Source organism: Narcine bancroftii, chromosome 4 (assembly GCF_036971445.1).
Source record: "Narcine bancroftii isolate sNarBan1 chromosome 4, sNarBan1.hap1, whole genome shotgun sequence".
Classification (NCBI taxonomy): domain Eukaryota; kingdom Metazoa; phylum Chordata; class Chondrichthyes; order Torpediniformes; family Narcinidae; genus Narcine; species Narcine bancroftii.
The window spans coordinates 209031608-209103696 of NC_091472.1; the positions used below are offsets into that span (position 1 = coordinate 209031608).

At 45.8% G+C, this 72089-nt stretch overlaps 1 pseudogene; it reads right to left on the reverse strand.

The window, feature by feature from the left end:
• Window positions 1–2887: 2887 nt before the first annotated feature.
• Window positions 2888–50906, reverse strand: LOC138761539 (zinc finger protein 271-like; annotated as a pseudogene).
• Between the last annotated feature and the right edge of the window lie 21183 nt (window positions 50907–72089).

A 72089-nucleotide genomic window follows, 5' to 3' on the forward strand; every position in this document is an offset into this window, starting at 1 on the left:
GGAAGAGCAAATTGTAATGAGGATGTGGAGAGTCTGCAGAGGGATATAGTAAAGCTGGATGAGTGGGCAAAGGTCTGGCAGATGGAGTACAATGTTAGTAAGTGTGAGGTTATCCACTTTGGCAAGAAAAATAAAAGAGCTGAATATTATTTAAAGGGTGAAAAACTACAGCATGCTGATGTGCAGAGGTACTTGGGAGTGCTTGTGCATGAATTGCAAAAAGTTAGGTTGGAGATGCAGCAGGTTATTAAGAAGGCAAATGGAATGTTGGCCTTCATCGCTAGAGGAATTGAATTCAGGAGTAGGGAGGTAATGTTGCAACTGTACAAAGGTACTGGTGAGACTGCACCTGGAGTACTGTGTCCAGTTCTGGTCTCCATATTTGAGGAAGGATATACTGGCTTTAGAGACGGTCCAGAGGAGGTTTACTAGGTTGATCCCTGGGATGAAAGGGTTGACTTATGATGAAAGATTAAATCATCTAGGATTGTATTTGCTCGAGTTCAGAAGAATGAGAGGAGATCAATGTATCATTCACTTTCTCCACTACCAATTTCACCTGGTCATTAACTTTTAGGTTTCCCTGCACGAGGACACCCATGTCCCTTTGCACATCCAAGGTCTGAATATTCACCCCATTCAGATAGTATTCTGCCTGTTTATTTCCACTGCCAAAATGTGCAACTGTACATTTCTCTATGTGAAATCTCATCTGCCATCATTTTGCCCACCTTTCTTAAACAGCACAATCACATTTGCGACCTTCCAATCCTCTGGAATCTCTCCAGAGTCTATCGATTTCTGGAAGATCATCGCCAATGGACAATGAATCCCCAAAGCCACCTCTTTTAAAACCCATGTATGTACCTCATCTGGCCTGGGAGATTTATCAATCTTTAATCCATTTAGTTTGCCAAGCACAATTTCTCAAGCAACTCTAACTGAATTTAACTCTACTCCTTGAAGCCTCTGACTGTCCAGGATATTACTAATGTCTTCCACAGTGAAGATAGACATAAAATATTGATTAAATTCCTCTGCCATCTCTTTATAACCCATTACAATTTCGCCAGCATTGTTTCCTATCGGTCCTATGTCAACACATGTCTCTTTCATTCCTTATATATTTGAAAAAGCTCTTAGTATCATTTTTAATATTGTTAGCTAATCTCCTTTCATAGCTCATCTTTTCTTTTTGAATAAATTTCATTGTCTCTTTCTGTAATTGTTGAAAGGAATCCCAGTCCTCTAATTTCCCACTAATTTTAGCTCTCCTTTGCTTTTACCATAGCCTTCACCTCTTTTGTTAGCCACAATGGTACCATCTTTCCTTGGACAAATTTATTTTTCCTTGGAATATATCTATCCTGCATGCCTTTTATTACTTGCATAAATATCTTTCAGTCCTGCTTAGTCCAATTAATTTGCTTTCCCAGTTTACTTGAGACAGTTCCTTTCTCATGCCACTGGAATTTCCTTTATTCCACTGAAAAATTGATACATCTGATAATTTTTTTTCTTTTTCAAATTTTAAATTAAATTCAACCATGTTATGATCGTTGCCTCCAAAAGGTTCTATGACTAACTCCCTAATGACCTTGGGTTCATAGCATATGACCCAATCCAGAATGACAGATCCCCTGGTGGGCTTCTCAACAAGCTGTTCAAAAAAACCTCTCTCTTAGGTTTTCTACAAACTCTCTCTCCTGGCTTCCAGAATTTTCCCATCTTTCCCAATCCCCTGCCATGTTAAAAATCCCCCATAATTATTTTGATATTATCCTTGTGACATGCCCTCTGTATTTCCTCCTGTATCTCATTATCCACTTCCCAACTATTGTTTGGGGGCCTGTATATAACTGCTAATATGGTCTTTTTATCCTTATCCAGATCCTTAATTCAACCCAAAATGATTCTCTCTCTTTTAACCCTATGTCCCTCCTTTCTATTGATTTAATGCCAGTTTTGATCATCAGAGCCACCCCTCCTCCTCTACCCACCTGCCTATCTTTCCTATAGACTGTGTAACCATGGATATTGAGCTCCCAATCACACCCCTCATTGAGCCACGTTTCAGTAGTAGCCACAATGTCATACTTTTTCAGTTGAATCTGAGCAACCAGGTCATTTACTTTCTTTCTAATGCTATGTGCATTTAAATATTGTGCCCTTAAATCCGATCCCAATATTGTTTGTTCCTTATTCTTTTTGAAAAGCTATCTCCTTCCTGCTCACCTGCGCTTTCTTTCTGTTATTATGTAACTCTTCACTATTTATTTCTCTCCCTGTTGTAATTCCCTGTCTCCCTTCTCTGCACTCTCATTTTGAATTCCCTCCCCCTGCCAAACTAGTTTCAACCCTCTCCAACAGCTCTAGCAACCCTCCTGCCAGGATATCAGTCCCCTTCCAGTTCTTGACCCTCTCCACTACAGAGCCCACAATGAAGATTGGATCATTTTCTTCAGAATTCTCCCTAAAATGGAGCAGTGTAGATTGCCTTTTTAAATGTCTGTTCATCTGTGTCTTAAATATTTTCAACAGTTTAGGGGAATTAAGGGTTGTAGGGAATGGGCAGGTAAGTGGAGCTGAGCCCACAGCCATGATCTTATTGACTGGCAAAACAGCCTCGACAGGCCGGATGGCCGACTTCTGCTCTTGTTTCTTGCCTTGAGGTGAACAGTGCAGCTGTCTAGAAGTGGAAGCTCAGTGAACACAGAGAGGAGAAAAAAAATGAAAATTATTCCAGCAGGGTGAGGGGTTTGGGGGCTGGTATGGAGCAGAAACACGAACAAGACAGGAGATACCAGGATGCCCCAGCTGGACTGAATGACCTTGGCTTTGTATCTACATTGAGTGTATTACAGAGATAAAAGGGGATGAGACACAGTTTTCAAACAGCTGCTTTATTTGGTCCAGATCCAGGATATGAAATTCAATTCCTGTAATTGGGTGGCACAGTTAGTGAAACATTATTATAGCACCAACAACCCAGGATCGAATCCAGTCCTGACTGTAGAGTCTGCACGATCACCCATGATTGGGGATTTAATTGGGGAGCATGGGGTTCATGTGCTGGAGAACCTTCAACTGTGTTGCATTGTTAACGTTTAAAAATATATAATCGGAGTCACTAACATTGACGGAGAGAATCTTGGGAAAGCAACCAACATATTAAAAGACCCACCCCTCCCCAGTCACAATCCCTCTACCCTCCTCCCCATGGAGAAAATTCCCAGTGTGGATCACCCTCCACCAGATTCAAGGACAGTTCCTTCCCCCGTTATCAGACTCCTGAATGATCCTCGTACCTGCTGCTTTTACCTTTACCAACGGATCTGTCCCTGTAACTACACTTCTGCACTGTGACTTATTTGCTGGACTATGTACGGGATGTCTAGCTGGACTGCTCCAAAACAAACTTCCTCACTGCACCTTTGTACATGTGAAAATAAACGAACCTGAAATAAACTGCAAATTGTCAACACTAAAACCTGTTTTAATTTGTTGCCTCAATAACCACAAGACTCCAGTCCCTCCTGGTGTTTGAGTGAGTGATGTTTAAATGTTTCCACTCTCTGCAAACTTTATGTATGAACTTGCTGGTGTTTCACCAGGCTGATCGACTGGGTGAACCCCTTCTCACACTCGGAGCAGGTAAATGGAAGCTCCCCAATGTGGAACCACTGGTGGGGCAGGAGTTTTGAGGTCTAGATGAAGCCCTTCCCGCACTCAGAGCAGATTAATGGCCTCTCGCTGGTATGTTCTCCCTGGTGATCAGCAGGTGGGAGGTCTGGGTGAACCTCTTCCCACATTTGGAGCAGGTGAATGACATCTCCCCAGAGTGGACCCGCTGGTGGATCAGCAGGCAGGACAACTGGGTGAAGCTCTTCCCATACTCAGAGCAGGTGAACAACCTCTTCCCGTTGTGGAACTGCTGATGGGTCACCAGGTGGGAGAACCAGGTGAACTCCTTCCTGCACTCGGGGCAGATGAATGGCCTCTCCCTGATGTGTTCTCGTTGGTGGGCCAGCAGGTAGGAGGACTGCGTGAAGCCCTTCCTGCACTCAGTGCAGTTGAACAGCCCATCCCCAGTGTGCTCTCACTGGTGGGTCAGCAGGTGGCAGGAATGGACGAACTACTTTTGTCACTAGGAACAGATGAACGGCCACTCCCTGGTATGAACCTGCTTATCGGTCAGCAGGTTGGAGGTCTGGGTGAATCCCTCGTTGCACTTGGGGCAGGTGAAGGGTCTCTCGCTGGTGTGCATCGGTGTATCTGAAGGTTGGACCTGTTGGTGAAGGCCTCCTCACATTCGGGGCAGACAAATGGCTTTGCCCCGGAGTGACCCCGCTGGTGCCTCAGCAAGTTGGAGGTCTGCGTGAAGCCCTTGCCGCAATCAGAGCAGGTGAAGGGTCTCTCCCCGGTGTGGACCCGCCCATGTTTCTCAAGGCTGGACAACCTGGTGAAGGCCTTCTTGCACTCAGGGCAGACGAACGGCTTTTCCCCGGTGTGGCTCCGTTGGTGGGTCAGCAGGTTGGAGGTCTGGGTGAATCCCTTGCCGCACTCGGGGCAGGTGAAGGGCTTTTCACCGGTGTGCATCCGCCAGTGTATCTTAAGGTTGGACCTATTAATGAAGGCCTTTTTGCACTCAGGGCAGATGAACGGCCTCTCTCCGGTGTGGCCCCGCTGGTGCCTCCTCAGGTCGGAGGTCTGGGTGAAGCCCTTGCCGCACTCAGGGCAGGTGAATGGCCTCTCTCCAGTGTGGATCCGCTGGTGGGTCAGGAGGTGGGACGACTCAGTGAAGCCCTTCCCGCACTCGGGGCAGACGAATGGCCTCTCCCCAGTGTGGAACCTCTGGTGTCTAAGCAGGTGGGAGATCTGGGTGAAACTCTTGCCGCACTTGGTGCAGGTAAAGGGCCTCTCTCTGGTGTGGACCTGCCGGTGTTTAGTTAACTTACTCAAGCCATTAAAGTTCTTCCCGGAGATAGAGGCCTGAAATGGGTTCATTGCTGTGGGGTTGAGGGTATGACCAGTTGATAAATCATTTCAGTCCATCCCAAGGCGCACAGCATGTGTTCAGCCCAATGGAGACTCCTGGAGAGCTGGACAGTGGGTTAAATCAACAACGAGGCTGGGATCTGGTGAGGTGTCCTCCAGTTTGGTGTTGGAAACCTCGGATCCACGGAAGCCCTTCGATCCAAGACCTGGTATTGAGTTCTGCTCCTGGCGCTGAATCGCCTTCAATGCCCAACAAGCACCTTATCCATGATGCATTGCCAACTCCCCTGGAAGGCCCATGAGCGGAACTCAGAACACTGGCTGTTGAGCCCTTTGTCGAACACAGGGAATTGTAGTCAGAGAGGGCTCTATTGATCCGGCGATTCGATCCTGTTAAGTTCACGGATACGATGTCTGTTGTTGACTGTAATAGAAGATCATAAATGGGTTAGAAGGGGGCGTGGCAAGATGGCGTAGAGTCTAGACATGTAATCTCGACCTCTGGCCAGACTTTTAAGAACCTGTTTTTAACTCTGTTTTCAGGTTTAAATTTTTAAAAACTTAGTTTAAAGTATCAAGGAATTGTTATGGCTATTAATGGTAAAAAGATTAAACCTCAAGTACAGAAGAAACTACATTTTTGGAGTGTTGAAGATTTAGAGCATAAACAGTGTGCTACAACTTCAGGTTTGCTTTCTTTTAGGAGTCACGTGATGGAGTAATGGCCGGTCAGGGAATTCCAGCCCTCTCCCGAAAAGTTAAAAAAAACGCACAAAACACAAAGGTACAAGATTAAAATGTACAACAAAGTAAAAATAAAGGTGAGAAGAAAATGGCAGCTAAGAGAGAAAAGTCGAAAACAACGGGAAGAAGAGAAGAAGAAAGTCGTCGGAAGAAGGTGAAGGCCTTACCTGTCCGAGGAGGCCCGCCGTGGAGAGAGAAGCCCGCTCCCTCAGGTTAGTGGAAGTCCCGGGCTCGGGACTACAAAAATGGCTCACAGAGCCGAGTAAAAATGCGCAGATGCGCATGAAAAAAAAACACACTGACGGGAGGGGGGAACAGCTGCGGAGTCGATCTCCACAGCTGAGAGACACCTGCAACACAGCAGCAGGTGCAGAACACAGAAAATAACGACAACAAGAAAGAAGAACAGAAAGAAATGGAAGAAGAAGAGAAAGGCAAGACAATGGATATATCTTTTTTTAAAGAATATATGTGTGAGAGATGGGAAAATTGATCTAAAATTATGAACATGGAAGAAACTAAAGTTCATCAGTAAAATGGCTGTAACCAGTTCAAACAGGATAAGCTTGGGGCTTAGGATGCAGGAAAGCAGAGTCAGCACGATTAACATAAGAATCCTCTGGTCTTTGTGACAAGACCATAGGACTAAGATAAGGAATGGTAAGGTACAATAGAATGTAGGAAGTTGAGGTAGTCTGGATCAGATAAGGGTCTCCTAGCCCTGGACAGAAGTACCAAGTCATACATTTCTAATTAGCTAACCATACACAGATTTATACATATGAAATTAGCCAACCCTAGATAGGATGAGTCAACTCTGCATATCAAGAGACTGTAGCCCAGAGAATCAGGAAGGTGTGAATAAGGACAATGACATGATGGGGCACCCACAGGATACCCCCTGGTCCTCCAAGTGTACTGAAACTGCACGTAGGCAGGAAGGATTGCCTCTGCCAAACCCATCCAGGGGGCAGAAGAATGTAAGGGGGAGGGCACTCTGATACTGAAATTGACTGTATAAAAGTTGGGTGAGCCCCAGTGTGTGTGTGTATTCCCAGGGTAAGGGGAAGCACCCAACTTTGCATTGTTGTAGTAATAAATGTTCTTTGTTCTCAATTTTTGTCTCGAGCAATTTCTTTAAAGGTACTTTAATTTCTAACAAATGGGGGCTCGTCCGGGATCACACTCCCTCCACTGACAGAGTACCCCGACGACGAGAGTAGGTGCACCCCGGCTGATTCAGCTGGACTCACGGGCGACGGGTGGCTGGTCAGTGGAAGAAGCGAGTGATATCCGAGAAGAGGCATTGAGAACAAACGGCGGAAGGAAGCGCGCTAGAGCAGTACTACTAGAACTCGGTAAGAGTATTTTACTTGTTTCTAAGCATGGGAATAACGGGCAGTAAAGAGGAGAGTCCTGACACAGGACGTGACCACCAGATAGCTACGTACAGCCCGCTTGGGTTGATGTTATCTGAGTGGGGCACAGGAAAGACCCGTGGTAAAGAGAAACTGACGATGGTCAGGTATTTTACTTGTTTCTAAGCATGGGAATAATGGGCAGTAAAGAAGAGAGTCCTGACACAGGACGTGACCACCAGATAGCTACGTACAGCCCGCTTGGGTTGATGTTATCTGAGTGGGGCACAGGAAAGACCCGTGGTAAAGAGAAACTGACAATGGTCAGGTATTGTTGTATTGAATGGGTTAAATACCCGGTTAAAGGGAGCTCCGTGTACTGGCCAAAATTCGGATCCGAGGATGAATGGATGTGTAAAGCTTTGAACCTATGGCTCTATCAAAACCAGAAAGACAATGTTGAGAGCAGGGAATATGCAGCCTGCTGGCTCAAGGGATCCATTGAACAGCTGGTTTTGAATGAGAAAGAATTCAGGGATAAGAGAGAGGAGGAACCTTTTGTCCCTGAATCACAGGGTTGGGATGTGTTACATTCCCTCCCTCCACCTTATGTTCCTCCTATGCTGGCTCCTATCTTTCCTTCCCCTCCTATAACCTACCCTTCTGCACCTTCCCCACCTCCCCCACCACTAGAGAAGAGAGAAGAGAGCAGGAGTGGTATGATAACTTGCTCACAAAGCACTCGATTACCACCTCTGTTGACAGGAGAGGGAGGTAACTTTAATTCAGAACAGCGTGAGACTCTTCAGGAAGAAAGGGCAGAACCCTTTGATTCATTTCCCAGGGAGCAGGAACCCAGACCTAATAAGCTAAGAAACCAACTGGATGAGACCACTGTGGGAAGTTCCCATGGGAGAGGGTCTCGGTTTCGTAAATATGCCCCTGACCAGTACTGAAGTGCGTAACTTTAAGAAAGAACTGACCTCCCTGATAGAAGATTCCCAGGGATGTGCCGAACAGTTAGACCAATTTTTGGGACCAAATATATATACAATATGGGGGTCTCGACATAGAATCCCCAGCAGGGGAACAATTGGTACTAACTGGTTTTGTTACCAACTCAGCCCCAGACATTAGGAGAAAATTACAAAAGACAGAAAATTGGCATGAGCAGGGAATAACCCAGCTTCTACAGATCACACAAAAAGCATTTGTCCAGACATCTGAGGATAAGCAGAAAGCAAAGGCTAACATTTTGATGCAAGCAGTTAAAGTAATAGTAGATGAGTAACATGGAAAAGGCAGGGACTGTGTGTCAGCTCCTGAATGTTGGGAGAAGTGCAGGGAGTGGGAGAGTAGAGACCAGAGATAATTTCATAAATCACGACTTCCCACTTCAGTCACTGACCAATATTGATTAAAATTCATGCTAAAATTTAAATGTCATAAATGATCGTTTTTCAATACTGTAGAATTAGCGAATTTAACTACCAGTTAATTCCAATTTATGAAATAAATTGTATTCAAATGTGATTTTGCACAGGGAGTACCTGAGAGTTGAGTGATGTTATAACATTTGCAGGGAGAAATGTTTGCGCAAATAGGGTGAGTTCTACACGTCTTATTTTAAGTGTATGTAAGATAAAGAAAGGATCTGATGTGTAAAGTGGCTGGTTCAGCCAGTTGAAGCGGGAGTGTGCATGTCCCTTTAAGTGCACTGTGGCACTTGAAATTGAGGCTTCAGGCTCTTGTCTTGCAGTTAGAGGTATTTCTTCTACACATTCAGCAGTCAAGGTCCGTGAGTTTAAAGATCACCCACCTCTGGAGAATAAAGATACCTCTGGGGATTCCTATGGGGATTCCTATAAGTTTAATCATTTCTCTGGTGCATTTTCCTCTGGAGTGAAATTAATGCCTCAGCACAATTTCTCTGTATTGCCGCTGTTATTTAATTCATGATAACTTTCCCCATTCATCAGGTTTATATTTAAATCCGGTAGTGCGGAAGTTACATTGTAAATAATCACGGAGGTAAACCCTGCGCAACTGGATTCAGCTTAATGGAGAAATAAACCTGCGAACTGGTCTATGGTGCTGTGTGAGTACTGCAATAGGTGGAATATGATTTAAATTGGTGGCATAGTTCAGAACAATTGGGTGCATAAGAATAATAATATCATTAAGAACTCACAGATCTTGTACCAGATGCTATTCAGTACATCTTGACTTAAGGACTGGAGAAATTGGCATGTTAGAATGAGATTGGCATGGCACCAATATTTCTTGATTCAATAATGACTCCACAAGCTCCAGGATTCATGCAGCAGAACTTTTAAGTGGAATATAATAGAAACTAGCCTGTACTTAAATTATTGTGTGTGCAATCTTCATAAGAACATCTTTTAACTTTTTTTGGTGCCTGTTTTACAGACTGTTTTAAATAAGGCAAGCTCCTGTGAGCTGTGGCACAAGGCATTTTACTTAAGGCAGAACTAAAGGTTGAATATGTTTCAAGTTCTCTTGCAGAGGCTCTTGTGCTACAATGTCTGTTATGTACTCTAACAAATTGGAGCTCTTGTGCTACAATGTCTGTTATGTACTCTAACAAATTGGAGGGTTGTGCCCCATACAGACAAGCAGCTCCAACTGCATTTTAATAAGGTCTAACATATTCAAAACCCATGCAAATATGGTTTGTGTTTCATTTTACATTTTTTACACTAACACAAAGGAAAGTCAGATTGTTATTCATTTTATTAAAACCTGGCGATTGTGTTTATGTAAAATCATGGCAAGAGGATCAACTAAAACCTGCCTGGGATGGTCCCTTCTGTGTACTTTTAATTACAGACACCGCAGTAAGAACAAGAGAGAAAGGCTGGACCCACATTCAAAGAATTAAACCAGCTTCTGAACCACAACATCATGACACACAGATTCAAACCTCAACCTGGCGTGCAGTTCCTCATCCATCAGACCTGAAACTTACACTGCGCCGTGACAAAGTGCCGTAATGTTACATTTTTTTACGTTTCTTTAATGGTTTATTCAGTTATTGTTGTATTTTATTGCTGTTTTCAATGAGCTTTACATTTATTGTGGTTTATTCAGCTATTGTTGTATTTTATTGCTGTTTTCAATGAGCTTTACATTTATTGTTGTTTATTCAGTTATTGTTATATTTTATTGCTGCTTTCAATGGGTTTTACTTTCATTGTTGTTTTACTCATTTTTTGGAATATTGTTCGTTAATGTTTTAAGTCCCCCTGGAATAGGGGCAGCAGAGGTTACAATTGTGCTCCTTTAGAATGTAGACAGGGCATAGATTTAATGTATAGTCATAGTGGGATATGGGTTAACAAGGGATTCCAATACGGACCAGGGGAACTGAACAGCTTTAGTGGAGTACATCTAATTTGTATCTTAGCCTACACAGGTATTAAAGACAGGAGTTTTGAAGCGATAGCACAAAGGACATGGTGGGACAAAGACAGACAGAATGGTAGTCAGGATTGTACATGTAACAGAGAGAGAGAGAGTTAATACATATGCTAATGTACACAGACAGGCTGCAACTCACAAGTTCAATGATATATATGCTAATGTTAGCAGACAAGCTGCAACACACAGTAAAATCACAAGAAACAATCCCCCCCCAGCTTGGTCACTTTTCATCACCCCGTGAAGGGGAGCACCAGTCTCCAACAACGTGAGCTGCTTGACACTTTAATATCAGGCTCCAAACAGCCTTCGGAGATCGGTAGTGTGAGAGATGGGAAAATTGATCTAAAATTATGAACATGGAAGAAACTAAAGTTCATCAGTAAAATGGCTGTAACCAGTTCAAACAGGATAAGCTTGGGGCTTAGGATGCAGGAAAGCAGAGTCAGCACGATTAACATAAGAATCTTCTAGTCTTTGTGACAAGACCATAGGACTAAGATAAGGAATGGTAAGGTACAATAGAATGTAGGAAGTTGAGGTAGTCTGGATCAGATAAGGGTCTCCTAGCCCTGGACAGAAGTACCAAGTTATACATTTCTAATTAGCTAACCATGCACAGATTTATACATATGAAATTAGCCAACCCAAGATAGGATGAGTCAACTCTGCATATCAAGAGACTGTAGCCCAGAGAATCAGGAAGGTGTGAATAAGGACAATGACATGATGGGGCACCCACAGGATACCCCCTGGTCCTCCAAGTGTACTGAAACTGCACGTAGGCAAACCCATCCAGGGAGCAGAAGAATGTAAGGGGGAGGGCATTCTGATACTGAAATTGACTGTATAAAAGTTGGGTGAGCCCCAGTATGTGTGTGTATTCCCAGGGTAAGGGGAAGCACCCAACTTTGCATTGTTGTAGTAATAAATGTTCTTTGTTCTCAATTTTTGTCTCGAGCAATTTCTTTAAAGGTACTTTAATTTCTAACAAATGGGGGATCGTCCGGGATCACACTCCCTCCACTGACAGAGTACCCCGACGACGAGAGTAGGTGCACCCCGGCTGATTCAGCTGGACTCACGGGCGACGGGTGGCTGGTCAGTGGAAGAAGCGAGTGATATCCGAGAAGAGGCATTGAGAACAAACAACGGGAGGACGCGCGCTAGAGCAGTACTGCTAGAACTCGGTAAGAGTATTTTACTTGTTCCTAAGCATAGGAATAGCGGGCAGTAAAGATGAGAGTCCTGACACAGGACGTGACCACCAGATAGCTACGTACAGCCCGCTTGGGTTGATGTTATCTGAGTGGGGCACAGGAAAGACCCGTGGTAAAGACAAACTGACGATGGTCAGGTATTGTTGTAATGAATGGGTTAAATACCCGGTTAAAGGGAGCTCCGTGTACTGGCCAAAATTCGGATCCGAGGATGAATGGATGTGTAAAGCTTTGAACCTATGGCTCTATCAAAACCAGAAAGACAATGTTGAGAGCAGGGAATATGCAGCCTGCTGGCTCAAGGGATCCATTGAACAGCTGGTTTTGAATGAGAAAGAATTCAGGGATAAGAGAGAGGAGGAACCTTTTGTCCCTGAATCACAGGGTTGGGATGTGTTACATTCCCTCCCTCCACCTTATGTTCCTCCTATGCCGGCTCCTATCTTTCCTTCCCCTCTTATAACCTACCCTTCTGCACCTTCCCCACCTCCCCCACCACTAGAGAAGAGAGAAGAGAGCAGGAGTGGTATGATAACTTGCTCACAAAGCACTCGATTACCACCTCTGTTGGCAGGAGAGAGAGGTAACTTTAATTCAGAACAGCGTGAGACTCTTCAGGAAGAAAGGGCAGAACCCTTTGATTCATTTCCCAGGGAGCAGGAACCCAGACCTAATAAGCCAGAAACCAATTGGATGACACCACTGCGGGAAGTTCCCATGGTAGAGGGTCTCGGTTTCGTAAATGTGCTCCTGACCAGTACTGAAGTGTGTAACTTTAAGAAAGAACTGACCTCCCTGATAGAAGATCCCCAGGGATGTGCCGAACAGTTAGACCAATTTTTGGGACCAAATATATATACAATATGGGGGTCTCGACATAGAATCCCCAGCAGGGGAACAATTGGTACTAACAGGTTTTGTTACCAACTCAGCCCCAGACATTAGAAGAAAATTATAAAAGACAGAAAATTGGCATGAGCAGGGAATAACCCAGCTTCTACAGATAGCACAAAAAAGCATTTGTCCAGACATCTGAGGATAAGCAGAAAGCAAAGGCTAACATTTTGATGCAAGCAGTTAAAGTAATAGTAGATGAGTAACATGGAAAAGGCAGGGACTGTGTGCCAGCTCCTGAATGTTGGGAGAAGTGCAGGGAGTGGGAGAGTAGAGACCAGAGATAATTTCATAAATCACGACTTCCCACTTCAGTCACTGACCAATATTGATTAAAATTCATGCTAAAAATTAAATGTCATAAATGATCGTTTTTCAATACTGTAGAATTAGCGAATTTAACTACCAGTTAATTCCAATTTATGAAATAAATTGTATTCAAATGTGATTTTGCACAGGGAGTACCTGAGAGTTGAGTGATGTTATAACATTTGCAGGGAGAAATGTTTGCGCAAATAGGGTGAGTTCTATACATCTTAACTTTAAGTGTATGTGAGATAAAGAAAGGATCTGATGTGTAAAGTGGCTGGATCAGCCAGTTGAAGGGGGAGTGTGCATGTCCCTTTAAGTGCACTGTGGCACTTGAAATTGAGGCTTCAGGCTCTTGTCTTGCAGTTAGAGGTATTTCTTCTACACATTCAGCAGTCAAGGTCCGTGAGTTTAAAGATCACCCACCTCTGGAGAATAAAGATACCTCTGGGGATTCCTATGGGGATTCCTATAAGTTTAATCATTCATTTCTCTGGTGCATTTTCCTCTGGAGTGAAATTAATGCCTCAGCACAATTTCTCTGTATTGCCGCTGTTATTTAATTCATGATAACTTTCCCCCATTCATCAGGTTTATATTTAAATCCGGTAGTGCGGAAGTTACATTGTAAATGATCACGGAGGTAAACCCTGCGCGAGTGGATTCAGCTTAATGGAGAAATAAACCTGCGAACTGGTCTATGGTGGTGTGTGAGTACTGCAATAGGTGGAATATGATTTAAATTGGTGGCATAGTTCAGAACAATTGGGTGCATAAGAATAATATCATTAAGAACTCACAGATCTTGTACCAGATGCTATTCAGTACATCTTGACTTAAGGACTGGAGAAATTGGCATGTTAGAATGAGATTGGCATGGTACCAATATTTCTTGATTCAATAATGACTCCACAAGCTCCAGGATTCATGCAGCAGAACTTTTAAGTGGAATATAATAGAAACTAGCCTGTACTTAAATTATTGTGTGTGCAATCTTCATAAGAACATCTTTTAACTTTTTTTGGTGCCTGTTTTACAGACTGTTTTAAATAAGGCCAGCTCCTGTGAGCTGTGGCACAAGGCATTTTACTTAAGGCAGAACTAAAGGTTGAATATGTTTCAAGTTCTCTTGCAGGGGCTCTTGTTATGTACTCACTCTAACAAATTGGAGGGTTGTGCCCCATACAGACAAGCAGCTCCAACTGCATTTTAATAAGGTCTAACATATTCAAAACCCATGCAAATATGGTTTGTGTTTCATTTTACATTTTTTACACTAACACAAAGGAAAGTCAGATTGTTATTCATTTTATTAAAACCTGGCGATTGTGTTTATGTAAAATCATGGCAAGAGGATCAACTAAAACCTGCCTGGGATGGTCCCTTCTGTGTACTTTTAATTACAGACACCGCAGTAAGAACAAGAGAGAAAGGCTGGACCCACATTCAAAGAATTAAACCAGCTTCTGAACCACAACATCACGACACACAGATTCAAACCTCAACCTGGCGTGCAGTTCCTCATCCATCAGACCTGAAACTTACACTGCGCCGTGACAAAGTGCCGTAATGTTACAATTTTATTCGTTTTTTTTAATGGTTTATTCGGTTATTGTTGTATTTTATTGCTGTTTTCAATGAGCTTTACAGTTATGGTGGTTTATTCAGTTATTGTTGTATTTTATTGCTGTTTTCAATGAGCTTTACAGTTATGGTGGTTTATTCAGTTATTGTTGTATTTTATTGCTGTTTTCAATGAGCTTTACAGTTATGGTGGTTTATTCAGTTATTGTTGTATTTTATTGCTGTTTTCAATGAGCTTTACATTTATGGTGGTTTATTCAGTTATTGTTGTTTTTGCTGCTTTCAATGGGTTTTACTTTCATTGTTGTTTACTCATTTTTTGGAATATTGTTCGTTAATGTTTTAAGTCCCCCTGGAATAGGGGCAGCAGAGGTTACAATTGTGCTCCTTTAGAATGTAGACAGGGCATAGATTTAATGTATAGTCATAATGGGATATGGGTTAACAAGGGATTCCAATACGGACCAGGGGAACTGAACAGCTTTAGTGGAGTACATCTAATTTGTATCTTAGCCTACACAGGTATTAAAGACAGGAGTTTTGAAGCGATAGCACAAAGGGCATGGTTGGACAAACACAGACAGAATGGTAGTCAGGATTGTACATGTAACAGAGAGAGAGAGAGTTAATACATATGCTAATGTACACAGACAGGCTGCAACTCACAAGTTCAATGATACATATGCTAATGTTAGCAGACAAGCTGCAACACACAGTTAAATCACAAGAAACAATCCCCCCCCCAGCTTGGTCTCTTTTCATCACCCCGTGAAGGGGAGCACCAGTTTCCAACAACGTGAGCTGCTTGACACTTTAATATCAGGCTCCAAACAGCCTTCGGAGATCGGTGGCCCTAGGGTTCGGGGCTGAAGAGGACATCAGATACTAGCCACAATTCAACGGAACCGCCTGACTCTCGCTACTCGTTCGCTGCTGAAGGCAGCGTTTCTCACAGACTGCTACTCGTTCGCTGCTGAAGGCAGCGTTTCTCACAGACTGCTACTCGTTCGCTGCTGAAGGCAGCGTCTCTCACAGACTTCGTCAGGACAATGCTTACAAAAGTCGGGTGGTTCAAAGACACTGCTTCAATGTTTCAACGTGAATCTGCCCATGCCCATGTTCAGACGTGACAACTTCGGACTGATGTGGGATGGACTAGACTCTTTACTGAGAACTGGAGCCTGATACTCACAACCCTAATAAGCAGCTGGACTCGCTACTCTGACCTTCATGGTGCTCCCCTACCTAAAGACTTTACACAGGTGTTACATTTCGGTTATTGACCAGCTGGGTAAAACTACACCTTACACTTGAAAGATCAGTATTACTGATCTAAAAGAAAAGTGAGGAGGGGGGGGGGGGGGATCAGTCACACTGACACTAGTAACCAAAGATCAGTAACACTGATCATGGTGAAAGATCAGTATTACTGATCTAAAAGAAAAGTGAGGATTGTGAGAGATGGGAAAATTGATCTAAAATTATGAACATGGAAGAAACTAAAGTTCATCAGTAAAATGGCTGTAACCAGTTCAAACAGGATAAGCTTGGGGCTTAGGATGCAGGAAAGCAGAGTCAGCACGATTAACATAAGAATCTTCTAGTCTTTGTGACAAGACCATAGGACTAAGATAAGGAATGGTAAGGTACAATAGAATGTAGGAAGTTGAGGTAGTCTGGATCAGATAAGGGTCTCCTAGCCCTGGACAGAAGTACCAAGTCATACATTTCTAATTAGCTAACCATACACAGATTTATACATATGAAATTAGCCAACCCTAGATAGAATGAGTCAACTCTGCATATCAAGAGACTGTAGCCCAGAGAATCAGGAAGGTGTGAATAAGGACAATGACATGATGGGGCACCCACAGGATACCCCCTGGTCCTCCAAGTGTACTGAAACTGCACGTAGGCAGGAAGGATTACCTATGCCAAACCCATTCAGGGGGCAGAAGAATGTAAGGGGGAGGGCATTCTGATACTGAAATTGACTGTATAAAAGTTGGGTGAGCCCCAGTATGTGTGTGTATTCCCAGGGTAAGGGGAAGCACCCAACTTTGCATTGTTGTAGTAATAAATGTTCTTTGTTCTCAATTTTTGTCTCGAGCAATTTCTTTAAAGGTACTTTAATTTCTAACAGTAGCCCTAGGGTTCGGGGCTGAAGAGGACATCAGATACTAGCCACAATTCAACGGAACCGCCTGACTACTGCTACTCGTTCGCTGCTGAAGGCAGCGTTTCTCACAGACTGCTACTCGTTCGCTGCTGAAGGCAGCGTTTCTCACAGACTGCTACTTGTTGCTGCTGAAGGCAGCGTCTCTCACAGACTTCGTCAGGACAATGCTTACAAAAGTCGTGTGACACTGCTTCAATGTTTCAACGTGAATCTGCCCATGCCCATGTTCAGACGTGACAACTTCGGACTGATGTGGGATGGACTAATCTCTTTACTGAGAACTGGAGCCTGATACTCGCAACCCTAATATGCAGCTGGACTCGCTACTCTGACCTTCATGGTGCTCCCCTACCTAAAAAAACTTTACACAGATATTACAAGTCGGTTATTGACCAGCTGGGTAAAACTACACCTTACACTTGAAAGATCAGTATTACTGATCTAAAAGAAAAGTGAGGAGGGGGGGGGGGGATCAGTCACACTGACACTAGTAGCCAAAGATCAGTAACACTGATCATGGTGAAAGATCAGTATTACTGATCTAAAAGAAAAGTGAGGATTGTGAGAGATGGGAAAATTGATCTAAAATTATGAACATGGAAGGAACTAAAGTTCATCAGTAAAATGGCTGTAACCAGTTCAAACAGGATAAGCTTGGGGCTTAGGATGCAGGAAAGCAGAGTCAGCACGATTAACATAAGAATCTTCTAGTCTTTGTGACAAGACCATAGGACTAAGATAAGGAATGGTAAGGTACAATAGAATGTAGGAAGTTGAGGTAGTCTGGATCAGATAAGGGTCTCCTAGCCCTGGACAGAAGTACCAAGTCATACATTTCTAATTAGCTAACCATACACAGATTTATACATATGAAATTAGCCAACCCTAGATAGGATGAGTCAACTCTGCATATCAAGAGACTGTAGCCCAGAGAATCAGGAAGGTGTGAATAAGGACAATGACATGATGGGGCACCCACAGGATACCCCCTGGTCCTCCAAGTGTACTGAAACTGCACGTAGGCAGGAAGGATTGCCTCTGCCAAACCCATCCAGGGGGCAGAAGAATGTAAGGGGGAGGGCACTCTGATACTGAAATTGACTGTATAAAAGTTGGGTGAGCCCCAGTGTGTGTGTGTATTCCCAGGGTAAGGGGAAGCACCCAACTTTGCATTGTTGTAGTAATAAATGTTCTTTGTTCTCAATTTTTGTCTCGAGCAATTTCTTTAAAGGTACTTTAATTTCTAACATATGGAATCAGTGAAAGAATGGCAATTACAATAATTTAATGAGATAAAAAGAATTAAGAATGCAGAAGAAAAAATGAATAAAATAGAAATGGTCATATCAGAGATAGGAAAAAGAGTGGAAAATATGGAAGAACGAGAAATAATTGTAGAAATGGAAGTAGAGGACTTAAAAAAGAAATTAGAAGAATCTAATAAAAAAGTTAAAGAGGCACATGAGCTGTTAGCTCAGAAGATAGATATAATGGAAAACTATAATAATAGAAATAATATAAAGATAGTGGGCCTTAAGGAAGATGAAGAAGGCAAGAATATGAGAGAATTTATAAAAGATTGGATCCCCAGGGTCCTAGGAAGACCAGAATTACAGGAAGAAATGGAAATAGAGAGGGCACATTAGCCCCGAAACCACAACTGCAGCAAAAACCAAGATCCATTTTAGTAAAATTCTTAAGATATACAACAAGGGAAAATATATTGGAGAAAGCAATGAAGAAAATAAGAGAAGACAAAAAGCCACTGGAATATAAAGGTCAACATTTTTTTTTCTATCCAGACACAAGTTTTGAACTCCTGAAGAAGAGGAAGGAGTTCAATATAGCAAAAACGATCTTATGGAAAAAAGGATATAAATTTATGTTAAAGTACCCAGCAGTACTTAAAATAGTTATTCCACGGCAGCAAAACAGACTATTCTCGGATCCAGAGGAAGCACGAAAATTTGCAGAACAACTACAAAACAAGCAGAGAGATGAAGACATGTAATGAGAGTAAAAATGACCACGAACTATATGTATGTGTGTATATGGGTATATGTGTGTGTGTGTATATATATTTATATATATATAATATATTATATATTTTATATATATATTATATATTATATATATAATATATATATTATATTTTATATATATATTATATATATATAGATGTGTATGTATGTGTGTGTATACATGAATGTATCCGTATTTAGAGGAAAATATATAGTATAGATAAGAATTAATAAGGGAGGGAAAGGGAATAGAGGGAATAAGGAGGGAATTAAAAGAGTGACCTTTGTTACATATGAAAATTGAAATCTTTACCGGGGGGGGGCTGGGTGGGGAGGAGTTACGGTCACTGCAAAATCAGTTGACGTTTGCGAGTGAATTCGCAAATCCAAATGGAGAGGGGAGATGTGGTTGCCCGACAAGGGATAAAGGGCAACTCAGGAGGGGGAGGGAAGAATGGGGTTAAAGAAGTTTTAAATAGGAGAATAAGGAAAATGTTTGATGTTTTAGAAATGTTGTCTTATAAAGTGTTCAAAACAAGAAAGCAGAAATGGATAAGAAGTTAAGGTGATGATGGAGAAACGGAAAGGGAAGATAAACAAAGTATGAAATGGCTACGCTGAACTATATGACTTTAAATATTAACAGAATACATAACCAAATCAAAAGGAAGAAACTGCTAAATTTACTGAAAAAAGAAAAAAATGATATAGCATTTGTGCAAGAAACACATTTATCTGAATTGGAGCACAAGAAATTAAAGAGAGATTGGGTAGGACGTAACAGCAGCGTCATATAATTCAAAAGCAAGAGGAGTAGTATATTAATTAGTAAAAATGTGCCAATTAAAATAGAAGAAGAAATAATAGATCCAGCAGGGAGGTATGTAATGATAAAATGTCAGATATATTCGGAGTTTTGGAATCTACTCATTGTATATTAATCTAACGAAGAAGATCAAAAGTTTATGCAAGATATTTTTTTGAAGATAGCAGATACGCAAGGGAACATATTAATAGGAAGGGATTTCAACCTTAATTTGGATTCAAATATGGACAAAACTGGGAAAAAAATTAACAGAAAGAACAAAGTAACCAAATTTATAATTAAATCGATGGAAAAAATGCAACTTTTGGATATATGGAGGAAACAACACCCAAAGGAAAAGGAATATTCATATTATTCGGGTAGACATAAAACATACTCAAGAATAGACCTATTTTTGTTATCAGCTCGTATGCAAGATAGAGTAAGAAAAACAGAATATAAAGCTAGAATATTATCGGACCATTCACCCTTGATATTGACAATAGAGCTAGAGGACATCCCTCCAAGAATGTAAAGATGGAGATTAAACTCCATGCTACTTAAAAGGCAGGATTTTAGAGAATTCATTGAAAGACAAATTAAAATGTATTTTGAAATAAATACGGAATCAGTGAAAGATAAGTTTATACTATGCGATGCAATGAAAGCGTTCATTAGAGGGCAAATAATAAGTTATGTAATTGTGAGAGATGAGAGAAACTGACATTGCAATATGAACATAAAGAAATGAAGAAAATAAAATTGATACATAAGTAAATGAATGAAGCCAGTGCAAACAACATGAGACATGGATATTAGAAGGCAGGAAGCTGACACTGTCTGAGTAAGATAAGAATCTCCTACGCCAGCAAGTTCACTGAATGAAGGAGAGAAGGACAGACAATTGAGAATAGAAGTAGAGTTAGTCTGAATGAGATAAGGGTCGCCAAGCCCCAGATAGAATTAGCAAGGCTTGCATAAATAATTAGAAGACCTTAGATAGTATTAGCAAGTTATACATATATAATTAGTAAGCCATACAACAGATTTTTCAAGTATGCATATTTAACTAGTAAACCCTAGACAAGATTAACGAACCCTGCAGATGAAGGGACTGTAGCCCTGAGAGTCGGGAAGGTGTGAATGGGGACAAGGGCTAGGATGTGAATAAGGACAATGGGAATAGTGGCATAAGAAGACACCGACAGGATACCCCCTGGTCCTCCAAGTATACTGAAACTGCATGTAGGCAGGTAAGATTGCCTCTGCCAAACCCATCCAGGGGGCAGAAGAATGTAAGGGAGAGGGTATTCTGATGCTGAAATTTACTGTATAAAAGTTGGGTGAGCCCCAGTGTATGTGTGTATTCCCAGGGTATGGGGAAGCACCCAACTTTGCATTGTTGCTGTAATAAATGTTCTTTGTTCTCAATTTTTGTCTGAAGCAATTTCTTTAAAGGTACATCTATTTCTAACATAACCAAGATGAAGAAGGACTATAATCAGGAAACAGAGCAGCTGGAAAGGGAAATAGTAAATATAGAAAAAGAATTAGCAATGAAGGAAGATACAACTAAAAGAAGAGAATTGGCAGATAAAAATATAAAATATGAAACACTACAAACATATAAGGTGGAGAAGAAGATAATGAAGACAAAACAGAAATATTATGAACTAGGGGAAAAAACGCACAAAATTCTAGCATGGCAACTTAAGACAGAACAAGCTAAGAAAATGGTATTGGCATCAAGGAAAAAAGACAAACAAATCACATATAATCCAATGGAGATCAATGAAAACTTTAGAGAATTCTATGAACAATTATACCAAACTGAAAACAAAGGGAAAGAAGGCAAAATAGATGAATTTTTAACTAACATTTAACTACCAAAATTACAAATAGAGGAACAAAATAAATTAACAGAACCATTTGAAATAGTAGAAATACAAGAGATAATAAAAAAAATTACCAAATAATAAAACACCAGGAGAGGATGGATTCCCAATAGAATTCTATAAAACATTTCTTCTTTGGCTTGGCTTCGCGGACGAAGATTTATGGAGGGGGGTAAAAAGTCCACGTCAGCTGCAGGCTCGTTTGTGGCTGACAAGTCCGATGCGGGACAGGCAGACACGATTGCAGCGGTTGCAAGGGAAAATTGGTTGGTTGGGGTTGGGTGTTGGGTTTTTCCTCCTTTGCCTTTTGTCAGTGAGGTGGGCTCTGCGGTCTTCTTCAAAGGAGGTTGCTGCCCGCCAAACTGTGAGGCGCCAAGATGCACGGTTTGAGGCGTTATCAGCCCACTGGCGGTGGTCAATGTGGCAGGCACCAAGAGATTTCTTTAGGCAGTCCTTGTACCTTTTCTTTGGTGCACCTCTGTCACGGTGGCCAGTGGAGAGCTCGCCATATAATACGATCTTGGGAAGGCGATGGTCCTCCATTCTGGAGACGTGACCCATCCAGCGCAGCTGGATCTTCAGCAGCGTGGACTCGATGCTGTCGACCTCTGCCATCTCGAGTACTTCGACGTTAGGGATGAAAGCGCTCCAATGGATGTTGAGGATGGAGCGGAGACAACGCTGGTGGAAGCGTTCTAGGAGCCGTAGGTGGTGCCGGTAGAGGACCCATGATTCGGAGCCGAACAGGAGTGTGGGTATGACAACGGCTCTGTATACGCTTATCTTTGTGAGGTTTTTCAGTTGGTTGTTTTTCCAGACTCTTTTGTGTAGTCTTCCAAAGGCACTATTTGCCTTGGCGAGTCTGTTGTCTATCTCATTGTCGATCCTTGCATCTGATGAAATGGTGCAGCCGAGATAGGTAAACTGGTTGACCGTTTTGAGTTTTGTGTGCCCGATGGAGATGTGGGGGGGCTGGTAGTCATGGTGGGGAGCTGGCTGATGGAGGACCTCAGTTTTCTTCAGGCTGACTTCCAGGCCAAACATTTTGGCAGTTTCCGCAAAGCAGGACGTCAAGCGCTGAAGAGCTGGCTCTGAATGGGCAACTAAAGCGGCATCATCTGCAAAGAGTAGTTCTCGGACAAGTTTCTCTTGTGTCTTGGTGTGAGCTTGCAGGCGCCTCAGATTGAAGAGACTGCCATCCGTGCGGTACCGGATGTAAACAGCGTCTTCATTGTTGGGGTCTTTCATGGCTTTGTTTTATTAATTCCTCCCCTCCTGGAAGTAATCAACCAGATTGACAAAACACAAAGCTTACCAGATTCATGTAAAACAGCAATAATTACAGTAATACTAGAGCAAGGGAAAGATCCACTTGCACCAGCATCATATAGACCAATATCATTACTTAATACAGATTATAAGATAATAGCTAAACTATTAGCAAACAGATTAGCAGAGTATGTACCTAAAATGGTAAATCTAGACCAAACTGCATTTTTTAAAAAAAGACGCACAACAGACAATATTTGTAAATTTATTAACTTAATTCATGCAGTCGAAGGGAGTAAAGCGCCAACAGTAGCAATTGCTTTAGACGCAGAGAAGGCTTTTGACAGAGTAGAATGGAATTATTTATTCAAAGTATTGCAAAAATTCAGTTTACCAGAGAAGTATATTAATTGGATTAAAGCATTATATAAGGGGCCATTGGTGAAAGTGACAGTAAATGGATATATATCAAAGCAATTTAACTTAAGCAGATCGACAAGGCAGGGATGCCCACTATCACCCTTATTGTTCGCGTTAGCTATAGAACCACTAGCAGAATTGATAAGAACAGAAAATAATATAAAAGGGATAAAAATAAAAGACAAGGAATATAAAATCAGTTTATTTGCGGATGATGTAATAGTATACTTAACAGAACCAGAACTATCAATACAAGAATTATATAAGAAATTGAAGGAATATGGAGAAGTGTCGGGTTACAAGATTAACGTAAATAAAAGTGAAGCAATGCCAATGAATAATGCAGATTTCTCAAAATTTAAGAAGGAATCACCATTCAGATGGCAAATGCAAGCAATAAGATACCTAGGTATACAAATAAATAAAAATCTCGGCCAATTATATAAACTCAATTATTATCCACTACTGAAAAAATTACAGGGCGATTTCGAGCATTGGAAAGATTTACCATTAACACTAATAGGAAGGATAAACTGTATTAAAATGAACTTTTCCCAAGGATATTATACCTATTTCAGGCATTGCCAATACACTTGACAGAGAAATTCTTCAAGGAGTTAAAGAAAATAATAAGGACATTTTTATGGAAAGGGGGGAAACCGAGGATAGCACTAGATAAATTAACAGAATGGTATAAACAAGGAGGCTTACAATTGCCAAACTTTAAAAATTATTATAGAGCCGCACAATTAAGATACCTATCAGATTTTTACCAAACAAGGGAAAAGCAAGATTGGACTAGATTAGAATTAGATAAAATAGGGGAAAAGATACCTAAACACATATTATATAAATGGGATGAAAAATTGGTACAACGTAGGAGTTCTCCAGTATTACATCATCTGCTCAATATTTGGAAGAAGATTCATGTAGAAAGGAATAAAACAAATTACCAATTACCAAAACTAATATTGACGCAAAATCAGTTACTCCCTTTTACAATAGATAACCTTTCCTTTAATGAATGGGAGAAAAAAGGGATCAAAAGAATAGAAAATTGTTTTTCAGGAAATAGATTATTATCCTTTGAACAAATGAAAGATAAATACAATATAACTCAAGATACAGTGCTGGCATATTACCAATTGAGATCCTACTTGAAAGACAAATTAGGAAGCAGTCTGAGGTTACCAGAGGGAAGTAACTTTGAATATGTGATTACAGATACAATGATAATCAAAAGATTTATAACAAATATGTATATTAAACTGCAAGAAAAGGAGAATGAGGAAACAAATGGTAAAACTAAACACAAATGGGAACAAGATTTAAATATAAAAATAAAAAAGGAAACATGGGAGAAGTTATGTTCTGGAACGATGAGAAATACAATAAATATGAGGTTACGTATGATACAATATAACTGGATACACAGGCTATACATTACACCTCAAAAGTTAAATAAATGGGACCCAACAGTATCTGACAGATGTTTTCGTTGTAAAAAAGAAATGGGAACAACAATTCATGCAATCTGGACATGTGAGAAAGTAGAAAAATTTTGGGAAGATCTAAACCAGATATTAAATAAAATTACAGAAAACAATATACCAAAAAACCCAGAGATCTTCCTCCTAAGTAACATAAAAAACAAAGAATTTGGAATTGATTTGGATGGTGCACAAAAAAGATTTGTTAAGATAGCTCTAGCCGTAGCAAAAAAATGTTTTATGTCAACCTGGAAATTGGAAGATAATTTGAAAATACAACAATGGTATATAGAAATGAATAAATGTATTCCATTAGAAAAAATAACATATAGTTTAAGAAATAATATAGAAATATTTGAACAAATATGGAAGCCATACATGAAACAATAGAGAAAACCTACCGGGGACATTCACTACCTAAATTAACGAAAGGAGAAGGAAATGAAAAGAATTGACTCAGTGGAATTTCTTGTTTATTTTTATTGAATGACAACATTGTTTGACTGGTTTAATGTATCTTAGATTTTGTACTTTAAATGGATGGGGGGGGAGGTAGGGAGGGTGGGATGGGAGGAGAAAATGACACTGTATATATTTGAAAAGGAAAATGTATGTATCATGGTCAATGTGGTTTATGGTGTGAAAAATAAAAAAAAAAAAGTTTGCTTTCTTTTAAGCCTAAACCGCAGAGATTGGTTGTGGGAGCTGAAAAAATGAATACTACTTACCAGGAGAAGGACATCGGTGGAATTACCCGTTCTCAGGAGGAAGGTGCGTGTGCCCCTGATGTGGATCCTGATTCTGGCAGCCTGCCGACTTTAATGGACGGGGCACGCAAGAAGACGACTCCATTGCTTGAAATACCCCAGGATATACCCCAATCTAAATATTTTGGTCTTTTTTGTGAGTTTTTGAAGCAATAAAGGGTTGCGGGGGGAAAACAGCGTCAGCCCCCTGAGGAAGTCGGAGTGCCATCGCTGGGAGTCCAGACCCGGAGTAAAACTGTTAAACTGCCTGTTGTTGAGATGCAGCAGGAGCTGCAGTTACCTGGTTCTGCCACTACGCAAGAGAAAGCAGGGCTGAGCTTTTCTAAATTACAATGTAAACAGCTAAGCCTTATCATTCAGCCTATGCTGAATGAAATGTCTCAGAGGCACAGTTTGGAATTGGATACAGTTAAAATACGTGTGGAAGCATCTTGTGAGGATTTTAAACAATTTCAGGCTGATTTTTTGAAATGTCAACAACAAGTGGCTTCTAATACAGAAAAAGTATTGGAGGTGGAAAAATCCGTTAAAGAATTGCGAGAACGTGAGAGGGAGTTAGAGAGGAAAGTAGATTATTTGGAGAATCAAAGTAGAAGGAATAATGTGAAGATTGTTGGTTTGCCATAAGGTATGGAAGAACAAGATCCTCTTCGTTTTTTTACCGAATAGATTCCACAAATACTGGGGCAGGAATTTTTCTCTGGAGGTCTGGTATTGGAAAGAGCTCATAGAGCCTTAAGAAGAAGACATTTTTGCCTGGTCAACCACCGAGACCTGTGATAATTCGATGTTTGAATTATTTGGACAGAGAAACGATACTTTGTTTAGCAGTGCAAAACGCGAGACAACGACAAGCTCCGTTAATGGTTCAGAATAGTAGAGTTTTTTTCTATCCCGATTTGAGTTGAGAGGTTATTCAGCGTCGGCGTCGATTTAATCCAGTTAAAGAAGTTTTGTGGCGTAAAGGTTATAAGTCCTCTTTTCGCTATCCGGCAGTGTTGAAGGTGTTTTGTGGAGACTTTCAATTCTGTTTTTTGAGAATGAGTGTGAAGCAATGAGTTTTGCTGACTCGTTGCCAGATGTAAGAGGACAAAGACGTAGCCCACCATTGTCTCCTAAAGAAAAATTTGGTTGTTCTGGAAATGGAAGAAACGGCAGAAATGGGAGAAATGGGAATGGGAATGGAAAGAGTCCATTTCCTTGAAATGGGGTCACCGAGTCTGGAATTTCTTGGATGAATAGAAGAACTTATTTTTATTTTCTTTTTATGTCATTATGATATCTTGTTGTTATTCTTTGTTTGGCTGGGGAGGGAGAAATTTGCTCTATGTTCTACTAGTCATCAGGCACCTCACCAGATCCCAGCCTCGTTGTTGATTTAACCCACTGTCCAGCTCTCCAGGGGTCTCCATTGGGCTGAACACATGCTGTGCGCCTTGGGATGGACTGGAATGATTTATTAACTGGTCATACCCTCTCAACCCCACACCCAACTTTTGTATAGGGATTACTACCTTTTGGTAGTTTTTTTGGGTTTTTTCATCTTTTTTATCTTTTTTTTTATTTTCATTTTATTTAGACTTTAATTTGTGGTTTCTTTTTCTCCTATTGGAGGGCCTATTTACGTTGATCTGAGTCTTTATATATTGATATTATTAGTTTTTTAGTAATATTAGTGGATATGTCAAAGTTGAAGTTTGCTATTTTTAATGTTCGGGGTTTAAACAGTCCAATTAAGCATAAGCGTATTTTTATCAAGTTCGATCTTTGGTAAAACGTGTTCGGTAGAGATATGATTTTACCTGAAATGATTAAATTTGAGACTTTTGGCATAATGAGATGAAATATTGTTTAATAACGGAAAAAATTACATATGTTTTGCGGATAACTATTGTTTTTTTTATTAATAGGTGGTTGTTATATTCAGAATATTTACATTTTGATTTATATTGACTAGATTTTAATATGTATGCTTTGCTTTTCTTTATTTTTTTTCTTTTTGGCTCTCCTTAGGAGAGTTGGCTGAAGGGGGGGGTGGTGTGTTTCTTTCCTTTTTTTTCCTTTCTTTTTTTTAAATATATATATAAAATATAATGTTCGTGTTTTGTTTATTGTTATATATGTTACTTATTATCTGTATTTTGAACGAATAAATAAAGTTTAAAAAAAAGTGGGTTAGAACCTTCATGCCATCGAAATTGCCCTGCCATTCCATCTTGGTTGACTTTCTATCCTTTTCAACCCTATTCTCCTGCCTTAACACCCTCCCCAACCCTTGATTCCCTTCCTCCCACCACCTTAAATATTATGAGAGATTATAGCTATGTTTTTGGGAGATAAATTGGGGCAGGTTTTTTAGTGTAGGTCACATACAAACACTTTAAAACAGATCTTATTTAAAATACTGGAGCTCTCCTCATGCTAGACAGGACAGCGCCAACAGTTTTGCAAAAGCTTTGGAGAGTGCCCAAGAGATTTCACTAATGGATTATTGTTTACAAAAAGACAGCAGATGAATGAACTCGTTGGAGCCGCAGGCTATCTGGGAGTGCTGTTTGCTGTTCTAAGAGAGTCATGTGGTTTTTTCAAGCAGAGAGGGGGTCAAACAGGCTTTTCTCTGAGAGAGAGAGAGAGGGAGAGAGGGGTAGTATGCAGTTTGACAGTCAGCAGCAGCAGCTGGGACAAGCCAGCAAACTTGTGGAAAAACACCATTTGGAAGACGGGTTATGAGTTTTTAGATCAGCCTGGTCAAAGCCCTTGTGGTTCATGCAAGAGGAGAGGACTGGCTGCCTAATGTTTCACTTGGTATAAGCGAAACAGAAAGGAACTCTGTGGTGACCTGGAAGAAAGAGGTTATCATCTGGAAAACCCTGATAGGCCAAGTTTCTTCAACAAGACACTGACGTGACTGATTAAAAGGGATCAGTTTGTGTCTAGGAACAACAAATTTCTCTCTGAAAACTGACAATAACCTTCCTGAGCAGTAACCATTTACCCTTCAAGCACCAAAGGCTGGTGAACTTCATAAATGTTAAATTCTGTGCACAGTATAAGAATTGCCTGCAACCAGTAAACTTGGAGGAATGAGAAGTGAGATTGGACTGTAAATCAAACAACTTTTCTGAACCTACACACACACATTACATACATGTGCACTTAGAATTAGAAGGGGATTAAGTTAGGTTAATTGTAATAAGTTAAAGTTTGATCCTGTTTTCATGTTTAAAGATAATTAAAAGCAACTTTTGTTTAAGCAACCATTTGCCTTGGTGAATATCTATTGCTGCTGAGTTTTGGGGTCTGCTGGGCTCGTAACAATATGTCCAATGAATTGGCCTCCACAGCTGCTCACGGCGACAAATTCCACATACTCACCACCTCTCTTCTAAAGGAATGTTTTGTATTCCAAGGCTGTGTCCTCTGTTCACAGACTCCACCTTCATTATATCCAGGGCTTTCAGTATTCCATGGGTTTCAGTAGGCTCTTTTAAACTACAGCACCTGGGTCGCCCTCCTGGGACCCAGGTGCAATTACTGGGCCAAAGGTGCTGGAAGCAACTTTTAAACTGCAGGGGAATCGACCAATTAAATCGCCAACCCCATTTTTAAAGGGGATCTCAACCCCGCGATGATGCGTTAAGTGATGCGTCACGCACTCACAGGAACTATCAGTAAGTCTCCTCCATGCACCCCCACCCACCTCCCCCCAGCCATCAGTCACCCCCACATTAGTCACCACCCACTACCCCCACAGTCACCCATCCCCCATCAGTCACCACTCCCACCGTCAATCAATACCCAGCCCGTCAATGAGTGCCCACCCCCCTCAGCAACCTCCCGCTGCTGCGAATGTTGAGCTGTCACTGTGAACCGGAGTGGCACTCACAGCAGCGGCAGTTCACAGCTCCCCCCCCCCCCCCAATTTTCCCCCTTCCCCCATGGCAGCGACCTCTCTCCCCACCGCAGCAGCGTCTCCTCTTTCCCCGATCGCAGCAGCGACCCCCCTCTCCCCCGATCGTGGCAGGCACTTCACCCAGGGCTTCCCTGTGATGCCAGTGTGCAAGCAGGGCTTTGGAGCATCTAGTGGAAACACAGGGAAAATATACAAACTCCTTACAGACAGCGTGGGATTCAAACCTCCTTCCCAATTGCTGGTGCTAACAGCATTTCGCTAACCATGCAATCCAAATATTGGGGCAGGATTTTATTTTATTGAGGATTATATTCTGTCCCTCTCAAAATAAATACTCGCATTCTATTTGCATTGATTGGAGAAAAAAGCTAATTGGAGTAAGAGGGGTCAGGTGACCTGAGGAGCAGTGATTAGAATTAAAAAGGAGCGAGGCAGCAGAAAGAAGCTGATTGGAGGAAGAAGCTGAGTATCCCTATAAAAATGAGGGACTATGTCATGGACTGAGTGGACTGAGAGTGGTAAGACTTTGGCTCAAGGGGCTTCGGCAAGAACAGATAAGAAGCAAGGGATTGTAGGAGTTGGTCAAAGGGGCCATCCTATTCAAGAAACAATGAGTATTGAGCAGGTAGACACAGGTAAGTGCAAGTTTTAGACATCATACACTTTCTTCCTCTTGTCATAAACAGTGGGAATGGCAGCCAAGGCAAGGGAATACTCCTCTTGCAGAATGTGGGTTGTCAGGGAAGTCAGCAGTATCCCTGATGACTTTATCTGCAGCTCCTGTCAAACCTAGTTAAGGAATTGGAGCTGGAGTTGGATGAACTCCGGATCATTTGGGAGGCAGAGGAGATGATGGACAGGAGTTACAGGGACACAATCACACCAAGGAGGCAGGAGGGTAGATTTGTGAGTCAGGTGAGGAAAAGGCAGTACAAGACCATTCCCCTAAATAACAAGTATAACATTTTGGACACTGTTGGTGGGGATGGATCTACCAGGTACAAGCCACAGCGATCAGGTCTCTGGCACAGAGTCTGGTCCTGTGGTTAAGAGAAGGGAGAAGAGACAAGCTGTACGGCATACACCAAAGTTGCATACATCAGGATGCTTTTTATTGACTACAGTTCAGAAGTTAACACATTATCCCCTCAAAACTGATCAGCAAACTACAAGACCTGGAATTAACACCCGAGTCTTAATGGATCACAGATTTCCTCACCTCCAGACCATAATCAGTGAAGATTGGTAAAATCTTCTACAATATTCATCAATACCAGAGCACCACAGGGATGTGTTCTTAGCCCCCTGCTCTGATCACCTTCCACCGACGACTGTGTAGCTCAGTACAACAATAACACTATCTACAGATTTGCTAATGATACTAGGGTAGTGGGTTGTATAAAGGAAAGGGTCAGCGTACAGGATGGAGATTAAAAACTTGGCTGAATGGTGCACTTAATGTCACCAAAACTAAGGAGATGTTTGTCAACTTCAGGAAAGAAAAGCCAAAGGGTGTACAATCTAGTGATCATTGGGGGATCACAGGTGGAGAGGGTGAGCAAATTTAGGTTCTTTGGGGGGGGGGGGGGTCACCATCTTGGAGGATCTTTCCTGAACCGAACACACCAATGGCATAGTGAAGAAACCATGTCAGCGGGGGACCATGTGATGCGAGGGGAGTAAGAGGAAACAGAACCCCAGAGCTCCCAAATCAAACAGCAAAAAAAAAGCCGAAAAAACCCAACGAAATAAGTGCCAGAATGATTCCTAGTGGTGTGGGAAGATGCTAGGAATAAGAAAATGACAAAGAAAAACAAAGGGACTGTTATATACTGAGGAAACTTGGGACTATTTTATGCTGGAGCATGAACACTGCGAAACGGTAAGAGCCACATCACATTTGAGTGGTGAGCATGCTCAGTGCAACATTGTATCAATACATGACCAGTAACCTAATGTGAGTAAAGAATCGAGCTGTTAAACTTACAAGCCTTCTTAGGGACACAACAGGGACAGCAAAAAAACAGCAAGGATTCAGTCCCAAAGTTAGGGGCCCGTATTGAGGTCCCTCCTGGAGAAGAAAATGTGGCGTCACTTCAAGACCCATGGAGGAAGACATCATTCAGCCCACAGTATCAATGGAGCCTGCCCAGAAGGAGAGCTGAGACCAGGGAGGCAATACCACTCTGGACCGGCAAACAGGTTGAAGGAGCCCCGTGAAACGGCGAAGGGAGAAGGGGAGACTCGGGAGCCCCCTCCTGCAGTGAGAGTGCCAAGTCAGGAGCCCTCGCGCTGAATGTGACACTTACACTAGCACTATAACTAGCAAGAGGTTGGTAAGTGCAGGGGAGGTCTCAAACTGCAGGGCAGTGAGCCCCAAGTGAGCGAGCATCGGGTCCAGGGACGCGAAGAGCTGCAGCAATAGCAGCGAGGAGGAGGAAGATTGCGAGGGAGACGACGGCAGCGGCAGCAATGGCGGATGCCATAAGGCCAGGGGACTTAGTAAAGAGGACTCGGAGTCCTCCCTGAGGGACGTGCAGGAGGCCCTGGGACATATGAAGAGCAGACCACTTCAGGCTGTGGAAAAGAGAGCCCAAGACTTGGACTCAGAAATTAAATGTAATGCAAGGGACCTTCACAAGTTTAATGGGGAGAACTACGGAGGTGGAAGATAGAGTGGGGGCAAAATGAAGGCAGGGTGGAGAGCGAGTTAGATACCCTGGTAAGGGAGAGAGAACGAGTATGAGGAAAATTAGATGCCTGGAGAATTCAAGTCACAGGAATGATATTAAAGTTGTGGGGCTGAGGGAAGATGTTGAGGGGAGAAACCCTGTGGATTTCTTCCAGAATTGGATCCCCGAAGTACTGGAGAAAGATATATTGGGGGAAAAGGTAGAGGTGGAGAAGGCAAGTCAACAACCCCTTCCAAAGCTGGGCCCTGGACAGAAACCTTGTTCGGTTCTAATAAAACTGGTGCACGACCAGGATAGGGAGAAAATTTGAGGGGGCAGCAGATGGCAGAGTGAGGAAAAGAGAGGGGCCAATGGAAATAGAAAGGGACAAGATTTTCTTATACCTTGATATTAGTGTAGAACTTTTAAAGCGAAGAAAAGAGTTTGAGCCAGTTAAAATGCATTTTGAGGTACCCAGCCATCCTGAAAGTTGTATTACCGGGGTGGGGGAGGAAATTTTTTTATCAGAGTAGAGTAAGGCACAAAGTTCGCCAAATAACTCCCTGTACTTGGGAGATAAAGAAAAAGAAAAAAAACAAGACCAAACATGGGGACTAATCAAGATATTGTAAATAGTTATTGTAAATTGTTAAATATCTGGATGCAAACGTAAGTTAAAAAGATGATGAATGTGAAACAGGAATGGGAAAAGGGATCTGGGAGAACTCTGGGGTACAGGTAGGGGAGAAAGAGTTGCAAATCACAGGGGTCAAGTAATGGAGGGATATGGCGGTGGCAGGAGAGAAGCGATCACCAGGGGGAGAAGGAGGAGGGATAGGATAAGGGAATATGGCAAAGGGTTGGGGATTGTGATAATGCTAGGGGTTACTGTTGTTGTTGTTCTTCCCCTTTTCTTTTAGGAGTTAGAATAGATAATTACTTGAATAATTTACACGTTAAATTAGCCCCCCTTGGTTGGGAAAATTGAGGAGGATCTAAATAGATGGATGTCCCTGCCCATTACATTAGTGGGCAAGGTTAACTGTATTAAGATGAATGTGTTGCCAAGAGTCTAGTATCTCTTTCAGACACTGCCTGTGCCACTGCCCCAGGGATTCTTCAAAGTTTTACTTGTGGAAGTGAGGAGATTCCTATGGAATTAAAAGGTAGTCATGGTCTCTATGGAAAAATTGACCTGGGATTATAGTCTGGACAAATTGCGAATGCCAGACTTTAAAAAAAATACGATTGGGCAGCCCAGTCAAGATACATTGCCTCCCTCCTCGAGAGGGAAGGTGTACCACCCTGGGCACAAATTGGCCTGCACGTGATAGGCGAACAGGTAGCAGAGGACTTTATTTATAAATGAGACGCTAAATTGCTAACAGAAAAGAAAGGCAGCCCCATATTAAAATAAATAATCCTCATTTGGAATAAAATTAACCAATATGTAGGAACCAAAGTGGAGCTGTCTCCAAAAATGCCCCCGACTCCAAATAAATGAATACCATTGACGGTGGTTAACAAGATCCTAGACACCCAGCATCGTAATGGCCCGTGGACTGTTAAGCAGGGGCGGCTAATGTTATTTGAGCAACTTAGGAATAAGTATGATTTATCAAATTAGAAGTTTCACTGCTACCTTCAGATAAGATCTTTTCTACAGGACAGATTAGGTCCAACTACCAGCGTGCAGTGCCATAGAGACCCTGATTCAAAGGGGGAACACATGGAAGTTCATCTCAGCAATGTATTTCTTGCTCCAAGCAGAAGGACCTAAACCAGGTCTTCATAAATTAAGGCAGAGGTGGGAGTCGGACTTGGGAATAACGACTGATGAACAGTGCGACCTGTGTCAGACCAGCATGACTGCAATCATTAACTCACGGTACAGGCTGGTGCAGTACAACTTCTGTTCCAGCTGTACTTGATGCAGCAAAAAATTGAAGAGATCTAAACCAGAATTGACAGACCAGTTTTCAGATGTGGCACTGAGACAGGAACCTTTGTGCACGCAACCTGGATATGTACCAAGGCGAGACCCTTCTGGGTGGAACTAGGTCAAGTCCTAGAAAAAAATCATTGGTAAAGAATTCAGACAGGACCTAGAGTTGTTCCTTTTGGGAAACATAATGGACATAAGACTTAAAAAGAAGCTGTCCAAATACAAATCCAGTTCATAATAATCCAGTGCAGCAAGTGCATAGTGGTTACCTGGAAATCCAACTTGTGCCTGAGCAATACTGGCTGGACACAGAAACGCAAAACTGTGTTCCCCTGGAAAAAATTACTTACAACTTAAAAAAAAAGTATAACACTCTTTTGAAAATTCAGCAACCATACTTAAATTCCATAGGAGCAAGATTATAGTGTGGACCATCGCGCCTTATCGCTCTACCTACTCCGTCTATCCCTCAATCGGAGGGAGGGGAGTGGGTGGGGGGTTCCATCTCATTCCCAACCAAGAAAACTCAAGAGAAAACAGCCTGAGCACTGGCCACCCATAAAACCTGATATATGTTTTATACCTTTGCTGTGAGTGTCTTGAATATTGTGTGTAACTGTGGTTAGTTAGGTGTTAGGTGACCAGACACCGGGTTTGTGCAGAATGTAAACCACAGTTCTTCCGGCCCGACAAGTTGCACCTCATCAAAGTCACGACTCAGTATTGATTTCAAGGGGACCCTGCCTTTGTCCAACAAGAATGTCTATTTCCGCAATGTCATCGATCAGTACTCCAGATTCCCTTTTGCCATCCCGTCCCGACATGACCTCAACCACTGTCATAAGGACACTCCGCAGCATATTCACCCTCTTTGGGTACCCAAACTATATCCACAGTGATTGGGGGTCCTCTTTCATGAGTGATGAGCTGCAACAGTGCCTGTTGGCTTGAGGCATTTCCACTAGTCAGGCCACAAGCTACAACCCTTGGGGGAACAGCCAGGTAGAGAGAGAAAATGCCACCATTTGGAAGGCGATTCTCCTGGCCCTTAAATCAAAAGGTATAGGAAGTCGGCAACCAGAACCACACTGCCTCCCTGGCACTGATCTCTGGGACCCTTCTTGCTGTAGAAACAAACAAGAGGTCATAAGACCAATCCGTTGGACGAAGAGGTGCAGCTCCTGCACGCCAACCTTCAGTATGCCAACATGGTGTAACCTGAAAGCCATGAGGACACAGTTCCTGTCCAGGACCTGGCATGTGCCTGAGACCCCTTACCCACTTCCTACCCCATTCAACCTAGATCCTACCTACACCCCCATTGCCCCCCTCAGGGACTCGGTGCAGGTTAGCGACATGCCCCGGACCCCTTTCCAACTGCTCCAACCAACACATACAACCAAGCCCCACTTCCTACATAGACTGGCCTCCCTCTCCAACCTCAGGACACACAATGGAACTGACCAGTACACCACCAACAGAACTGCGCAGGTCACAGAGGCAGAGACCACCACCCAACTGGCTGAGCCTCTAGAATTTTAACCTGGCAGAGTTTTGTTTTAAAAGGGGGTGAATGTGGTGATATGTATGCATGACTGAGTATGGGTAGCTGGCCCGCCCACTGATGACTGGCTCCCTAGTAACTCCTCCCCTTGTGACCCGGCCATAAAGGTCGACCTCCTTCCCCCTGTCCTTCATTCAAGCACATGGAATTGGGCCAGCTACAATCTAAAGTGTATTAAAGCCTATCGTTTCTCACTCACTGACTTTGAAGTTATTAATAGAGCGTAACAGGGAGTCTTGTACGAGAACTCCCAAGTCTTTCTGCAACTCTGATTTCGAAAAGTCCACATCTTCCATTCCTTCCATGATCATACACTTCTCTACACTGCATTCCATCTGCCATTTCCTTGCCCAATTTTCCAATATGTCTAAGCCCTTCTGCAATCAACACTGCCTGCTGCTTCTCCCATCTTTGTATTGTCCTGAAAAGAAAATCTCTATAGGGTGGGTATTCCTCAAAGAGTCCACAGTGGAGCAGCTGAATGGAGTTCAACAAGAAAGTCTGCAGATGCTGGTTGAAAGCAGAGGATCACAGAGGGGAAACAGTAAGAGGGATTCTCACAGAACTCCCTTCAAAGAGAGACTTGTATGTTAGTTCTTGTGTATGTATTTCTCAGTTTACAGTTTTCCCCTCTTATCCCCTGACGTGAACAGCATTGGGAAAGAAATGATCATGGAGTTTGTTAAGATCAGCCAATACCAAAGAGTCTGGAGGGACTATGTTGTGAAGAGTATTGCTTTCAGTTCTGGTTGCCTTGTTTCAGGAGGGATGTAGATGAATTTGAGTGGGTGTCATGTTTAGCATAGTCATTAGCGCAATGCTGTTATAAGTGCCAACGATCGAGATCAGAGTTTGTACATTCTCCCTGTGTCTGCATGGTTTTTCCTCCAGGGTCTCTGGTTTTCTCCCACCATTCGAAAGGTTGTAGGTTAATTGGGTAGCACAAGGCTTGTGGGCCGATAGGGACAGTGACTGTCCTGTACGTCAAAAAATTTTTTTTAACCTACAAACCCTGTACATTTTTGAATGGTAGGAGGAAACTGGAGCACCCAGAGGAAACCCGCGCAGACACAGGGAGAACGTACAAACTCCTTACAGACGGTGCTGGATTTGTTGGCAAGATACTGGCGGAACAGTTGACGCAATGTCTTTACTGCACCAGCAATCGGGTCTGAACCTGGGTTTGAGTCCCACACTGTCTAAAGAGCTTGTACGTTCTCCCCGTGTCTGCGCGAGTTTTCTCTGGGGTCTCCAGTTTCCTCCCACCATTCAAAATGTACTGGAGATGTAGGTTAATGGGGTATAAATTGGGTGGCACAGACCCATAGGCCAAAATACCATGCTGTCTGTCTAAATTTAAAAAAATAATAGCATTGCACTCGCTGTTAACTATGCCACCGATGGAGGGGGGGGGGGGGCTTTCTTTCACAGGAACATTTAAGCATATCTTTGGATATTTTGAAGATGAATTGGGAAATTGTCCCAGAATGATTCACAGGATGAGGTCCTTCCATTACCTGGTTTGATGTGGAAAAGCTGGTAGCTCACTTCAGAAAAGAGGAAGTTGTTTGAGAGAAAGGCAGAAGAAAAGTTTGTTTGGGCAGTTATTTCAGATAGAATGAAAGAATCTTAAGTGAATCTTAAGTGTTCTTTTGGGGTCAAATTTTACTTCTTATTTTTCGAAAGTAAAATACTGCATATGCTGGAAATCAAATCAGAACAAAAGCAGGAAAGAGTTTACTTTTTACTTCTGCCATTAACTAAAAAGGACCGGACCTGAAGTCTGGAGACATTCGGGTTCAGGTTCAAGAGACGGCAAATACTAGAATCTGAAGCAAAATCCAATCTGCTGGAGGAGGTCAACGGCTCGAGGGGCTTTAGTGGGAGGAAAATAATTGTCAACATATGGGGTCTGAACCTTTAGATCAGTGGGTCTCAACCCTTTTTCCACTCACAAATCACGAACCACAGAGCACATATCGCATTCTATGTAAGGGATTAGTGAGGGATTACATCAAGTGGCATATGAGTGAAAAGAAAAAGCTTCAGAACCACTGCCTTAGTCGCTGCCTGAATTTTTTTCTGCTTTTATTATATATTCCTTGTTTGTACTTTGTGTCTGTTCCAACTGTAGCCATTACCTATCAGGGTTTAGATCCTGGCAAGGTCTGCAGAACCAAATGGCCACAGTTTGCCGTCCGCTTTCCCAGGCTCTGCCTGCTGAACGATAGATAAAGAAAGTGATGGATACAGAGGGATCAATGGCTGTCTTTGTTACAATGATACCCCAAGCAACAGGTATCGCTCTGCCAATGCCATGGAAATGCGCATATCTGTCACTTGCAAGGCATCACAGCAAGGTTGACGATACAAACTAGGAGAAATTCCTGGGGGACATGGGTGAGGAGCATGAGGTGGGAAAGGTCTGTATAACAGCCTGCAGCATCACATCCATCCTGTGGTACCGAGGGCCTGTCAAACCAGCTTCGGTTTCCACGCTGATAGCAGATGTATCCCTGTGCTGCCTTCCTATCTGCCACCATCTGGGGAGGCCTTTCAGCACCGTTCCGGTATCAATATCTGGTTTCAGAGTGTGCGCCCTGGTCTCGTTCAGGTGGTCGTGGATGTCCACAGGTTCCCAGCACTGTCTTCAGTTTACGCTTCACAGAGTGCTTCCAAGGGTTTCTATAACCCCCATTAGTGCTGTGTGGTAGACTGCTATAAACAGTGGCAGAAGCAAGACTTTCCACTTTCCACTGCAATCAATTCAAGTTCAATTCATTATCATCTGTCTGTTCATATACAATCAGAAGTAAGAGTGTTTTTTTTCAGACCACAGTGTGCACACAAACACCAAGGCACACAGTTACGAGGTATATTACATTTTATATTATATATCAGTATGTCTTTAAAAGAGATAGATTGTGGGGGTTTAGTATAGGACACTTTCAAACAGACAGTAGCCCTTCACAAAAGACATCTCATTTAAAATGCAAGAGCTTGGCTGAAGCTAGACATGCAGGCACCCATGGCTTTGTAAAAGGTAATGGAACTGCTTTGGAAGGAACTTCAGAAGCAGGTGGAAATGGATCGAAGCCCAGGCTCAAAGTGCTGATAAGATCTTTCAAGGATTGGGTTAGACCTGCAAGAAGTTCTGGTTTTTACTAGCAGAGAAAGAGGAAAGAAAAAACAGGATTTCTCTTTTAGGGAGAGAGCCGAGTTCTGCAGTAGCTTTTAAGGCTTGTTGAAAACCTCATTTTGAAAATGGGTTGTGAGTTCTGAGTTCAGTCTGTTGAAAACCCTTGTAGTCCTTACAAGAGGAAATGGCTGGCTAGAATGTTTCTCCTGATATAAGGGATGCAAGAGGAACTCTGTGGTGACCTGGAAAAAGAGGATATAATTTGGAAAACCTATGATGGGGCATGAAAGGGCAAGTCTTCGGCAAGATCAGAGGAAACCAGTTTGCGTGTGTCCAACAAGCAACAATTCTCTCTCTGAAACCAACTAGAACCTTCCTGAGTAGTATCTAACCATTTACCTTTTCACCAGATTCATAAATGTTGAATTCTGTGCAAAGTATAAGAATTGCCTGATACTAGTGAACTTGGTTGGAGATGTGATATTGAAATGTGAAACAAAGAACTTTCCTGAACACATACACATTACATACATGTGCGCTTAGAAGGGGGTTAAGTTAAAGCTTGATCCGATTTTGTATATTTAAAGAAAATTAAAAGCAACTTTGGTTTAAGTAACAATTTGTCTTGGTGAATTTCAATTGCTGTTGGGTTTTGGGGTCCTCCAAATTCGCAACAAATTGGGGGATCGTCTTTTCCGATTGAAATATTTGGTGTTTTGGGATCTTAAATTTTTGGAGTTTTTGCTATTTATTAGTTAATTGGTTTTTCCAAGCTAATTTAAGTTTGTGGGTGTGGAAAAACAGCAGCAATGGATGTTAATACATTTTTGTTACAACCATCAGCTGCAGAGCAAAAGAAGAGGAACTGATGGTCATTGCTAAGGAATTAGAGTTGGATGAAGTCAAGCATTGGATGAGGAAAATACAAATACAGAGGATTATAGTGAAATATTATACAGGTGAGGGAAAATTTGTAATTGGAATTGGAGAAATTGAGGATGGTGGAAGAAAGAAAGAAATGGAGGGTGGTAGAAGAAAGAGAGAAACAGGAGTTTGAATTGCAGAGACAAAAAATGAGGCAAATGAAGCTTAAAAACAAAGAGAGGAAGGCGAAAAACAAAGAGAACACAATGAAAAACAGGATACATGAGGCAGAGGAAACTGAAAAACTGAGGAAATAGGAGTTAGAGGTAGCTGAAAATGGAGGGAGGATGATGAAAGACAAAATATGACTTGGAAAAAAATTGAAAGATAAACAGTTTCAATTGGGAGATATAGATATATATTTTCAGCTTTTTTTTGAAAACTGTTATAATTAAAAAATACAATAAAAAACTTGTTACAAAAATACATTAGTAGAATACAAAATCTTAAATTAATACATTAATAAACAACCCATCCCCCACCCCTCTACCCCCATAAAAAACCCCAAAAACCCTAAACTACCCCTACTTCTACATAATGGAGCCTTTTACAAAAAGTGCCTCAACATAACATATATAAAAAGTAATTAACATATATTGATTAACATATACTAAGACCCATACATTTTAAATATGAATCCAACATTTTAGTAAAAAAGGAATAATTATTCTGTAAACTGTTATTTTTTTCTAAATATATATATGATTTCAATTCATTATGCCATCTTTGAATACTTATCTCTATTTTCAGCTTTTTGAAAAGGTTGATGAGAGCTCAAGATGGCCAAAAGAAAAATGGCCTCCTACAAATTTCATATTTTAGTTTGTCTACAGAGCAAGTGGCAAATTATGATAGAGTTAAACAAGTAGTAATGAAAGCTTAGGAGTTGGATCCAGAAGCATGTGGACAAAAGTTTAGGAGTTTGGTGAAAACACGGAACCAATCTTATATGGATTTTGCTCTGGTAAAATCTGTATGTTTTGACCGTTGGTGCACCTCAAAAGGAATTTCGACAGATTGGGAGAATTGATATTAATTAAGGGAATTAAAAGGTGCGCTCCAAATGAGATTAAATTATACCTGGATGAAAAAGACATAGGGACGTGGCAAAAATGGCAAGGTTAGTAGATGAATATGCCCTAATTCACAAAAGCAAATTTCAGTACATTAAGTCTTTTCAGAGAATTAAAGTGGAGATTATTAAGCCTGCTCAGAAGGTTAATGTGAAGACTAGTAAGCCTGAAATTAAGCCTGGGGAGAATATTAAGAAAAAAGCGAAGGTAAGGTGGGAAAGATCAGAATTTCTGAATTGGTACGTCATTTTTGTAAGAAACCTGGCCATGTTCTTGTGAATTGTTTAGTGTTGAAAGAGACGAGAAAAGGATGCATTACCAGAAGCATGTATTCAGACAGTTGAATTTAAGGAGAACAGATGCTCCATACCAGAAAAAAAAGTTATGGATGTATTCAAACCTTTTGTGTCAGAGCACTTGGTTTCCATAAAGGATGGGAATTCCCAGGTTCAAGTTAAAATTCTTAGAAATACTGGGGCTGCCCAGTCACTGTTGTTCGAGAATGTTTTAACTCTTGATCAAAAAACAGGCACAGGACAAGCAGCTTTGATTAGAGGTGATATAAAGTCAATATCTCTGCACAAAATAATGTTGAATTCAGAATTAGTTAAAGGACTAGTTGTAGTAGGAATTATTTCAAAGTAACCTGTGCAGGGAATCTCATCAGGGAATGATTTTGTGGAGGATAAAGTTGGGTCAGTTTTGAACTTAACAAATAAGCCTAGTAAGGATGAGGTTGAAGACTGTGAGATATATCCTGCATGTGCTGTAACAAGGTCTTTGTTTAAGAAAATTATGAGAGCAGAGGAAGATACAGTTGCTCAGTACTTCTGAAATAGTCCAGAAGGAGGAGGTTAAATGTGAGAGTCTGAATTTGTCTTTGTCAAGGTAAGTTAATTGAGCAGCAAAAGATAGATTCTGATTTTGTTGACTTAAGGGAAAAAGCTGTTACTAAGAAAGAGATTAAGGAAATGGCCTGTGATTATTTATCAGAATAAAATTTTAAATTTAGCCCAGAGTACACCTTTGGGTGGTCATCTTGGTGTAAACTATGAATAAAATTTTGAAACAAGTTTTCTGGCCTGGTTTGAGGAGGGATGTTGTAAATTGGTGCCGGACATGTCACCTTTGACAGGTTGTGGGGAAACCTAACCAGGGTCCTCCAGTAGCTCCCTTGCAACCTATTCCTATTGTTGGGGAACCTTTCACTAGGGTTATTGTGGATTGTGTGGGTCCCCTGCCTAAAGCAAAAGATGAGAATCAGTACTTGTTAACAATTATGTGTACGGCATCCAGATTTCCAGAAGCTATACCATTGAAAATCAAAGCAAAAACAGAGGTGAAGGCTTTGTAAAAAATTTTTCCACAGTTTTTGGGTTACCTAAAGAGATCCAGAGTGATCAAAGAACTAACTTTATGTCCTAGTTGTTTCAGCAGTTGATTTATGAGTTGGGAATTAAACAGATCACTTCATCTGCATACCATCCTGAAGCTCAGGGAGCTTTGGAAATATTTTATTCTACTCTTAAAAATATGATAAGGATTTATTGTCTGGAGAATGGGAAAGATTGGGATAAAGGTATTCATTAGTTATTTGCAGTAAGGGAGTCTAATGTGCCAAAAGGACGTGAGTGATTTGTTATGATGTGGATGTGGGAGAAGCAAGTCCCCGAAAACAACACCCATGTAGAATAAACATTCAGAAGAGTAAAATCATGGATCAGGAGGTGGAATATATATTAGACCTTCAAACTCAGATTGGAGTTCTCCTTGTGTTCTGGTACCTAAAAAAGATGGAATCAGTACTATTAGGTTCTGAACACATTACAGGAAGATTAACAGTAACTAAAACTGATGCTTATCCTATTCCTAGAATTAATGATTGTATTGATAAAATTAGGAAAGCTAAATTTCTTACTAAAGTGGATTTGTTGAAGGGTTACTGGTTATATTGATGACTTGTTCACAAAAAGTGACACATGGGAAGAACATCTGACGGAATTGGACAAATTGTTTGAAAGATTATACAAAGCAAACATAACTGTCAATTTAGCTAAAAGTGAATTTGGAAATGCTACTATGACATACTTAGGTTATGTATTGGTCATGGTTAAGTTGTACTTATTCAAGCTAGAGTGCATGCAATTTCTGAATTTCTTAATTCAGTAAGGTTTTTAGGAATGGCAGGGTATTATACGAAATTTTTCAGAGGTTGCTCTTCTTTTAAAGAAAGGGGAGAAATTTGTGTGGACTAGATTGTCAGACAGGTTTAGAAAATTTAAAGGCGATGCTATGCCATTACCCAGTTTTAAAATCTCCTGATTTTGACAGACCATTTTCTTTAGCAGTGGATGCCAGTGCAGTGCAGTTTTGTTACAAAAATGAAGAAACTGACAATCCAGTAGCCTACTTTTCAAAAACAAAATTCAAAGTTCATCAAAGGAACTATTCCACTATTGAGAAGGAACTGTTGCTCTGCAGAATTTTGATGTGTATCTGGGTACCACTCGTGAACCAGTTGATATATTTACTGACCACAATTCTCTGGTGTTTTTGAATAAAATGAAGAATAAAAACAGAAGATTGTTAAATTGGAAATTAATACTGAAAGAATATAATTTGCAAATTAATTATATCAAAGGTACAAATAATATAATAGCAGATTGTCAAGATGTTAAAATTGAACATATAAACAAATATAAACTCACAAGATTGGGATACATTGTGTATTGTTATCACAGTAGTCATTTAAAGTCAGTTTCTCCAGAATGGAGGACCATCGCCTTCCCAAGATCGTGTTATATGGCGACCTCTCCACTAGCCACCGAGACAGAGGTGCACCAAAGAAGAGATACAAGGACTGCCTAAAGAAAGCTCTTGGTGCCTGCCACATTGACCATTGCCAGTGGGCTGATATCGCCTCAAACCATGCATCTTGCCGCCTCACAGTTCGGCAGGCAGCAAACTCCTTTGAAGAAGACCACAGAGCCCACCTCACTGTCAAAAGACAAAGGAGGAAAAATCCAACACCCAACCCCAACCAACCAATTTTCCCTTGCAACCGCTGCAACCGTGTCTGCCTGTCCCGCATCGGACTTGTCAGCCACAAACGAGCCTGCAGCTGACGTGGACATTACCCCTCCATAAAGCTTCATCCACGAAGCCAAGCCAAAGAGTTATAACAGCATCTTAACTCAAGAGATAAAATTCTTTTGTAGGGGGAGGGTATTTATGGGGTATATTATATATTAATATATCTTTAAAAGAGATAGATTGTGGGGGTTTAGTGTAGGTTACTTCATAAATAGAGAGTGACACTTCACAAAAGACATCTCATTTAAAATGCAAGAGCTTGGCTGAAGCTAGACATGCAGCCACCCATGGCTTTGCAAAAGGTAATGGAACTGCTTTGGAAGGAACTTCAGAAGCAGGTGGAAATGGATTGAAGCCCAGGCTCAAAAGTGCTGATAAGATCTTTCAAGGATTGGATTAGACCTACAAGAAGTTCTGGTTTTTACAAGCAGAGAGAGAGAGAGAGAGAGAGAGAGAGAGGAAAGAAAAAAAACAAGATTTCTCTTTTAGGGAGAGAGCTGAGTTCTGCAGTAGCTTTTAAGGCTTGTTGAAAACCTCATTTTGAAAATGGGTTGAAATTCTGAGTTCAGCCTGTTGAAAACCTTACAAGAGGAACTGGCTGGCTAGAATGTTCCTCCTGAAATAAGGGAAACATGAAGAACTCTGTGGTGACCTGGAAGAAGAGGTTATCATTTGGAAAACCCATGATGTCTTTGGCAAGACACTGAAGTACCGATCAGAGGAAATCAGTTTGTGTGTCCAACAAACAACAAATCTCTCTCTAAAACCAACTAGAACCTTCCTGACCAGTAACCATTTACCTTTTCACTAGAACCTGGTGAAAATTCATAAATGTTAAATTCTGTGCACAGTATAAGAATTGCCTGATACCAATGAACTTGGAGAAGTGAGATTAGACTGCGAATCAAAGAACTTTCCTGAACGTATACACAGTACACACACGTGCGCTTAGAATTAGAAGAGTTAAGTAATTATCCTGTTTTTATATTTAAAGAAAATTGAAAGCAACTTTTGTATAAGTAACCATCTGTCTTTGTGAATTCCTTTTGCTGCTGGGTTTTGGATCCACTGGACTCGTAACACACACATATACTCACACAAAACACAGTACCCAATAATCAAAGAAATACAAAAAGATACATGAAGTAAAAAATATATTTTGTAATAATTGTACATTATATAGTTATTTTTGCATTATCTATAATTGGGAATTCAGCCTGACCTGCAGGGAAAAGGATCTCAGGATTTTATATGATGTACTGACAGTAAATCTGAATATGAAATCTAATTCACTCCTTTTAATAATGTGAGATCAAGGTTACAGGATTCCATTCACCAATCTCACATTCTGAGGAAGCCATTTCCAAGCCTGGGTGTTTGGATTTTGATAAAAGTGAAAAACAAACTGAAATGCTGAAGGAATTTAGCCGGCCTTTTCAGCATCTATAAATTTTGATGCTCCTGTAAAAATGGTCATGGGCTGGAGAAATTTGTATGGACAGGGTACCCTGAAAGGTGGTGACTCAGGTGGGCAGGGTTGTGAAGAAGGTGCTTACCATTGGGTGGAGCACCAAATTCCTTGGAGTTCACATAACTAGTGACCTATCGTGGATACTGAACATCTCCTCATTTGTCAGGAACTGCAACTGTAATTTCACTTCCTGAGAAGACTAAGCAGGCAAACCTACCAGCCACCATCATGTCAACCTTCGACAGGAGCTCTATCGAGAGCTTCCTGCCCGGTTGCATCACAGTGTGGCACAGCTGATGCAGAGAAATGGATCAGAGGTCAACCCATCAGACTGTAAGAGTGATAGAGAGGATCAATGGGGTCTCCCTTCACCCAATCTACGTGATCTACTGGGATCATTGTCTGAAGAGAATGCAGAAAATCATCGAGGACCCCCTCCACTCTGCACACAGCATCCTTCAGCAGTTCCCACTGGTAAAGAGATACAGGAGTATCAGAGCCAGCACCACCAGGCTGAGGAACAGCTTCTTTCCAGGAGCAGTTTCTTTCCAGGAGCAGTGAGAATGCTGAACAATCAAAGGAACTGCCCACACTAACCACCCTGCATTTGTATAGATTAAATACTTGTCCTGCATATGTATTATTTCTCTATATGTGTACCATGTCTGGTTGTACGTCTGCATATTTTGTATCATTGACTAGAGGACACAACAGTGTTGTGTTGGGTTGTCCTTGTATAATCAGATAACAATAAATTTGTCTTGAATAAAACCTGAGACACGAGAGACTGCTGGAACCACTTTATCGAGTCTCAGTGCGGGGTTCTGGCCTGAAACGCTCATAATTATTTTTCTCCCATTAATGATGCTTGAACTGCTGAGTTTCTCTAGATCTCAGCATCTTTGACCCACTTCCATGACGTAGAAGATATCAGAGCATCAAAATAAGGACTGCCAGGCTGGGAAATAGCTTCTTCCTGCAGAATCTGAGATTACAGAGTAAATCATTCCAAAATATTTATACATAAATATTCATAGCTGGGTGGCACATTTAACGTGTTACAATGCTGTTACAGCGCCAGCAATCAGAACTGGTGTGCGAATACCATGCTGTCTGTAAGGCGTTTACACGTTATTCCTGTATCCGCGTGGGTTTTGCCCAGGGGCTCTGGCTTCCTCCCACCCTCCAAAACGTACTGGGAGCTGTAGGTTAATTGGGTGGCATGGGTTCATGGGCCAAAAGGGCCTGTAACTGTGCTGTAGGTCTATTTTTAAATTTAAATAAATAATTTCGTCCACAGACATGCTTTTTGTATCAGTCAGATGATAATAAATTTGAACCTGTGTAACGAGAAGGTTAATGACACATCTTTTCATTTAAAATGGAGTTGTCTGCTCACAGTCCTCAAACTGAGCAGACATGTTAACTGGAAGATAAGACAAGATCTGATTTATGGGATCCGTTCGGCCTTGAAACATGCACATGGGACATAAAGCATTGTGATAAGATGAATTGTGAACAATGCAAGGTCTGTCTTTTATTGATTTAGAGAATTGTGGCCAACTAGAATGTGTAGATTAGGAACATACCACTGTTACATACTAACAACCCTTTTAATTAGTTTTGGGACTAAAGATACTTTATTAGCACTAACACAGGGACAGCGATGAAAAATTCACCAGTCAATGGCAAATTCAAAATAATACCTTTTATTAAACTACTAATAACATAACATTTCTTACTTATCTCTAAACTTAACTCCACTATATGCAAATGTAAATGTGTGCATATAATTCAAAGTCCCACACTATAAAGTCAGTCTTTATAGGTTCAGCATCATTTTAGTCTTGCCTGAAGGTCTTAAATTCTCAGTTCAGAAATAATCATAAAGCGTTTTTAAATATTACCTTTCAGGCTAGTTTCTTCACAATTAATTCACAAACTCACAACATAACAATTTACAGCACGGAAACAGGCCATTAGGCCCTTCTAGTCCGCACCGAACCAAACACCCCTCTCTAGTCCCACCTCCCTGCACAATGCCCATAACCCTCCATCTTCTTCTCATCCATATACCTGTCCAACCTTTTCTTAAATAATACAATTGACTCCGCCGCCACTATTTCTCCTGGAAGCTCATTCCACACGTCTACCACTCTCTGAGTAAAGAAATTCCCCCTCATGTTACCTCTAAACCTCTGCCCCTTAATTCTTAACTCATGTCCTCTTGTTTTAATCTTTCCTCCTCTTAACGGAAATAGTCTATCCACATCCACTCTGTCTATCCCTTTCATAATCTTAAATACTTCTATCAAATCCCCTCTCAACCTTCTATGCTCCAAAGAATAAAGACCTAATCTGTCCAATCTCTCCCTATACTCTAGATGCTTAAACCCAGGTAACATTCTGGTAAACCTTCTCTGCACTCTCTCCACTCTGTTTATATCCATCCTATAATTAGGCGACCAGAACTGCACACAGAACTCCAAATTAGGCCGCACCACCCTATTCACGTGAGTTTCTACCTTCAGGGAACGATGTACCGTTACTCCTAAATCTTTCTGCTCTTCTGTATTCATCAATGCTCTCCCATTTACCACGTATGTCCTGTTCTGATTCTTCTTACCAAAATGAAGCACCTCACACTTATCAGCATTAAATTCCATCTGCCATTTTTCAGCCCACTTTTCTAAGCAGCCCAAATCCCTCTGCAATCCTTGAAAACCTTCTTCATTATCCACTATTCCACCTATCTTAATATCGTCTGCATATTTACTAATCCAATTTACCACCCCATCATCTAGATCATTAATGTATATAACGAACAAAAATGGGCCCAATACAGATCCTTGAGGCACACCACTGGTCACCGGCCTCCAACCTGACAGACAATTATCCACTACCACTCTCTGGACTCTCCCTTTCAGCCAATGTTCAATCCATTTGACTATCTCAAAATTTATACCTAAAGACTGCACCTTCTTAGACAAAGGTTAAACAAATGTAGTTATCGCCTTCCACAATTAAGTCACCAATCAGACAAGGATTAAATGAAGTGACAAAACAAAAACAGACCCAATAGAAATCTGACCCTCTTTTCTAAAGAAACAGCGAAATGGTCTTATTTCAAAAGCCACTAATTCTGTATTCCCTTTTCCCAGATGGAACACCCAACAACAAGCACCAATTCTGGTTACTGTAACTCAACCTTTCTTTCACAAGGTTTGACTTCTGTACTCTCCAAACTGAACTCTTCCAAAACTGAACTCAATATGTTTGAATTCGATAATATATTTCTCCAAATCATGTAACCATTATATCATCACCAAGGTGAGTCCCAATTCTTGGAAACCACTTGACCATCAGTTTTATTTCTACCAAAATTCTTTTCCTTTTTCAAAACCATTTCATAACCATAATAACCTCTGACCTCATCTCATGTTCAAGGGGCTTTGATTAAAAACAGATGGCTTCCTTCAGTTCTTGAATAATTAAGACCCACTTGAAATCCATTAGCTCTGGCTGTCCAAGACAATGAACACTTCTGGGTACAATGCTGTATCTGCAAATGTGCTGTGACCTGTGAGTTCAAAATGCTTATGTGTTGTCTTTGTGCCCTTGCACCAACCCACAGCTAACTTACTAAGAATACAGGTACAATATTTTAACTCTATAATTTACTTTACAAAGACATTTTTATAAAAGAAATATAGTTTAATATTAAAGGTTAACGCAAATCTGTTACACCACATAACTCCTTGATTAGGTAAAAGTGAGTAGTGAGCAAGTTCTTTCAACTTCTCACATCGGAATCACAATTGATGCCAGTCCCTCTGAGACTCTCCAAGCCACCGTCCCAAACCAGAGTCCACGATGAGGAGAAGGGCATTTTGTTTTGTTGCTCTTTCAACTACACTTTACTACACTTTTGTACCCTGGAAGTGTTCTTTCTCCTTCATTGATCTTTTTTGATTTTTCTATTGGTTTTAACAGATGCAAAATACAGAAGTATATATGGTAATGATGATAAAGTAAATTAATATCGAGTTACAAGTATCAAATAACAATGTACATATGAACCCATGTTATTAAATGGAAAAATGTTAAAAAAAACCCCATAAACTAAGAATCAAACCGCACCCTATGAGGGCTGCTGGCCAAGTTAAGGAGTCCACTTGCAATAATAACTATGGGGTCATTTAAAAAAAAAAAGCAGAGATAATTAATCTACAAATTTTGAAAGTAATGAAGGACCCCCAAAGAGAAAGAAAGTTAAGAAAGTAGTAGAACACCTAATGTTTTTTCTAGAGATAGACTTGCCATCACATCCAACACATCATTGAGTATGAGCAAAGGGACAACATCTTTTCATCTCCGCGAAAGTGCCCCTCAAGCAGTGAGGGAAGCAAAAGCCACGATGTGGGATTGTGAAACAGTCAGAATTAAATCCATTGGCTCCACTCACTAATAAAATAGCAATGAAAAGGCTCACAGTCAGTTAACATTAACAACAAGGTGCAAAATATCCCTGGACAGAAAGTAAAGAGAGAAGAACAAAGCCAAAACATATGATGCAACATATTTTCCTCAGTTATGCATTTTTTCACATTTAGAGGCAATATTAGGATATAATTTAATTAACAGAACCTTGGAAAAGTGCACTTGATTAACCATTTTAAATTGAATTAAGGAATGGCCAGCACAAAGAGAAGATGAGTGAACACAGTTCAAAAAGAATCCCAAGTTGTTTCATCAAATGGCTGTTGAAAGTCTTGTTCCAATAATTTCTTAATATCACCCAGGGGATTATCCCTAAATCTTCAGAGGAGTTCAGTGAGGGCAGGAAGCAATCCTTTACAATGAGGTTTATAATTATACACCTCCCAAATAAGGTTAAAATGTAAATCCTGGGGAAGCTTCAACACTCAGGGATTGTCAGGGACTCTTCTCCCTGATTCCTCCCTCCTAACATGAGACAGGAGGCGCGGTCCCTTCCCCCATCCCCGCCCCTACCCCTTCCGCAACCTCTTCCCCCATCCCCGCCCCTTCCCTTTCCCCAACCCCTTCCCCCATCCCCGCCCCTTCCCTTTCCCCAAACCCTTTCCCCCATCCCCGCCCCTTCCCTTTCCCCAAACCCTTTCCCCCATCCCCGCCCCTTCCCTTTCCCCAAACCCTTTCCCCCATCCCCGCCCCTTCCCTTTCCCCCATCCCCGCCCCTTCCCTTTCCCCAAACCCTTTCCCCCATCCCCGCCCCTTCCCTTTCCCCAAACCCTTTCCCCCATCCCCGCCCCTTCCCTTTCCCCAAACCCTTTCCCCCATCCCCGCCCCTTCCCTTTCCCCAAACCCTTTCCCCCATCCCCGCCCCTTCCCTTTCCCCAAACCCTTTCCTCATCCCCTTCCCTCATCCCCGCCCCTTCCCCCATCCCTGCCCCATCACTTCCCCTTCTCCCATCCCCATCCACCATCCCCGCCCCTTCCCCTCCCAACCGGCCCCACCCGGTCATTGGTGCCGGTCGCCCCCCTCCCCAAGGCTGCACTCACCCCCCGGCAGCACCGGCTCCACCTCAGGGCAGCGCGGCTCCAATAAGGGCCGGGCCCGCGTCCCCACCCCTCGGGACACCCCGGCCGCTCTCCACCAACACCGGGGCCAGTCCGCGGCCTCCTCACGAACCGCCCTGTTGCTGAGGGAACGGCGCTCAGGGACGCTCAAGGGCCCTGTGACGTCAGCGCACACACATCTGGGCCTGGGCCAACCGTCACGTGATGGGGTGGCCGCAGCCCGGGAGTGGGGCGGAAGGAGATGTCCATCAGAGGAGCGGCCCCGTCCGGCGCATGCGCACAGGGATTTCCCCGAGCCGCTTGCTGCTGGAATGTGTCCCCCGGGAAGCGAAGGATTTCATTGGGGCCGGGAACAAGGGGGAGTAAAGCAGCGAAGGGGGGGGGGGAATTAAAGCAGCGAATGGGGGAAGAATAAAGCAGCGAATGGGGGAGAATAAAGCAGCGAATGGGGGAGAATAAAGCAGCGAATGGGGGAGAATAAAGCAGCGAATGGGGAGAATAAAGCAGCGAAGGGGGGGAATAAAACAGCGATGGGGGAATAAAGCAGCGAAGTGGGGAGAATAAAGCAGCTTGGGGGGGAATAAAGCAGCGAAGGGGGGGGTAAAACTGGCCCGAAATGGGGCAAATAGACGGGCAGAGTTCATGTTGGGGTTTTTAAAGGGGAAATTATGCAGAAAGGGAGCGGGGAAGCTACGCTCACGGGGGGAGATCATCCTGGTTCAAAGTTGGGTCGGACCCAGCTGGAGGGAGGGGTGTGGAAGACCTGGGCCCCGCTGTAGGAAGGACATGCCTGCAGAGGACAGTGTGCAGAGGAAGGTAATGGTTGGAGACTGGAAAGGGGGGCTTTGTCTTCCTTGGAATGGAGGAGGCTGAGGTGGATGTGTCTGTGAGGGGCTCGGTCAGGGTGGGCATTGAGGAAGTTTCCCCCATAACAGCCACGTTCAATTAAAGTCCCTCAGTTCGGAGGAGGAGGAGGATTGAGGGGAACCAAGGATTTCGGATCCACCCAGAAAAGGGGGGGGGGGGGGGGGAGCGGGGGAGGAATTGCGATCTGGAACGAACTGCCTGAGAATGTTGTGGAGGCAGGTCCTCTCACATTTACTGCCCTGTCCGGATGAACCATCGAATCACCGAGAACACAGACTGCTGCAAACCACTAGCGGATCGCTGGAGATACGAGGGTGGCTGTCAGAAACGCTGTTGGAGAAGGCTGTGGCGCGGCAGGTGGGCAGGCATTGGGGGTTAGACTGAGAATTAAACCACGTTAAATGTAAGATTGCTGGAAGAGATGAGCTGAGGCTGCAGCTACTCCAGAAGGAACTGCAGCGCTGCTGTGCTCTGGTGATGACAGAAACGTGGCTCCAGAGGTCTATTCCAGGCTCAGCGATCCAGCTTGGGACCTTATCGCCTTCAGGGCGGGCAGGGGAGCTGCTGCTTTAGGGAAGACTAGAGGATTACATCAGTGAAGACTAGTGTATAAAAATCTGTGTTGTACCTCAGCACAAGATCAAAGAACAGAAGTAGGCTGATCCACCATCAATCATTCAGGAGAATATTGTGGAGAAACTAATAGGCTTTAATTCAGTTGAAAACATTACTGGTCGGCTGTCCTGCCCAGAGTTGCAGGAGTCTGTGGAAGTCACCTTTATACAGGAGCCTACGGGGCAGGGCCACAGGTACAACTGGCCAATAGGTGTACTTGACCAGATAATTATACATTCACCCCTTGTTTTTAAAAAGAGTCCCGCAGGGTGAAGTGGAACTTACAAAGTTACACATTTACAATTTATAAGTTCAGCCTATCAGGCAGTCTGGTCGTTCACTGGGACGGTTATAGAAGCAGTGGTGTCCTGGATGGTCTCGGACGCCCGTTCGTATCCATCAGTATTGTGCTAGTGAGTGGCGCCGTGCCTGGTGTATCCTTGGGGTGGAGTCAGGGGTACCAGAGTTTGGGAGTATCGTGTGCATTCAACGGTGAGGATGGTGTGGGGTGATTATCAGTGGTCTCCAGGGCCCCTGAGGGAGCCAAGTCCCTGATGGAAACGGTGTCCTGGTGTCGACCTGGATATGCCACGTAGGCATATTGGGGTTGATATGGAGGAGGTGGACCTTTTCGACCAATGAGTCAGACTTATGGTTCCTCACATGCCTCCAGAGCAGGACGGCACCTGGAAACATCAGCCATGTCGATAGTGTGGTCCCTGTCGCAGATTTCCTGGGGAAGGAAAATATACGTTCATGAGATGTAGCGTTCGTGGCAGTGCACAGCAGGGACTTGAGTAGAGTGGAGGCCCTATGGGAGAACCTCCTGACAGTTGGAAATTGGGAGCCCCTTGGACCGCAAGGCTAAAGGACTGCTTTCAGACCACAGCGTTCTCCCCCTCCATTTGCCAGTTATAACTGGTGGTTCTGCTCGTGGCTATGCCTCTGGCCAATAGGTGCTGGCTCAGCTCGTCACTCATAAAGGAAGGTCCCCAGTCGCTGCAGTCATGTCTGAGCTGGGGATGGCAAATGGAAAGCGGGAGTATTCGTCAATGATGTTAAGGAAGTATATGTTATGGTCAGTGGAGGGCAGGGCGAGTGGCATCTTTAATTCAGCACAGACCTGGCAGTTCTTTGTCAGGATCCTGATCTCGTGGATGGAGTACAGCAGGTTGTGTGCTTTGACGAAGTGAAAGTAACTGGTGACTCTGGGATGACAGATATTATGGAGGTTTTGCAGTCGGTCTATCTGGGCGCTGGCACAAGTCCCACAGGACAGGGCGTCTGGTGGCTTGTTATGTTTCCCTGGCTGGTAGAGGATGTCATAGTTATTGGTGGATAATTCTATTCAGCACTGCAGTATTTTATCATTTTTAATTGTGCCCCACTGCTGATTTTTGAACATGGACGCGACAGTGCATTGATCAGTTAGCAAAGTGAATCACTTACTGGGCAGGTAATGGTGCCTTGACAATGGCTTGGGCCTCTTTGTCGACTGAGGAGTGTCAAATCTCGGGGCCCTTCAGGGTGCGTGTAAAAATGCGATAGGCCTGCCAGCCTGATTAAGGGTGGTTGGAAGGGAGAAGCCTGACTCGTCGTTTTCCACCTGAAACGGGGTGGATTCATCCACCATGCATCGTGGCCTTGGCGATGTCAGAAGACATGGTTGAAGGTTGTATGAGCCTCCTCCGCTGGGGGAAGGAGGTAGCTTTGATAAGGGAGAAGGAGGTAGCTTTGATTAAGGGGTGGGCTTTGTCCGCATAATAAGGACCCACTGAGCATAATAGGAGAAAAACCCAAGGCATCTCTTCAGGGCCTTGAGGCTGTGTGGGAGGGGAAGCTCTGACACAGCTGAGGATTGGCCTAGTGAGTCAGATTAAGGAATTTGGCTGTCTCGAGAAATCTCTGGAGATTGGTATCATGGTCCTGCAGGTCGTGGCCGCAGATGGTGACATTGTGGAGATATGGGAAAGAGGCCTGCAACTCGGACTGATCCACCATGTGGTCCATCTTCCGCTGGAAGACTGAGATGCCATTCATGAACCAAAGAAGTGATAAAGGTGGCCATCCGCCTCAAACACTGTATACTGGTGGTCCTCTGGATGGATGGGAGGCTGGTGATATGCCAAATTTAAGTTGATGGTCGAGAAGACACGACTCTGGGCAATTTGGTTGACCATGTTGGCGATTCATGGAAGGGGGGGGGGGTCCAATTGACTGCATCTATTGATGGTGTGACTGCTGTCGATGAACATCCTATTTTTCTGCACTACCACTACCTGTGCTGGCTATTGCTGGCTTCAATAACCCCTTTCTTAAGTAAGCGCTGTACCTCCGCCGAACCGCCTGAACTTGTAAATTACGTACATATGTTTGGGGCTTTGTAGAACATGGAATGTAACCTCCCCCACATTTCCAGGGACATTTCCAGGGGTGAATATAGTGATATACCACTGGACGACTGCAGGGGACGAGCTGTGACCCTGCAGGAAGAGCACTCGAGGACAAGGCAACACCTGGCCGGCTGTAAATCAGCTGACCTTGAATGGACCAAGCCCCTCCTGGTCGGCTGCCAAACACCCTCCAGGATAGAAGCTAGATCCGACCTCTCGAGGTCAGTCTCAGAACTACACCCCCCGAACTACACTCCTCCTCCCCCACCCCCGAACTGCACTGCTGCCCCCGGGATAGCGCCCCTTAACCTCACCCTGGTACAGCGCCCTTTCGCCCCGAACTGAACTTCTTTCAACCCGGAACACCACCCATACCCCCCTCCCCGAACTACACTCCTTTCCCCCCCTCCCCCGGGAGAGCGCCCTTTCCCCCTGAACTGCACTCCTTCCACCCCGGGACAGCGCCCCTAACACCCGCCCCGAAATACACTCCTTCCCCTCTCCATGACATTGCCCCTTCCCTGACCACCCCACGAACGCACTCATTTCCCCTCCCCAGGACAGAGCCCATACCCCCCGAACAACACCTTCTACCGCCTCCCCCCCGGCACAGCACCCCTCACCCCCCGGAACTGTGTCCATTCACCACACGAACTACATTTCCCCCCCAGGGCAGCACCCCTTCCCCACCTGAACTACACTCTTCCACCCGCGGGACAACGCACCTTCCTCCTTCCAGACCTTCACTCCTCACCCCCCGGGACAGCGCCCTGACTCCTCCCGAACTGCACACCTTCCCCCCACCCCCACCACCCGGTACAGTGCCCCATTCCCCCCCCCCAGGACAGCGCCCCTTCCCCCTGAACTGCACTCCTTCCACCCCAGGACAGCACCCCTCCCCCCTCCCCGAACTACACCTTCCCCCCCTTCCATGACAGTGCCCCTTCCCTCCCCACGAACTGCACTCCTTCCCCATCCTCAGGACAGCGCCCCTCCACCCCCCGAACTACACCCTTTCACCCCCATCCCGCTACAGTGCCCCTTTCCCCCCGAACTACACTCCCTCTCCTAACCGGGACAGCACCCCCACCGCCCCGAACTGCATTCATTCCCCCTACGGGACAGCACGCTCCCCCCCACAATACCCCTTCCAACCCCAACACCAAGGAGAGCACCCATTCCCCCCCAGAACTGCAATACTTCCCCGAGGGACAGTGCCCCTTCCCACCACACTGGGACAGCGCCCCTTACCCCCTCCCAGAACTACTCTCCTCACCCACCGGGACAGTGCCATTCACGCCCCTGAACTGCAGTACTTCCCTTCCCGGGACAGCGCCATGTCCTTCCCCTCAGAACTGCACTCCTTCCACCCCGCGACAGCGCCCCTACCCCCCCCCCCCCATGAAATACACTGCTCTTCCCCCCGAGAGAGCGCCCAGTCCCCCCACCCCCAGGACAGCGCCCTTTCCTCCTGAACTGCACTCCTTCGACCTCGGGACAGCGCCCCTAATCAACTCCCCGAACTACACTCATTCCCCCCCCCCCATATGACAGTGCCTTTTCCCTCCGCACGAACTCCACTCCTTCCTCCTCCCCAGGACAGCGACCCTCCCCCCCGAACAACACTCCTTCACCCCCACCCGCTACAGTGCCCCCTTCCCACCAGAACTACACTCCCTCCCCGACCTTGACAGCACCCCTCAACCCCTGCATTGCATCCTTTCCCCCCACGGGACAGCACCCCGTCCCCACCCAAACTGCACTCCTTCCCTCCCCCCCACCCAGGACAGCGCCCTTTCCCCCTGAACTGCACTCTTTCCACCCCGGGACAGTGCCCATAACACCTTCCCCGAACTACACTCCTTCCTACCCTACATGACAGTGCCCCTTTTCTCCTCACGCACTGCACTCCCTCCTCCTCCCCAAGACACGACACTCCCCTCCCCACGAACTGCAATCCCTCCCCCTCCCCAAGACAGCGACACTCCCCCCCGAACTACACTCTTTCACCCCCACCTTGACAGCACCGCTCACCCCCCGCATTGCATTCATTCCCCCCACGGGACAGCACCCCTTCCCCCTCTGAACGACACTTCTTCCACACCCCCCCCCCCGAACTGCACTGCTTCCCTTCCGAACTACACTCCTTCCCCCCCCCCCCCCCGGGACAGTGCCCCTTCACCCTCCAACCCAAACTGCATTCGTTACACCATCCCCACTCCAGTACCGCTTCCAAACCGGGACAGCCACCTCACCCCCGCTGAAGTACACTATTTCACCCCTACCCCGATACAGTGCCCCTTCACCCCTGAACTACACTCTCTCCCCCACACCGGTTCAGCACCCCTACACCCCGACCTGGATTCATTCCTCCTACTGGAGAGCACGCTTTACCCCCCGCCCCCCCCCACCCCAACTGCACAGCTTCCCCCCTTTCCCCTTCCGGAACTACACACCTTACCCCCCTCCCCCACTCAGGACAGTGCCCCTTCACGCCATTGAACTGCACTCCTTCCCCTCCCGGGTCAGCGCCACGTTCTCCCCCACTCTGAACTGCACTCCTTTCACCACGGGACAGTGACCATACCCCTTTCCCCAAACTACACTCCTTCCCCCCACCCCCCACCTCCATGACAGTGCCCCTTCCCTCTCCCCGAACTGCACCACTTCCACCTACCCAGGACAGCGACCCCCCCCTCCAAACTGCACTACTTCACCACCCCCACAGCACAGCGCCCCTTCTCCCCCGGGACTACCTACCCCAGGACAGCACCCCTTCCCCCCTGAACTGCACGTCTTACCCCCGGGGACAGCGCCCTTAACCCCCCACCCCGAAATACACTCATTCCCCCCCCCCTTACATGACAGTGCCCCTTCCCTCCCCAAGAATTGCACTCCTAACCCCCTCCCCAGGACAGCGAACCTCCCCCCCGAACGACACTCCTTCACCCCCACCCTGGTACAGTGCCCCCCTCCCTCCCCAAACTACACTCCCTCCCCCACATTGACAACACCCCTCAACCCCAGCATTGCATCCATTCTCCTCCCCCGGCACAACGCCCCATCCCCCACCCCCGTCACAGCGCCCCTTCCCCCCCCAGGACTCTGTCCCTTCCCCCCTGAACTACTCCCCCCCACAGGACAGCACTCCTTCCCCCCTGGACTGCACTCCTTCCCCCCGGGAGAAGTGCCACTAAACCCCCCGAACTACACTCCCTCCCCCACCTTGACAGCACACCTCAACCCCAGAATTGCATCCATTCTCCCCCACGGGACAGCGCCCCGTCCCCCACACAAACGGCACTCCATCCCCCCCCCCACCCCTCCAGGACAGCGCCCTTACCCTCTGAACTACACTCCTTCCACCCAGGGACAGCGCCCCTAACACTCTCCTCGAACTTCACTCCTTCCCCCCCCCCAATGACAGTGCCCTTGCCTCCCCACGAATTGCACTCCCTCCCCCTCCCCAAGACTGCGACACTCCCCCCCCGAACTACACTCCTTCACCCCACCCTGACAACACCCCTCCACCCCCCGCATTGCATACATTCCCACCACGGGACAGCACCCCTCCCCCCAACTGAACTACATTTCTTCCACCCCCCCCCCCAAACTGCACTTGGCCCCCAGAAATAAACTCCTTTCCCCCCCCCCCCCCGGGTCAGTGCCCCTTCACCACCCAGCCGAACTGCATTCGTTCCCTCCCCCATCCCAGTACCACTATCAAAGCGGGACAGCCCCACTCCCTCCGGCGAAGTATACTCCTTCACCCCTACCCCGATACAGTGCTCCTCCCCCCCTCGAACTACAGTCCCTTCCCCCACCGTTTCAGCACCCCTCCCCCCCGACCTGCAATCATTCCCCCGAATGGACAGCATGCTTCCCCCCCTCCCCCCTCAACTACACACCTTCCCCACCCCAACCCCTGGAAAGCACACTTTCTCCACCTCCCCCCAACTACATTGCTTTCCCCCCAGGACAGCGCACCTTCCCCCCCGGAACTGCGCTCGTTACCCTCCCCGGCACAGCGCACCTTACCCCCCGACACAGCGCCATCCCCCCCAGGACTGTGTCCCTTTCCCCCCCTGAACTACACTCCCACCCCTTACCCCCCAGGACAGCACCCCGTCACCTCTGAACTGCACTCCTTGCATCCCGGGACAGCGCTCCAAACTCCCTCCCCGAACATACCCCTCTCCCCAAACTACACTCCTTCCCCCACCCCCACCCTCCATGACAGTGCCCCTTCACTCACCCCAACTGCACTACTTCCACCTAAACAGGACAGCGCCCCTGCCCCCGAACTGCACTCCTTCACTCCCATCCCTCCGGCACAGCGTCCCTTCCACACAGAACTGTGTCACTTCCCCCCCCCAACTACACTCCCCCCCTAGGAGGGCACACCTTCCCTCCCTGAACTACACTGCTCCCCACTCCCAGGACAGCACCGCTTCCCCACATACTGGGACAGCACCCCTTCCCCCCTGAACTACACTCCTCCCCCACCCCGGGACAGCACCCTTTCCCCCTGAACTGCACTCCTTCCACCCCAGGACAGCGCCCGAACCCCCTCCCCGAATTACACTCATTCACCCCCACATGACAGTGCCCCTTCCTTCCCAACGAAATGCACTCCTTCCCCCTCCCCAGTACAGCGACCCTCCCTCCCGAACGACACTCTTTCACCCCCAACCCGGCACAGTGCTCCCTCCCCCCCCGAACTACACTTCCTCTCCCACCTTGTCAACACCCCTGAACCCTAGCTTTTCATCCATCCCCCCACCCCCGGCACAACGCCCCGTTCCCCCGGCAGAGGGCCACTTCTCCCCCGGTACCATGTCCCTTCCCCACTGAATTCCCCCCCCCCCCAGAACAGCAGCCCTTCCCCCATGAACTGCACTCCTTCCCCGGGACAGCTCCACAAACCCGCCCGAACTACACTCATTCCCCCGCCCTACATGACAGTGCCCCTTCCCTCCCCACGAATTGCAATCCTTGCCCCTCCCCAGGATAGCGACCCTCCCCCCCGAACGACACTCCTTCACCCCCACCCTGGTACAGTGCCCCATTACCTCCCCGAACAACACTCCCTCCCCAACTTGACAGCACCCCTCAACTCCAGCATTGCATCCATTCCCCCATGGGACAGAGCTCCGTCCCCACCCAAACTGCACCACATCGCCCTCTCCAGGACAGCGCTCTTTCCACCTAAATTGCACTCCTTCCACCACGGGACAGCGCCCCTAACACACTCCCCGATCTACACTCCTTCCCACCCCCCCCCATATGACAGTGCCCCTTCCCTCCCCAGGAAATGCACTCCCTCCCCTCCCCAAGACAGCGACACTACCCCCGAACTACACTCCTTCACCCCTACCTTGACAGCACTCCTCCACCCCCCGCATTGCATTCAGTCTCCCCATGGGACAGCACCCCATCCTGCACTCCTCCACCCCCCCAAGTGCACTTCTTCCCCCCAGAAATACACTCCTTCCCCCCCGCCCCCAGCAAGGTGCCCCTGCACCCCCCACCCGAACTGCATTCGTTACCTCCCCCATCCAGTACGTCTTTCAAAGCGGGGCAGCCTCCCTCCCCCCGGCGAAATACACTCCTTCACCCCGACACTGATACAATGCCCTTTCCCCCCTGAACTATACCCCCCCCCCCCACCAGGACAGCGCCCCTTTAACTCCGACACAGCGCATTCCCTCCAGAACTGTGTCCCTTTCCCCCCGGGACTGTGTCCCTTTCCCCCCGGGAATCCTAGGGGGGGAGTGTAGTTGGCGGGGGGAAGGGGCGCTGTCCTAGTATGCGGGGAAATGGTGCTCTCTTGGGGGTGGGGAGCAGTGTAGTTCAGGGGGAGGAAAGGGACACAAACTACACGCTCCCCCCAGCACAGCACTCCTTACCCCCGGAACTGTGTCAATCCCCCCCCCCCCCCGCCAACTACACTCCCCCCCTAGGATAGCACACCTTCCCCCCCTGAACTACACTGCTCCCCACCCCCAAGAGAGCACCCCTTCCCCGCATACTAGGACAGCGCCCCTTCCCCCCTGAACTACACTCCTCCCCCCACCCCGGGACAGCGCCCTTTCCCCCTGAACTGCACTCCATCCATCCCGGGACAGTGCCCCTAACCCCCTCCCCGAACTATACTCGTTCACCCCCACATGACAGTGCCCTTCCTTCCCCACGAAATGCATTCTTTCCCACTCCCCAGTAGAGTGACCCTTCCCCCCCGAACTACACTGCTCACCACCCCCAGGACAGCACCCCTTTCCCATATACTGGGGCAGAGCCCCTTCCCCACTGAACAAACTCCTTCCCCCCACTTCCCCCGGATAGCGCCATTTCCCTCTGAATTGCACTCCTTCCACGCCGGGACAGCGCCCCAAACCCCCTCCCCCGAACTACACTCATTCACCCCCACATGACAGTGCCCCTTCCTTTCCCACGAAATGCACTCTTCCCACGCCCCAGGACAGTGACCATCCCGCCCAAACTACACTCCTTCACCCCCACCCTGGTACAGTGCCCTTCCCCCCCCCCCCGAACTACACTCCATCCCACCCCAGGACAGCACCCCTACCCCGCATACTGGACAGCGCCCCTCCCTCCCTCCGAACTACACTACTTCACCACACACCCCCGGCACAACGCCCCTTCGCCTCCGGCAAAGCGCCCCTTCCCCCCGAGATTGTGTCCCTTCCCCCTTGAACTACACTCCCCACCGGGACAGTGCCCCTCACCACCCCCGAACTACACTCATTCCCCCCCCCTACATGACAGTGTCCCTTCCCTCACAACGAATTGCACTCCTTCACCCTCCCCAGGACAGCGACTCTCCTCACCGAATGACACTCCTTCACCCCCACCCCGGTACAGTGCCCCCTTTCCCCCGTACTACACTCACTTCCCCCACCTTGACAGCACCCCTCAACCCCAGCATTGCATCCATTCCCCCACCCTCCCCCCCCCACGGGACAGCGCTCTGTGCCCACACCAAACTGCACTCCTTACAGGACAGCGCCATTTTCCCCTGAACTACACTTCTTCCAACCACCCCCCCAACTGCACTTCTTACCCCCTCCTTCCTCCCCCACCGGGACAGTGCCTCTTCACTCTCCAGCCCGAACTGCATTCGTCCATCCCCCCCCCCCCCCCCCACATCCCAGTACCACACATTCAAACCGGACATACCGCCGTCCCCCGGCGAAGAACACTCCTTCGCCCCTACCCCCGATACAGTGCCTCTCCCACCCTCCCCCCCACCGAACTACACTCCCTTCCCCCACCGGTTAAGCACCCCTCCCCCCCTGACCTGCAATCATTCCCCCGACTGGACAGCACGCTTCCCCCCCTCAACGCCCAATTCCCCCCCCCCCGACACAGCGCCTTCCACCCCGGCACTGTGTCCCTCCCACCCCAGGACTGTGTCCCTTTCCCCCCTGAACTACACTACACTCCAGGGATAGCACGCTTCCCTCTGAACTGCACTCCTTCCATCCCTCAAACAGCGCTCCTAACTCCCTCCCCGAACTACAATCTTTACCACCCCACCATGACAGTGCCCCTTCACTCCCCCCCCCGAACTGCACTACTTCCACCTACCCAGGACAGCGCCACTCCCCCAAACTGCACTCCTTCACTGCCCCACTGGCACTGCACCCATTCCCCCCCAAACTACACGACTCCCCCCCCCCCCCCCACAACAGCACACCTTCCTCCCTGAAATACACTGCTCCCCATCCCCAGGACAGCACCCATTCCCCACATGATGACACAGCGCCCATTCCCCCCTGATCTACACTACCCCCCACCCACCCGGGACAGCGACCATTCACCCTGAACTGCACTCCTTCCACCACGGGACAGCGCCCCTTTCCCCCCTGAACTACACTGCTCTCCCCCACGAGACAGCGCCCCTCCCCCTTCCGGAATTACATCCATACAACCATATAACCACTTACAGCACAACACCCCCGGACAGTGCCCCTTGCCTCTCCCCGAACTGCACTACTTCCACCTACCCAGGAAAGCGCCTCTCCCCCCTCCGAACTACACTACTTCCACCACACACCCCCGGCACAACGCCCCTTCCCCCCGGAAAAACGCCCCTTCCCCCCGGGACCGTGTCCCTTCCCCCATGAACTACACTGCTCCCCCCCCAGGACAGCACCCCTTCCCCCCTGAACTACACTCCTTACCCCCCGGGACAGCGCCCCTCACCCCTCCCGAACTAAACTCATTCCCCTCCTACATGACAGTGCCCCTTCCCTCCCCACGAATTGCACTCCTTCCTCATTCACAGGACAGCGACCCTCCCCATCGAACGACACTACCTTCACCCTCACTCCGGTACAGTGCCCCCCTTCCCCCCTTATACTACACCTCCCTCCTCCATCTTGACAACACCCCTCAACACCAGCATTTCATCTATTCGCCCCCCACAGGACAGCGCCCCATGCGCACCCAAACTGGACTCCATGCCCCACTCCAGGACAGCGCCCTTTCCCCCTGAACTGCACTCCTTGCACTCCGGGACAGCGCCCCTAACACCCTCCCGGAACTACACTCCTTCCCCCCCACCACATGACAGTGCCCTTCCCTCCCACGAACTGCACTTCCTCCCCTCCCCAAGACAGCGACACTCCCCCCCCCCCAAACTACACTCCTTCACCCCATAGCCGCAACCACCATGACAGTGCCGCTTCCCTCTCTCCGAACTGCACTACTTCCACCTACACAGGACAGCGTCCCTCCTCCCACCTGGACTAAACTACTTCACCACTCCCCCGACACAGCGCCTTCCCCCCCGACACTGTGTCCCTTCCCCCCGGACTGTGCCCCTTTTCCCCCCTGAACGACACTGCACTCCCCATCCCCAGGACAGTGACCCTCCCGCCCAAACTACACTCCTTCACCCCCACCCTGGTCCAGTGCCCTTTACCCCCCCACCCCCGAATTACACTACACACCACCCCATGACAGCACCCCTTCCCCCGCATACTGGGACAGCGCCCCTTCCCCCTGAACAATCTCCTTTTTCACCTACCCATGGACAACACCCTTTCCCCCTGAACTGCACTCCTTGCACCCCGGGAGAGCGCCCCTTTCCCCCTGAACTGCACTCCTTCCACCCCGGGAGAGCGCCCCTTTCCCCCTGAACTACACTGCTTTTCCCCACGAGACAGCGTCCCTTCCCCCTCCGGGAACTACACTCCTTCCCCCCACCCCCGGGACAGTGCCCCTTCACGCTACTGAACTGCACTCCTTCCCCTCCTGGCTCAGCGCCACGTTCTACCCCACTCTGAAAATGCACTCCTTTCATCCCGGGACAGTGACCATAGCCCCCTCCCCAAACTACATTCCTTCCCCCACCCCTCACCACAATGACAGTGCCCCTTCCCTCTCCCCGACCTGCACTACTTCCATCAACCCAGCAAAGGGCCCCTTCCCCCTCCGAACTACACTTCTTCACCACACACCCCCGGCACAACGCCCCTTCCCCTCCACCAAAGCGCCCCTTCCCCCCGGGACAGTGTCCCTTTCCTCCCTGAACTACACTACACTCCCCACCCCCAGGACAGTAACCCTCCCGCCCAAACTACACTCCTTCACCCCCACCCTGGTACAGTGCCCTTTACCCCCCGAACTAAACTCATTCCACTCCTACATGACATTGCCCCTTCCCTCCCCACTAAATGCACTCTCTCCCCCTCCCAAAAGACAGTGACACTCCCACCCAAAACTTCACTTTTACACCCCACACCCCCAACCACCATAACAGTGCCCCTTCCCTCTCTCCGAACTGCACTACTTCCACCTACATAGGACAGCGTCCCTCCCCGCCTCCGGACTACACTACTTCACCACTCCGCCTGGCACAACGAATCTGAACCCCGGCACAGCGCCCCTTCCCACTGGGACTGTCTCCCTTACCCCTCCCCCCTCTGAACGACCTCCCCCCCCCCCCACAAGACAGCACCCCTTCCTCCCTGAACTGCTCTCCTTCCCCCCCCGGGACAGCGCCCCTCAACCCACCACGAACTACACTAATTCCACCCCCCCTCCACTCCACATGATAGTGCCCCTTCCATCTGCACAAATTGCACTCCTTCCCCCTCCCCAGGACAGTGACCCTCCCCACCGAATGACAATCTTCACCCCCACCACCGGTACAGTGCCCCCTTCCCCACTGTACTACACTCACTTCCCCACCTTGACAGCATCCCTCAACCCCAGCAATGCAACTATTCGCCCCCCCACGGGACAGTGCCCCCGTGAGCACCCAAACAGCACTCCATGCCCCCACTCCAGGACAGCGCACTTTACCCCTGAACTGCACTCCTTCTTACCCCCCGCCCCCCGGACAGTGCCCCTTTACTCCACTGAACTGCACTCCTTCCCCTCCCGGGTCAGCCCCACGTTCTCCCCCATTCTGAACTGCATTCGCTTCACCCCGGGACAGTGACCATACCCCTCTCCCCCAAACTACACTCCTACCCCCAACTCCCCACCACCATGACAGTGCCACTTCCCTCTCCCTGAACTGCACTACTCCACCTAGCCAGGGCAACGCCCCTCCCCTCTACGAACTACACTACTTCACCATCACCCCACAGCACAGCGCTCCTTCCCCCAGGACAACACCCCTTTCCCTCTGAACTGCTCTCATTCGCCCCCGGAGCAGCACCCTACCCCCCCGATCTCATTTCATCCCCCCCACATGACAGTTCCCCTTCCGTCCACTCGAATTGCACTCCTTCCCCCTCCCCAGGACAGCGACCCTCTCCCCCGAACGACACTCTTTCGCCCCAACCCGGCACAGTGCCCCCTCCCCCCGAACTACACTTCCTCTCCCACCTTGACAGCACACCTCAACCCTAGCTTTTCATCCATCCCCCCCACCCCCGGCACAACGTCCCGTTCCACCGGCAGAGCGCCACTTCTCGCCCGGAACTATGTTCCTTCCTCCTGAACTACCTCCACCCCCAGGACAGCAGCCCTTCCCCCATGAACTGCACTCCTTCCCACCGGGACAGCGCCACAAACTCGCCCGAAATACACTCATTCCCCCCCTACATGACAGTGCCCCTTCCCTCCCCACGAATTGCACTCCTTGCCCCTCCCCAGGATAGCGACCCTCCCACCCCCGAACGACATTCCTTTACTCCCACCCTGGTACAGTGCCCCCTTACCTCCCCGAACTACACTCCCTCCCCCAACTTGACAGCACCCCTCAACCCCAGCATTGCATTCATTCCCCCATGGGACAGCGCCCCGTCCCCACCCAAACTGCACCCCATCCCCCCTCTCCAGGACAGCGCCCTTTCACTCTAAAACTGCACTCCCCACCCCCAGGAGAGCTCCCATTCCCCCTATACTGGGACAGCGCCGCTTCCCCCGTGAACTACACTCCTCCAGCCTACCCCGGGAGAGCGCCCTTTCCCCCTGAACTGCACTCCTTCAAACCCGGAACAACGCCTCTAACACTCTCCGCGAACTACACTCCTTCCACCCTCCCACATTACAGTCCCTATTCCTCCCCAGGAAATGCACTCCCTCCCCTCCCCAAGACAGCGACACTCCGCCCCCCCGAACTACACTCCTTCACCCCGACCTTGACAACACTCCTCCACCCCCCGCATTGCATTCAGTCCCCCCCACGGGACAGCACCCCATACTGCACCAGAACTACACTTCTTCCACCCCCCCCCCAACTGCACTTCTTCCCCCCAGAAATACACTCCTTCCCCCCGGCACAGTGCACCTTCACCCCCCACCCAAACTGCATTCGTTCCCTCCCCCATCCAGTACCACTTTCAAAGCGGGACAACCCCCCCACCCCCCCCCCCCCGCGCCGAAGTACACTAGGACACCACACCTTCTCGTCTGAACTACACTGCTCCACACCCCCAAGAGAGCAGCCCTTCCCCGCATACTAGCCAGCGCCCCTTCACCCATGAACAACAATCCTCCCCCCCCCACCCCGGGACAGCGCCCTTTCCCCCTGAACTGCACTCCTTCCATCCCGGGACAGCGCCCCTAACCCCCTCCCCGAACTACACTCGTTCACCCCCACATGACAGTGCCGCTTCCTTCCCCACAAAATGCATTCCTTCGCACTCCCCAGGAGAGTGACCCTTACCCCCCCCCCCGAACTACACTCCTCCCCACACCCAGGACTGCACCCCTTCCCCGCATACTGGGACTGCACCCCTTCCCCGCATACTGGGACAGCGCCCCTTCCCCCCTGAAGAAATCCTTTACCCCTAACCCGGGACAGCGCCCTTTTCCCCCTGAACTGCACTCCTTCCACCCCGGGACAGCGCCCCTAACCCCCTTCCCGAACTACACTGATTACCTGCCTACATGACAGTGCCCCTTCCTTTCCACGAAATGCAGTCCTCCACGCCCCAGGACAATGAGCCTCCCGCCCAAACTACACTCCTTCACCCCCACCCTGGTACAGTGCTCTTTACCCACCGAACTACACTCCACATCACCCCAGGACAGCACCACTTCCCCGCATACTGGGACAGCGCCCTTTACCCCCTGAACAAACTCCTTCCCCCCCCCCCAACCCGGGCAGCGCCCTTTCCCCCTGAACTACACTTCGTCCATTCCTCCGTACTGCACTTCTTTCCCCCCAGAAATACACTCCTTCTACCTCCCCCCAGGGACAGTGCCCCTTCAACCCCCAACCAGAACTGCATTCATTACCCCCTCCGTCACCCCAGTACCCCTTCCAAACCGGGACATCCCCCTCCTCACGCCGAAGTACACTCCTTCACCCTGTTAGGAATTAAAGTACCTTTAAAGAAATTGCTCGAGACAAAATTGAGAACAAAGAACATTTATTACTACAACAATGCAAAGTTGGGTGCTTCCCTTACCCTGGGAATACACACACATACTGGGGCTCACCCAACTTTTATACAGTCAATTTCAGCATCAGAATGCCCTCCCCCCTTACATTCTTCTGCCCCCTGATGGGTTTGGCATAGGCAATTCTTCCTGCCTACGTGCAACTTCAGTATACTTGGAGGACCAGGGGGGGTTATCCTGTCGGTGTCCCTTCATGTCATTGTCCTTATTCACACCTTCCTGATTCTCGGGGCTACAGTCTCTTGATATGCAGAGTTGACTCATTCTATCTAGGGTTGGCTAATTTCATATGTATAAATCTGTGTATGGTTAGCTAATTAGAAATGTATGACTTGGTACTTCTGTCCAGGGCTAGGAGACCCTTATCTGATCCAGACTACCTCAACTTCCTACATTCTATTGTACCTTACCATTCCTTATCTTAGTCCTATGGTCTTGTCACAAAGGATAGAAGATTCTTATGTTAATCGTGCTGACTCTGCTTTCCTGCATCCTAAGCCCCAAACTTATCCTGTTTGAACTGGTTTCAGCCATTTTACTGATGAACTTTAGTTTCTTCCATGTTCATAATTTTAGGTCAATTTTCCCATCTCTCACAATCCTCACTTTTCTTTTAGATCAGTAATACTGATCTTTCACCATGATCAGTGTTACTGATCTTTGGTTACTAGTGTCAGTGTGACTGATCCCACCCCCCCCCCCTCCTCACTTTTCTTTTAGATCAGTAATACTGATCTTTCAAGTGTAAGGTGTAGTTTTACCCAGCTGTCAATAACCGAATTGTAATGTCTGTGTAAAGTCTTTAGGTAGGGGAGCACCATGAAGGTCAGGGGAGTGAGTCCAGCTGCTTATTAGGGTTTGGAGTATCAGGCTCCAGTTCTCAGTAAAAAGTCTAGTCCATCCCATACGTTGAAATATTGAAGCAGTGTCTTTGAAGCACACGACCTTTGTAAGTGTTGTCCCGACGAAGTCTGTGAGAAGCGCTGCCTTCAGCAGCGAACGAGTCGCAGTCTATGAGAAGCGCTGCCTTCAGCAGCGAACGAGTCGCAGTCTATGAGAAGCGCTGCCTTCAGCAGCGAACGAGTCGCAGTCTATGAGAAGCGCTGCCTTCAGCAGCGAACGAGTCGCAGTCTATGAGAAGCGCTGCCTTCAGCAGCGAACGAGTCGCAGTCTATGAGAAGCGCTGCCTTCAGCAGCGAACGAGTCGCAGTCTATGAGAAGCGCTGCCTTCAGCAGCGAACGAGTCGCAGTCTATGAGAAGCGCTGCCTTCAGCAGCGAACGAGTCGCAGTCTATGAGAAGCGCTGCCTTCAGCAGCGAACGAGTAGCAGTAGTCAGGCGGTTCCGTTTGATTGTGGCTAGTATCTGATGTCCCCTTCAGCCCCGAACCCTAGGGCCACCGATCTCCGAAGGCTGTTTGGAGCCTGATATTAAAGTGTCAAGCAGCTCACGTTGTTGGAAACTGGTGCTCCCTTTCATGGGTGATGAAAAGAGACCAAGCTGGGGGGGGATTGTTTCTTGTGATTTAACTGTGTGTTGCAGCTTGTCTGCTAACATTCATTGAACTTGTGAGTTGCAGCCTGTCTGTGTACATTAGCATATGTGTCAACTCTCTCTCTCTCTGCTACATGTACAATCCAATGTCCTTTGTGAGGATTTTGACACCCTGCACTCGACTTCGCTCCTTTCCACGTTATATAACCACCAGATGAGCAGCAGCTCCCTGAAAACAGGTGTTCCCCTTCAGGGATGATCAGAGAGAGAGAGCCAGGTGGGGGATTATGTGTCTCGTGGTTGTGTGAAGTGTCTGTTTGTTTTGCGGTTAGCTTGTTAGTTTCCCCCTTTGTGTGAAATGTACATTGTTTGTTTTGCGGTTAGTCTGTGTACACAGGTGCCTCACTGTGTGACTGCCTATCCCCACTGTGTTTCCCTGATCCGTATTCTAAATACCTTGCCTCTATGCCCTCTCTAGCCTGTAAAACAGTACAATCTGTAACCTCTGCTACCCCTTCTCCAGAAGTACTTAAAACATCGAGAGTACTCTCCACTAAAGCTGTTTAATTCCCCTGGTCCGTATTGGGATCCCTTATATCCCATTATGACTATACATTAAATCTATGCCCTGTCTACATTCTAAAGGAGCTGAATTGTAACCTCTGCTGCCCCTATTCCAGGGGGGCTTAAAACATTAACGAACAATATTCCAAAGAAATTAGTAAACAACAATGAAGAATACATGTAAGCTCATTAAAATACAATAAGAACTGAATAAAACACAAAAAATGTAAAGCTCATTGAAAACTGCAATAAAATGCAAGAAGAACTGAATAAAACCACAATAAATGTCAAACTCATTGGAAACTGCAATAAAATACAATAAGAACTGAATAAAACACAAAAAATGTAAAGCTCATTGAAAACTGCAATAAAATGCAAGAAGAACTGAATAAAACCACAATAAATGTAAAGCTCATTGAAAACTGCAATAAAATACACAAAACTGAATAAACCACGATAAATGTAAAGCTCATTGAAAACAGCAATAAAATACACAAAACTGAATAAACCATTAAAAAAAACGAATAAAATTGTAACATTATGGCACTTTGTCATTAATTCTTTGAATGTGGGTCCAGCCTTTCTCTCTTGTTCTTACTGCGGTGTCTGTAATTAAAAGTACACAGAAGGGACCATCCCAGGCAGGTTTTAGTTGATCCTCTTGCCATGCTTTTACATATAATCAATCACTAGATTTTAATAAAATGAATAACAATCTGACTTTCCTTTGTGTTAGTGTAAAAATTGTAAAATGAAACACAAACCATATTTGCATGGGTTTTGAATATGTTAGACCTTATTAAAATGCAGTTGGAGCTGCTTGTCTGTATGGGGCACAACCCTCCAATTTGTTAGAGTGAGTACATAACAGACATTGCAGCACAAGAGCCCCTGCAAGAGAACTTGAAACATATTCAACCTTTAGTTCTGCCTTAAGTAAAATGCCTTGTGCCACAGCTCACAGGAGCTGGCCTTATTTAAAACAGTCTGTAAAACAGGCACCAAAAAAAGTTAAAAGATGTTCTTATGAGGATTGCACACACAATAATTTAAGTACAGGCTAGTTTCTATTATATTCCACTTAAAAGTTCTGCTGCATGAATCCTGGAGCTTGTGGAGTCATTATTGAATCAAGAAATATTGGTACCATGCCAATCTCATTCTAACATGCCAATTTCTCCAGTCCTTAAGTCAAGATGTACTGAATAGCATCTGGTACAAGATCTGTGAGTTCTTAATGATATTATTATTCTTATGCACCCAATTGTTCTGAACTATGCCACCAATTTAAATCATATTCCACCTATTGCAGTACTCACACCCCACCATAGACCAGTTCGCAGGTTTATTTCTCCATTAAGCTGAATCCAGTTGCGCAGGATTTACCTCCGTGATTATTTACAATGTAACTTCCGCACTACCGGATTTAAATATAAACCTGATGAATGGGGGAAAGTTATCATGAATTAAATAACAGCGGCAATACAGAGAAATTGTGCTGAGGCATTAATTTCACTCCAGAGGAAAATGCACCAGAGAAATGAATGATTAAACTTATAGGAATCCCCATAGGAATCCCCAGAGGTATCTTTATTCTCCAGAGGTGGGTGATCTTTAAACTCACGGACCTTGACTGCTGAATGTGTAGAAGAAATGTATTAAATGTGTTGATAGGGCTCCATACCTCTAACTGCAAGACAAGAGCCTGAAGCCTCAATTTCAAGTGCCACAGTGCACTTAAAGGGACATGCACACTCCCCCTTCAACTGGCTGATCCAGCCACTTTACACATCAGATCCTTTCTTTATCTCACATACACTTAAAGTTAAGATGTATAGAACTCACCCTATTTGCGCAAACATTTCTCCCTGCAAATGTTATAACATCACTCAACTCTCAGGTACTCCCTGTGCAAAATCACATTTAAATACAATTTATTTCATAAATTGGAATTAACTGGTAGTTAAATTCGCTAATTCTACAGTATTGAAAAACGATCATTTATGACATTTAATTTTTAGCATGAATTTTAATCAATATTGGTCAGTGACTGAAGTGGGAAGTCATGATTTATGAAATTATCTCTGGTCTCTACTCTCCCACTCCCTGCACTTCTCCCAACATTCAGGAGCTGGCACACAGTCCCTGCCTTTTTTCATGTTACTCATCTACTATTCCTTTAACTGCTTGCATCAAAATGTTAGCCTTTGCTTTCTGCTTATCCTCAGATGTCTGGACAAATGCTTTTTGTGTGATCTGTAGAAGCTGGGTTATTCCCTGCTCATGCCAATTTTCTGTCTTTTGTAATTTTCTCTTAATGTCTGGGGCTGAGTTGGTAACAAAACCTGTTAGTACCAATTGTTCCCCTGCTGGGGATTCTATGTCGAGACCCCCATATTGTATATATATTTGGTCCCAAAAATTGGTCTAACTGTTCGGCACATCCCTGGGGATCTTCTATCAGGGAGGTCAGTTCTTTCTTAAAGTTACACACTTCAGTACTGGTCAGGGGCACATTT